Source organism: Benincasa hispida, chromosome 4 (assembly GCF_009727055.1).
Source record: "Benincasa hispida cultivar B227 chromosome 4, ASM972705v1, whole genome shotgun sequence".
NCBI classification, from domain to species: domain Eukaryota; kingdom Viridiplantae; phylum Streptophyta; class Magnoliopsida; order Cucurbitales; family Cucurbitaceae; genus Benincasa; species Benincasa hispida.
The window spans coordinates 38,789,299-38,861,387 of NC_052352.1; the positions used below are offsets into that span (position 1 = coordinate 38,789,299).

At 32.9% G+C, this 72,089-nt stretch overlaps 3 protein-coding genes across 5 annotated transcripts; all 3 read left to right on the top strand.

The window, feature by feature from the left end:
* The first annotated feature begins 4,370 nt into the window (after positions 1 to 4,370).
* On the top strand, positions 4,371 to 8,132 carry LOC120076032 (probable carboxylesterase 18). The gene is made up of 2 exons (XM_039029817.1): positions 4,371 to 5,559; positions 6,640 to 8,132. Exon 1 carries the CDS (start codon positions 4,511 to 4,513, stop codon positions 5,519 to 5,521), a length of 1,011 nt encoding a protein of 336 aa, XP_038885745.1. The 5' UTR covers positions 4,371 to 4,510; the 3' UTR covers positions 5,522 to 5,559; positions 6,640 to 8,132.
* Positions 8,133 to 32,866: 24,734 nt separating this feature from the next.
* On the top strand, positions 32,867 to 35,550 carry LOC120075034. Of its 2 annotated transcripts, none has more exons than XM_039028181.1 (3): positions 32,867 to 33,048; positions 34,904 to 35,083; positions 35,172 to 35,550. In XM_039028181.1, the coding sequence occupies exons 2-3, from the start codon at positions 34,913 to 34,915 to the stop codon at positions 35,241 to 35,243; spliced, it is 243 nt and encodes an 80-aa protein (XP_038884109.1). In that variant the 5' UTR covers positions 32,867 to 33,048; positions 34,904 to 34,912; the 3' UTR covers positions 35,244 to 35,550. The 2 variants fall into 2 exon arrangements, with proteins under 2 accessions (XP_038884109.1, XP_038884108.1); XM_039028180.1 differs by having other exon boundaries at positions 32,868 to 33,147.
* Positions 35,551 to 37,479: 1,929 nt separating this feature from the next.
* Positions 37,480 to 45,579, top strand: LOC120075669 (alcohol dehydrogenase-like 7). 2 transcript variants are annotated; one of them, XM_039029272.1, is made up of 10 exons: positions 37,481 to 37,667; positions 37,773 to 37,909; positions 37,997 to 38,043; positions 38,946 to 39,271; positions 39,577 to 39,659; positions 39,743 to 39,818; positions 40,022 to 40,086; positions 40,601 to 40,696; positions 45,072 to 45,236; positions 45,318 to 45,579. In XM_039029272.1, exons 1-10 carry the CDS (start codon positions 37,616 to 37,618, stop codon positions 45,435 to 45,437), a joined length of 1,167 nt encoding a protein of 388 aa, XP_038885200.1. In that variant the 5' UTR covers positions 37,481 to 37,615; the 3' UTR covers positions 45,438 to 45,579. The 2 variants fall into 2 exon arrangements, 1 of the variants encoding a protein (XP_038885200.1); XR_005481379.1 differs by lacking the exon at positions 45,318 to 45,579 and having other exon boundaries at positions 37,480 to 37,667; positions 40,022 to 40,090; positions 45,072 to 45,207.
* Positions 45,580 to 72,089: the final 26,510 nt, after the last annotated feature.

Sequence of the window (72,089 nt, forward strand, 5' to 3'; positions counted from 1 at the left end):
GGTGGATCCCGTGACTAAAGAGTTTAGTCAGTTTATCACATACCGTTGGAGCTTTGAGCTACAGGTCTATAAGGTCCCCTTGGTAGCTCAATGGATTCAGTTGAGATACAGTTCTTGGTGTTGATTTGAAAGTTCACAAAGAGGTATTTTTTATTATATATGATATAATCGATATGAATGTATGAGATACATCTAGTGGAGGATTGATGTAAATGAGATTTACATTAAGTACCATGGAATAGAAAAAGAACTATGGTTTTATATTTTCATGAGATGAAATATTAAAACTATAGGTTATAAATATAGTATGAATAAGTTGGTTATCATTTAATATTATAATAATATTATTATTGGATAATTAATTATTTTTCTTTAAATAACCAATTGAGTGGGTGGTTATTGGGCTTTCATGGTAACTATGAGTTAAAAAAAATTTTTTTTTCCCTAATTTGAGTAAGGTTTTACAAAAGAAAAAAATTGATTTTGAGTTTTTCTCTCGACAAAAAAAAAACTCATGGTGGTTGTCAAGTAAATATAGATTTACTAAACGAAGTTTGGACAAGCTAAGCGATCGTGCAGTATTTACTAAACGACAGCTTGCCTAAAGTAAACGATCGTGTAGTCTCTGTAGGCGATAGACACTGAGCTATGTGATAGGCTAAATGATCACTTAGCTTTTGCTAGACGATTGCTTAGCTTTAGCTAAACTATTGGGCATCGACCTGTACGATAGGTCTCCGCCATCTTCCACTTGCCCAAATCGTGTACACGATCAGTGTTTCCTCTCTTTGTCTGCTTCATACCAAATCCGAACAGAGTCCACCCTCTGGATTTTCACACCGAGAATACCAAAGTAGCCTTGTTGTGGTGTCATACTCAACTCAACATCGTCAAGGTTCTGTGGAGGTCGTTCATGTTGCTGATGAGTTCATGACCGAGGCGTTCGTTGAGTTCGAGTGTGAAGTTGTCATGCTGTATTGTGTCGTGTAGATCAAGCATTCGAGATTGCTGTTGTTGCGAGCATTCGTGAGTAAGGAGCGTGGAGACGAGTCTACAAATGTTCGTAGAGTTCTACTTTGTTCATTTGTAGTGTTCATGCTATAATTTCTGTATCAATTGCATAACTATTTGTTTTGTAGATGACTGTAATTGGTAATGTTCATTCATGATTGTAATTTGGAATGATCTTATTTCCGCTGCCCATGAAAAACTCGAGTTCGATCTCCTTCAATTATATTATATCTATTGTATGTCTCATGTAAAAGGTATACTAGAAGAGTTGTCTGGATTATATTATACTCATATACGAGTAATTGAAACATATGCAACAATGAACCTAAAGTTCATGAATCTAGACATTTTTGCAATTTGGCATGACAGATTAGGTCATTTAGGATCTATAATGATGAGAAGAATTATTGAGAATTCAAATGGACATCCATTGAAGAGCCAAAAGATTCTTCAATTGAATGAATTATCATGTGATGCTTGCTCTCAAGGAAAATTAATCATTAGACCATTACTACTTAAAGTGGGGATTGAATCACCTACATTTTTATAACAAATTTATGGTGATATATTTGGACCTATTAACCCACCAAGTGAACCATTTAGATATTTTATGATATTAATAGGCGCATCCAGTAGATGGTCACACGTGTGCCTATTGTCAAGTCAAAATCTTGCATTTGCAAGATTACTGGCATAAATAATTAAGTTAAGAGCACAAATTGCAAAATTGTCATTTCAATGAGACAAATTTTACAACATTAGGGGGTGGAATTAAGAAGTTTGAAAAAGAAATTTCATGGAATGCATCATTGTTGTCTCATTTAGATCTCCGTACGGACCAATGTGAACTTGAAGTTCAAAAGATAATTTATTTGCAAAATATAACAAATCAGTTACTATATGCTTTTATAGATACAAAGAAAGTAACTAAATCACATATACCAACTGCAAATGTTCCATCGAAAATTGATATCCCAACATAACAAGTTGTCAATAATAAGTCTAGAACATGCTAAAACGTGGTAGTCCAGTGGGTTCCAAAGATAAAAGTCCTCGAAAAAAAATAATTAATCAAGAAGACTTGGTTGAGGATGTAAATACCCATGAAGAAATTCATGACATGACTAATGAGGAAGGTGGAATACCTAAAGATAATAATGAGATTTCAATAAACTGTCATGATAGGAAAAAGATGGAACCGAACTTAGATAGTTATTGACAACATTTTTGCATATACTGTTGCTTTTGATATTATTTCTAAAAATGAGGATTCTAAACCAGAATCTGTTGAAGAATGTCGACATAGAAAATATTGGCTTTGTGGAAAGAAGCAATCGAGGTAGAATTAAACTCACTGTCAAAATGTTAGGTTTTTGGACTAGTAGTCCGAACACCAGAAGGTGTCAAACTTGTGGGATAAAAATGGAAATTTTTAGGAAAAGAAATGAAAATAATGATATCACAAGATATAAAGAAAGACTAGTTGCACAAGATTTTTCACAAAGACTTGGTATTGATTATGAGGAGACGTATTCTCCGATGGTGGATGCAATTACATTAAGATATTTAATTGGTCTGACTCTATATGAAAATCTGGACATGCATCTTACAGATGTAGTCACAACATATTTATATGGATCTTTTGATAATGATATTTAAATGAGAATCCCAGAAGGATTTAAGGTACCTGAAAATATAAATTAAGTTCCCGCAAATTGTATTCAATAAAGTTACAGAGATCGCTATATAGATTGAAACAATTAGGACGAATGTGGTACAATCGTCTGAGTGGATATTTGTTGAAATAAAGATATCAAAACAATTCAATATATCCAGGATTTGCTATTATAACTGCATATGTTAAAGAGTTAAATATGATTGGAACTCTTGAAGAGCTTTCAAAGACAATAAAATATCTTAAGAAAGAATTTGAGATGAAAGATATAGGAAAAACAAATTTTTCCTTAGCTTTCAAATTGAGCATTTAGCAGATGAGATATTTGTTCATCAGTCAACTTATAGAGGAAAAATTTTGAAAAGGTTCTATATGTACAAAATACATCCATTGAACATTCCAATAAAAGCTCGTTCACTAGATGTGAAGAAAGGTATATTTCGACTTCGAGATGATAATGAAGAACTTCTTGATGCTGAAGTACCATATCTTAGTGCAATTGGTGCACTTATGTATCTTGCTAATAATACAAGACCAGATATTGTATTTTCTGTAAATTTATTAGCAAGATATAGTTCTTTTCTAACAAAAACACATTGGAACGAAATTAAGCATATACTCTGTTATTTTCGAGGAACGATCGACATAGGTTTGTTTTATTCAAATAAATTAAATTTTGATCTAGTTGGTTATACAAATTCTTGATGTTTATTTGATACACACAAAGCTCGATCTCAAATAGGTTATCTGTTCACATGTGGATGAACTGCTATATCATGGCAATCGGTGAAACAGACCATAACAGTCACTTTCTCAAATCATACTGAAATTCTTGCAATTCATGAGGCTAGTTGAGAATGTGTATGGGTAAGATCAATGACTCAGAATATTTGTGGAACATGTGGTTTATCTTCTGGTAAAAATCTTCCAACGATATTATACGAATACAACACAACATGCATATCCTAAATTAAAGGATATATTGAAGAAGATAAAACAAAACATATTTCACCGAAACTTTTCTACATTCATGATCTTGAAGAAAATGACAACATCACTATACAACAAATTTATTCGAATGATAATCTGACAGACTTATTTATAAAGGTATTACCTACCGCAATCTTTGAAAAATTGGTGTATAACATTGGAATGTAGGAACTCTGAGATCTTAAGTGATGTTTCTATGAAAGGGAGTAAATATACCATATTCTTTTTAAGATGATCAAATTATATCAAATATGTGCTCTTTTTCCTTCACTAGATTTTTTTTTTCTAGTGGGTTTTTTCTTAGTAAGGTTTTAACAAGACATATTTCATACATAATAGGCAGAGGAGGAGTATTATAAATATGTTAAATTAGGTGCAATGTAGAAGCTCATTATTAGTGTCCATTGGTCATGTGTCTCTTATCCATTACCCATGTGTTATTTATGTGTCTCAAGATTACACACTATTAGTGTCTACCTAATCCGCCTCCTAATTGTCTGTTTGTCTATAAATAGTGATATTTAGTGGATTTTGAAAGACACATATTACTGATTAATCCATGAAAATTAGAGAAGATGGATAATTTAAAGAAATTTTCATTTCATATTTTGTTAATTTATATATTTTATATAATAATAATAATTATAGACAAATTAAGAAAAAGTAAAGGCCATTATGGAGACGGGACCTAAGCAATTTCGATAGGTTAGCAAATGACCAAAGAGTCCTTGGACTTCTTTATCATTTATCAATCGTCGCTTTCCTTTTTTAAATCTCATCTTCATCTTCCCCACTCACTCACTCACTGTCACAGTCACCACCATCGGCGAAGAGATGTCCGACGCTCTTTCAACCCTGCGGCTTCCATGGAAGGTGAAGATGATGTTGATCGCCATTGCCGTCGGCACCGACATCTGCTGCCGCTCCGATGTCTCAGTCAACCGCTTCCTCTCTAACCTCTTGGATTTCAAGTCTCCTCCTCTGAAGAAACCAAAGAATGGCCTCAAAAGCTTCGATGTCATTGTCGATGCTTCCCGCGACCTCTGGTTCCGTCTGTACGCTCCGACCTCCGAATCGATGTCCGAATCGCTGCCGTTGATTGTCTATTTCCACGGCGGCGGATTCGTATACATGGCTCCTGATTCCAAACTCCTCGACGACTTATGCCAGAGGCTTGCTCGAGAAATCCCCGCCGTAGTCATCTCTGTAAACTACCGTCTCGCTCCAGAGCATCGCCATCCTTGCCAGTACGAAGATGCCTTCGATGTTTTGAAATTCATCGACGGCGACAGTTCTGCGATTGAAGGATTTCCTGCGAACGTCAATCTGAAACGGTGCTTCCTCGCTGGTGACAGTGCCGGTGGAAACATCGCGCACCACACGATTTTGAAATCTGGAGATCACGAATATCGTGAGTTGGAGATCATCGGCCTGATCTCGATCCAACCGTTCTTCGGTGGAGAAAAACGAATGGAATCGGAAAAAAGGCTAATAAAAGCTCCACTGTCGACGATGGACCGGACGGACTGGTACTGGAAGGCATTTTTACCGGAAGGATCTGACAGAGACCACCCGTCGGTGAACATTTTCGGTCCAAACTCGGTGGATATATCGAAGGTGAGGTTTCCGGCGATTAAAGTGTTTGTTGGAGGATTAGATCCGTTAATGGATTGGCAAAAGGAATACTACGAAGGATTGAAGAAATCAGGTAAGGAAGCTTACTTGAGCGAATATCCGAACGCGTTTCACAGCTTTTATGGTTTCCCGGAGTTGCCGGAATGGAGTTTGTTCATCAAAGACGTCAGGGATTTCATAACAGAGCAGTGCTTGAAGAAAAGCAGTTGAAAGAATCAGAATCAGGGATTGAATTCAGTCAACAAAGGGTAAGATTAAGAGCTTTGTGTTTTTTCACTTGGTTTCCTTTGTTTATGAAATGATTGATGTGGTAATCCTTTATTGTTATGGTAATTAAGCGCTAATTAAGAAACATATTTATACTCGAGTATCTATACACTAAGGGTGTGTTTGGTGTGTGATAAAAGTAGAGAGTTGAGTTGAGTTGGTAATTATTATCTGGAGAGTTAAATTGTCTGTGTTTGTTTGCAGAGTTGAGTTAGTTGATAATTATTGTTTGTGTTTGTTGTGCTAGGTTGAGTTTAGTTGGGGATCTGATGCAGTTTTTTTGTTTTTTTGTGAATGAGATTAGTTCTATTTTTTTCTGTTTGTTTTTTATTTCATTCTTTTATTTTTTAGTTTTATGCTTTGCTATTGTTGATTAATTTTCAAATATACACGTATTTTCTCAAACCATTTATAATATAAACTGGACAGTCTCAATTTTTTTCTCAATTTGTAGAACATAATAGATTGTTTTTTATATATTCTAAAAACTGTAATAATTTTAATTCTCTTCAATCGGTAAAATATACCAACAAAATATATATCATATTGCTGCTCAATTAATTGGTATATTGTATATTGTATGTATATATATTGAATGTTTGTATATACATTGAAGGTAATTATTCCAATTACTAATTGGTATATGTATGTATATATATTGAATCTTGCTAACTTAACTTTATTCTTTCACATATCATACAGTTTATTTTTATATAATATGGATAGTATATTTGGAATTGAAATTGTACATAGGATAATTATCTTTCATTTGATTATGATGGTGAGAATGTGATGTAGTATAGTCACATTTTTCATAAGATCACAAAAATAATATGAACCGACCAAACATGTGGCCGTTTCCAAAAAAAAATTCACAAAATTTATGTTCTTTTCTATACTTATAATATCTGTGTCATAATACAAATACAAAAATTACATATCATGACGTATGCAAAAGTTATCATTCTTTTTGACATGACAGTCCATTGTCTATTTGTTATCCAAAAAAACTATAAATAAAATATTGGGGTGTGATCAGTCTACATATTTCTTCCTAGTAGACGGAGGCAGTATCTCTTCCGTGCGTGTTCTGGTACTGCAAGGAAGCAATCTGTCTTCTGAATGTCTGTGACAAGGAGGTCAATAAGGGTGACCTGATCATCCTCATCCAGGTCATCAATGTTGTATATGGCATTTACTACTTCCTTCCGATGCTCGAACTCCAGCTCATACTTCTCCTTTTGCCACGATACAAGTCTACCCATGTGTGTGCTCTGCATTTCAACAGTCAATCTCATGATGTCGATCATTTCAGCTTGGAATGATGGTCTCTTCCTCTTACTGTCTCGAGATAACTCGGCAGTTACACTCGTTCTACTTGTAGATTGCTCTGCTGGCTCTTCATCTATTTCATCTTGATTTAATGGTGATTCTGTCTAGCGAACCTCAAGTGTGTGACAGTCCTGTGATCCAAGTCGAATCTCATCTTCAAACTTTTTGAATGCATTCGTTGCCTATCACGTATGGGTCCTCACTTGATTGCCTTACTACTCTGTCTTTCCCAAATACGGTGGAAGGTCATCGTAATGTGGGAATGGCTTGTTCTACATCTCCTTTGCATTGGGATGACTCTGCATTGATACACATACACATTATTAATATTTATATTATAACACGTACCCGTACATTTTTTTTTCTAGAATCTTACCCGAATCCAAAGATCGAAAATCTCCCTCTCAACCTGGACACATTTAAACTCCTCGTTCCAGTCGAACCCCGACTGACTTAACATCTCTAATATTGCGTTGTATTGTTTCTTCAGACTCCTCACCTTGCACTCAATGGTGTTTTGATTCAATGCGCACCCGAGCACTTTCTCATACAGAATTCGCTCCAAATATGTAGATATTCTGGTCGAAACATCCCATTGTCGGACCTCCAACCGGTCTCCACTAAATACAATAGAGCTTCCACTAACTTAGCGTCCTCCACCTTCGACCATATGTGTTTAGACCTCTTACCATTATCTGCCATTATGTTGTAGCATACGTTTGTTGAATGAAAAGAAGCTATAAATTAAACACATGCACAAACAAAGGATAAACTGCTGAAATTATATGTTCCAATTTAACTTGTTCACACAGAGTCTTGGCACAAAATATTTTCACAACATACTTGGGATGTTCCATAATTAAATTCCATTCAGTAGTAAAAGAAAAGTAAGCAATGAACATTGAATAATCAGGCTCTTTGCCATTAAGTAAACATTTCGACCGCTAAGTCATCCCTAAACTTGGTCAATTCCTCCGATGATTCAACAAATTCAATATGATCCCCATCAAGACCAACTGATGCAGAATTCTCCTCATCGGGCACGTCAAGCATTGCATCGATTCCCATCTCCGTTGTGATCAAGTTGTGAATAAGGCAACATGCAGTTATTGTTCGACATTGGACTTGTATTGGGTAGAATGATTTTCCCCTAAGAATAGCTCACCGCCCTTTTAGCAACCCAAACGCTCGCTCGATAACGTTCCTTGCTGAAGAATGTTTCATGTTGAAAAATTCTCTTGCAGTTGTCGGTGCGTTTCTTGCTCCACTCCAATCGGAGAGATGGTATCGTTCCCTTCTGTACGGCGTCAAGAATCATTCAGTGTTGGGGTATCCAGCATCACATAGGTAATAGTATCCTGTACACATTTCGAAATGTCATGCACATGTGTTGTGGCATGTACGCATGTTTAAATAATGTTGAGCAACAATATGAAATATATTTTGTTGGTATGTTTTACCGATTGAAGAGAATTAGAATTATTACAGTTTTTGAAAAGAATATATGAAAAATAATCTATTATGTTCTACAAATTGAGAAAAAAATTGAGATTGTCCAGTTTATGTCATAAATGATTTGAGAAAATACGTGTATATTTGAAAATTAATCAACAATAGCAAAGCATAAAACTAAAAAATAAAAAAATAAAATAAAAAACAAACAGAAGAAATAGAATTAATCTCATTCACAAAAAACTGCATCAGATCGCCAACTCAACTCAACTCAACTCTGCACAACAAACACAGACAATAATTATCAACTCAACTCAATTCTGCAAACAAACATAGACAATTTAACTCCCCAAATAATAATTACCAACTCAACTTAACTCAACTCTTTACTTTTATCACACACCAAACACATCCTAATAAGTTTCAAAACTACCTTATTTCCCTATTAAGTTTTGAAAACAACCATATTAATATAAAAGGTCCTAGTTTTTTAGAGGATAAAAAAGGATAGTTTTGAGTGGGTAAAAAAGAGGTTTTAATAACTCATAGGTTTTCTTTATGGGCTTAACAAATATGGGTAATAAATACCTACCCAACTCAATAACTCATACCCATTTATCAAACACCTCCTAAGGTATTTGATTTAATGAGGGAAAACTCCACTGCGGTTCGACTATCCTTTGTATATGAAAATGATCGTTCGAGGCAGGGCACCCCCACATTAAGTTGAACCCAAGAAACTCGTTCATAGGTTCTTGTATTTTCAAGATTTCAAAGTTCTTTCACTCTTTTTTAATATATATATATATATATATATAATAGGGTCAGGATTTCAAGTTGAGAAATGATTCGTCCCAAAAACTTATTAAACAATTAGTTGACTAACGAAAAAATAATGTGGCATAAATTAGTGAGATGGTTTAGAAAATGATGTGGATAGATCTTCAAACTTTCAATTTTGTTAGTCTCTTATTTGATTTATAAGCATTGATTTTATATCTAATGAGATCTAAATTTTTAATTTTTGTGGTTATAAAATCACTAAATTTAAAAATTAAAATGGATAAAGAATCTATTAGGCACAAAATTGAAAAATTCAGGATCTATTAAATACAAAATTGAAAATTGAAAGATGTATTAGACACTATTGAAACTTCAAAGTTTACTAGACAAAATAGAAAAATTCAAAACTCTAAACATTATTCAAAAATCATGGTTTTCATTCTAGGTAAGACAATGTGAATTGTTTCAAAATTTATAAATGGAAGGTTAATAGAAATTATTAGGGAAAATCTCAATTTATACCTTTAAACTTTAGAAGTTGTATCAATTTGAACCATCAACTAATAATTATATCTATTTAACTTCGTAACTTTTATGCATGTAGTTTATTATAGAATTAAATATAAAAATAATTTACTAGCCTTTGCGCTAAAGCCAATATAGACATGAATATGATGTATGTAGTTTGAATTCTTCTATCCCCTTGTACTAAAAACAATTGTAATTATATAAACTTGTACTACCAAATTGAAAGTCAAATGTTTGATTCTAAGCCTACTAAAAAAAATGGTAAATTCTTTATAGGGAATAATATCTTTTTGGTCCTTAAGTTTTGGGTTAGTTTGCATTTGGTCTCTAGAAATTTTGTTTTTCCTATGTTTCAAAATGTAGTAATTTTATCTTAAAATTTGAATTTTGTTTCAATTTAGTCCATGTTTCAAGATGAACATTTTTACCATTGATCCACTAAACATTCACATTCTATTTGTAGTCTTAATGTATATTGATCCATTTAAATTAATTAAAAAAATTATAATTAATTAAATTTCACTATTTTTTATCATCTTTAAAATTAAATTTTCACTTTATAATTATTTTAAATTAATAAATAGGCATTAATGTTAATAATGAGTATTTTGAAAAAAAAGTTAAAAAGTTAAAAGTACAAATGAATTATGGAGATCAAATTGCTGTAAGACATTAAAATCTGGGACTAAACAAAGGTAACTACCAAAAAGTAGACACAATAACTATATGTTAATTATAAAATTAAGATTGGTGATGGAAACAATTATTTAAAAAAAAAAAAAAAAAAAATCTGCACAGAACTCGACGGCTGGGTCCCAGATATTAATAATGCCACTACATTGACAATAAATTGGGTTTGCATTTTGCACTTTTAACATCATTTAATATCAAATGGATAAAATCTGAAACCATTTGGGTCACCCTCAAAAGAGATTCATCCCTGGTTGAGGTACTTGGTTAAGGTTGATAATCAGTTTTTTTTTTTTTAATTTTATGTTTATATCGTTTTTCTTCCAAATTATTATTATAATTTTTGTATTTTTTAAAAAATATTTGAATTCTAAGTTAAATTTTAAAAATAAAAATTAGTTTTTCATTTTAAAAAATTTGGGTTAATTTTTTAAAATACATGTAAACAATAGATAACCAAACATTGAAGTTATAAAATAATTTACCAAAAAAAAATCAAATGCATATCCAACTGAGTACTGTCTTAATAATGTGGTTTCAATCTTTTGGCACCTAATAATATATAGTTTCATCAAACTTTTTTAAAAAGGCAGATGTATGTTGGAAAAGAAAAATAATAAGTTTTGGAGTGATTTTCGACAATTGAGTTTCAATCTATTTGAATTACTTCTCCCTTAGTAGGGAGACATTTAAGTTTCTTGGTTCTATGTGTTACTCTAGTATGATTGATTGATTTTATTATAGGCAAAACTTGAGCAACATAATTCATAACATGTCTTGTATTATATCAACAACATATTTTGTATCGTACAGATTCTACTTGGAGATTTTTCTATATATGTTGATATGTATAGTGTATATTTGCTAGATTACTTTCCCATCCTGAGCAACATATTTTGCAATATGTCCTATATGATGTCTCAGAATATGTTACGTGACGGACAACGTATTCTACCAATTATTTTTTCCTTATCTGTTAACGTGATTTTGTAGATTTCATGGCATGCTTTCTTTTTGCTTGCAAATATGTTTTGTTCCTTCCATATATTGTGGTTTTATTTATTTTCTAGGGTTAGCCCATTTATTTTGGAGTGTAGGTGTTAAAGGGTTTGTGTTTTTGTTCAAAGAAAAATACTCTAATACATTGTTCCTAATCTCTTTGTACTTAGTCTTGAGGGTGTCGTTGAATGTCTTCTAGACTAGGTTGAAGTGTAATTGTTGTTTGTATGTCACTGTGAGCGAAAAGGAGTTTATCCCATACATAGGAAGAGTCTAAGTTCCATTGCATTAAGAGGATCTCATACTAAGCTTGGGAGAAGCTTATTCATGAAGGTTAGAGGAGCTCACACTTAGAGGGAGCTTAAGTACGTTGTCTTGAGGGAATCTCATACAAAACTTGAGATGAACTTTATTGTGGAAATGAGGGGAGCTCAAACTTAAGGGAAGCCTAAGTTGAAACTGAAGAGTTAGTTGTACGTGAGTTACTGAAGAGAAAGCCTACCATATAAGTACTTTATTGTAAAAGCTAAACTCTTTATATAGTGAAGTTTCTTTCTATCAAGCACACAACCCCCCAAATTGAGGTGATATTGCACCAAAAAGAGTTACCAACCTCTGTTTCTATCTATCTCTACTGTTATTGCTTGAAATTAAGTTATTTTGGTTGTCTATCATCATATTTCAACATTTTGTTGAATATTTGTTTTTTGTGTTAGATCCACTTTATTTTTTTTTACCATGAAAATTGTCTTAGAAGACCATCATAACGTGATTGACACTTTTATATACCGTTAGATGTATGAGAGATAAATGGTTAGAAGACTTTAAGTTACAAATCCAACTTAAGAGGGCTTGTGGAATAACTTTTTTCCGATGATAGTTTTCTCTTATTAAATATTTTATTGAAAAGCTGGTTTTATTATAATTAAATTTTTTGATAAATAATGAAAAGTGGATTGAGTTATTATAAATTGATTCATAATATTGATGATGATTGCGTGGTTTTGGTGCAATGCAAACCTGTAACTGTCTATGGTCAAGTTTTAATGTAGTGATTGAATTTCGAGTATCATCAAAGCCATTAATTTAATCAAGTACCATAGCTACTTCTACTTTATTTTAGAGAACCAGATATCAAAGTAGGGATTTAATATGAAAATAGAGTGGTTTCTTAAAATATTTGCAAAAAATGAGTGCTCCGGAAAATATATGCAAAAATGGAGCTAATTTTTTATCCTATTAGGTTTAGTTTTTTTAGAAGACTGAATGTAACAAAATTTAGTTCTTGTAAAAAACTGAATTAGAACACAATGTTGCTCTTCAAACAAAACGGCCAATCCTAACCGAAGGACTAAATGTCCTTTAAATTAGCACAACAGATACGCGGAAGGGCAATCCTAACTTCTAAAGCAGTCGCACAAAGAAAAAAGAAAGAGATCACCAATTAATATTGCTAAAGGATAATTCTGATAAGGAAAGTATTTTGTAGAAACAACATTTATGGAGAACATTCATTTGCCAGAAAACCACCAAAGCAGAGACATCTCAGATAACATCGGTGACACTTAAATAATATTGTCAACCACATAATATCTAACAAACTCCCCCTTTGGTAATATTTTTTAAGCAATGACAAATACATAATTAATCAAAACATAGTCAAAGGCATAGTAGCATCATGTCATTGAAACAATACATAATAGTCTGAGAGATAATTCACAACAACACCCAAAAACAATAACAAAAACCACTAAAACAAAACAAACCAAGTGAAGAAGGAAAAAAAAAAAAAAAAAGCAACTAGCAGCAACCACACCAAACACATTTGCAACCATATCAAACACATTCTACTTCTCCCCTTTACGACATGCTTAAAAAACTATGAAATGAAAAAGGAGAAGCACACAAACAACTATCAACTAACATTCACATCCCTATCCTATACACTAGAGTCCACACCCTGATCAAGACCATCTAAGTAACCACGAAGAAGATTCAACATGTCATCCACCCCAACTTTTCAAGCATAAATTCTCTGGATCAATACACCAAGATATTTTGACTCATTTTCTAAAACGTGCATCACCTTTTTCCACACGCAGTCTGGAGGAACTCTTTAATGGGACCATTTTCAGACACTGGAACTTCAGTGTGAACCAAATCAGGAACATGTTTTTCCTGATATAGTCTGTAGCTAAAGAATGGGGTAGGGGGATGAGGTTAATTGAAAGAAATTTTTGAAAAAGATTCTTGGAGCGGAAGCAAAAATCGACCAAAATTCTATTTTTCATTGAATATAAGTTTTACAGTAAAAAAGAACAAGATATGCATTTTCTAAAATTACAATATACTTTAAATAAAATACATAGAGTTTCAGAAACCTTTACTTTTGAAGAATCCTCTCTTCAAGAACTCCTTCTCCACGTGGATCTCCTTCTTCAAGAATTTGGACACCACCACTTGAGAATCCTCTATATTCTCTTGGGATGAAGGATTCAAGCAAGAGTTGTGGACTTTGCTTGAATCCTTGGAAGAGGGAAAGAGATGAAGAGGAGGGGAGTGAAGAGAACTTTTCTTCTCCGGAAAACTCTACTTTCAGAGCCAATTGAGGAAGTAGATGAACAATCTCCAACTACCTTAATCACAACCCACGTAAAAACATTGAGAGAATAAGGGAAGAGAATTGTAACTTCTTCTCTTTAATTAATTTCAATTAAATTAAATTAATATATATATATATATATAATAACTACTTTATTATATATATACAGTTATTACATATATATACTATATGTTATATCAAATATAATATATGGTCTGTAGTTTATATTGCATCAATTACAACATGAACTATAGATTTTATTTCCTATCAACATGGCATTTAATATAAATCACATTTATATTAAATTCAATTATATGAATTTCATCCATATAATTGATATTTCGATCATATCCAAATATTTAACTCCTATCAATATAAATCATATGTATATTTAATTACATGAATCTCAATCATATAATTAATATTTGAATCATATTCAAATTCCTCTCATATTACCTTAAATTATAATGTATCAAATACATTATATTAATTCTATCACATATATAATCAATTTAATTAATTATATCATATATAATTAATTTCCTAAACTAATTTGAACACTTCGAAGTAATCCAAAATCAATTCTTAATTAAATCCCCGTTGAGCTACAGAGAGGACCTTATGAACCTGTAGATTGAAGCTCCGACAACACTCGGATAATTTATTAAACTCTTTAATTAAATTACCCAACATCCGTTAATTGCCAGTCACTCCAATAAAGACCGATAGTTGCACTCTTTGAACTACAAATAAATCTGTGTCCATTGAATATAACCAATCAACAGTGCGATGACCATTCACAAATTGTTCGTAAGTATAGTTGGGCCAAAATACCGTTTTTCCCCTGTAGTTACATCTAACTCCTTAAGTACTACTGATTCCTCTAATAAACAATAAGTCATAATCCCACTATGACCAAGTCCCTCTCGAGCCAGGAGAGGGTGTGGCCATTATGTTCAAGACCTAGAATCAGCCCCTAAGGAAGCAATTTATCTATTTGCCCCTGCATCAGGGAAAAAGTGAATTCCGTCTTGTGTAGCTGTGTTCCCAACTCCTCAGTCAGACGAATCCCTAAAATGGTAGGCTTGTTGAGTTGGCAATCTGGCCACTCTCAACCATACAAATCAAAGGATCGCCTTCATGAGCAGGAGTTCACAACTAACTCATGATTTAGGTTATATCACATATGGTCATCCTAGTAAAATGTAAGTCTCTATTATTAACGACGTTATATAAAGAGACTAATCATTTTGTGGTCTGGTCTTATACAAACTCTTTGTATGGGATACTCTTGCTCACATGTCTCCACATGAATGATCAGGATCAGATCATTCGTAGCACTTTACAACACTTTGAACACCTACAAAGTGGGTCGTATTCGTAGTGTCACCAAGATAAGATACCCAGCCTTATCCATCTACTACAGACTGTTTAGGTTATTATTTAAACAAAATCTACTTGTATGTCTCTACATACTTGTTTAAATTACATGAAATAACCTCGGATCTTAGTTTATTGGATATAGTATATGCTGATAAAATAACACTTATTTTATTAACAATAATATGTTTATACAAAGTTTACAAACTACGAGATTACAAGGAGATTTAGAACACCAATCCCAAAAATCTTTCACTTGTCTTAGAGCTTAGGGAGCCTAATGTACAATACAAATAAAGTACAAAAATACAATAAACTAGGGCATACACTATACCCAGTAACATCTCCCACTTGCCCTAGACAATGTGTTGCATATCCCGTAGACCCAGACTTTCTAGAAGACCCTCGAATACTTTAGCCGTGAGAGCATTTATAAACGGATTAGCAACATTGTGCTCCGAAGCAATCTTCGTGTAGTCACATCACCTTGATGTATAATCTCTCGAATTAAATGATATTTCCGTTCTATGTGCTTACCTCTTCGGTGACTCCTAGGTTCCTTAAAATTTTCCACAACACCACTGTTATCACAATAAAGTGTGATGAGCAAAGACATATTTGGAACAATTTCCAAATCAGTAAGAAACTTCTTAAGCCAAACAACCTCTTTAGCAGCTTCACAAGTAGCTACGTATTCGACTTTCATAGTGGAGTCTGCGATGCATCCTTGCTTGATGTTCGCCATACTATAGCTTCTTCATTCAGAGTAAACACTGGTCCTGATGTGGATTTCCAAGAATCCCGATCAGTCTGAAAGTCAGAATCTATGTATCCTATAAGGATCAAATCCTTATCTATATACACGAGTATATAGTCCTTTGTTCTCCAAAGATACTTGAGGATCGTTTTGACCGTCATCTAGTGATCTAATCTTGGATTAGACTGATATCGACTGACAATCCCTATTGTATAGCAAATGTCAGGTCTAGTACATAACATTGGATACATAAGGCTACCGATAGCCAATGCATAGGGAATTCATCTCATTTCCTCAACTTCTTGAGGAGTCTTAGGACACTGTTCCTTAGAAAATACAATTCCATGTCTGAAAAGTAATAAACCCTTCTTAGAATTGTGCATCGAATATCTGACAAGCATCTTGTCAATATACAATGCCTGAAACAAGGCCAACCTTTTATTTTTACGATCCCTTATAATCTGAATCCCTAGAACAAACTGCGCCACTCCCAAATCTTTCATTTGGAATTGGGTGACTAGCCATTTCTTTACATCAATCAGAAAACCTACATCATTCCCAATGAGTAAGATATCATCCACATACAGCACAAGAAAAGCTACTGAGCTGTTGATGATTTTCTTGTAAATACAAAGATCATCAACATTCTAATCAAAGCCATAAGATTTGATCACGGCGTCAAATCTTATATTCCAAGATCGAGATGCTTGTTTCAGTCTATAAATGGATCGATTAAGCTTGCAAACCTTTTGCTTTTGATTTTGTTCAATGAATCCTTCTGGTTGATTCATGTAGATGGTCTCTTCAAGATTACCATTCAAAAAGGCAGTCTTGACGTCCATTTTCCATATCTTCTAATTATAATATGTGGCCATGGACAAGAGAATCTTGATAGACTTTAATTGGACAACAGGTGAGAAAGTTTCTTCATAGTTCATTCTCTCAACCTAGGTATAACCCTTTGTCACAAGTCTAGCTTTAAAGGTCTGTACCTATCTATCTACACCGCTTTTCCTCTTATAAATCCATTTACAACCTATAGATTCTACCCCATCAGGTTGATCTACAAGTTTTCAGATAAAATTGAAGTACATGGACTCAATTTCTTGATTCATGGCTTTAATCCATTCATCCTTGTCAATATCTTCCATTGCTTGCTTATAAGATAATGGATCCCCAATACCATCATCAGTTATGATATTTTGGGCTTCTGTTAAACCCATGTAGCGTACAGGTGGATTCATAACCCTCCCACTCTGTCGGGGCAATCTGAACTCTTGAGATTGATGACTAGATGAACTGACATCAACAATCCTTGTTGATCTATCAGCCTGTTCAACAACTCTTGTTGAAGTCTCAACAGTCTCATTAGAAATCTCACTTAAAACAAGTTTAATTCGCAGTTTATGATCCCTCAAGTGGTCTTCTTCCAAGAAGGTAGCATTTATTGAAACAAACACTTTATTCTCACTTGGATCATAGATGTATCTACCTTTCATTTCCTTGGGGTAACCTACAAATAGGCACACTTTTGAATGAGGTTCTAACTTTTTGGGATTTACCATTAGCACATGGGCTAGACATCCCCAAATCCTGAAGTGGTGTAAACTACCTTTACGACCTCTTCATAACTCAAAAAGTATTTCAGAAACACTCTTTGAGGGAACGTTGTTTAAAATATAAACTGCAGTCTCTACTGCTTATCTCCAAACGAGTCAGGAAGATGAGCATAACTCATTATTGACCGAACCATGTCCAACAGGATTCTGTTTCTCCTTTCTGATATACCATTCTGATGAGGTGTACCTGGGACTGAGAGTTGGAGTGTAATTTCATTTTCTATCACATAGTTTTGGAATCTTAAGTCCATACACTCTCCACCACGATCAGATCGTAGTGTTTTTATCTTTTTACCTAACAAGTTTTCAACTTCAATCTTGTACTTCGTGAACTTTTAAAGAGCTTTAGACTTATATTGCATTAGGTATAGATACTCAAATTTATAATAATCATCTATGAAAGAGACGAAATATTCATACCCACCTCGTGTTTTTACATTCATCAGATCATAGAGGTCTGAATATATAAGCTCCAAAGTTTCTTTGGCTCATAACCTTTTCCAATAAAAGGTTGTTTAGTCATTTTGCCTTCAAGGCATGACTCACATACTAGTAAAGAGTTTTTTTCTAAACCATTTTGAAGTCTACTTTTCACCAACTTCTCAATCCTATTGAGATTGATGTAACCTATCCTTGGATGCTAAAGATGAGCATTTTCTTTAGGATAAATTCTCGGTCTTTTTACAGTTGTTGCTGTTTTGAACATTTCAGTATTGAGCACAACTTTTATGAATAACAGCCTTAGTACATACAAGTTATTTTCCGTTGAACCAAAATCTAACTCCATTCCATTATTAAAAATAAACACTTTATTCTCAGAGAAGGATGTGGAATATTTTTGTTCAATCACACAGGAAACAGAAATTAGGTTCCTCTTGATATGAGGAACTACATATACATTATCTAATAACATATATTGTTTCTTGTCCAAAAATAACTTAAGTTTGCCTATAGTAACAACTGAAACGACCTCACCACTACCGACTCTAAGAGTCATCTCTCCAGCTTCCAACTATTTTTAGGAATTAAATCCTTGATGGGAAAAACATACGTGATTAGTAGCTCTTGAATCAACTATCCAGGCATAATCACCATTCTCTACTAAGCACATCTCCAAGAAAAATAAATCAAATTTATTTTCTTTGGGGTTCTTCCTTTTCTGGAGAGTAGTAGGATCAGCTCCATAACCCAAATCATAAACTCCAAGTTTCATCTCAGAGGGCAATCCTTGTCGATGAACTTCATCTGAGTTGGCAACAATTGCTTTCTTTGTTAGTCCCTTGACATTCAATATGGACTAGAGATTATCTTAGGAACTAACACTATTGGTTTCATTGTCATCAATCCCGTTTTTCTTGAATAGTGAGAACTTTTGTTCAAACAATTCTCGAATTGATTCAATGATCTCATGTGCAATTACCATGTTCTCAAACCTTTTGGCCAATGCATCAGGTATGCTTACCAAAATGTGAACTCGGGCCTTCAAATTAACCTTCATCCATAACTCATATGCGTTACGAACATTTCATGGTGCATCAGAGATTGGGACTTGAGGACAATCCTCAATCATGACAATTTTGAGGTCATTTACCACGAAAAATGTTTTAAGGAATTCTTTCCACGTCGTGTAATTGAAATCAGTCAAACTAGAAAAGACAAATAACATAAAAATGCTATTTGACATAATTGCTTAAAAATAAACATATTGATCTATATTAGATTTTAGCATAACTCTTAAAAATTCCAATCAATTTTAGAAAAATCTAAATGAAACCATCTAACATCTAATTTTGCAATGACGGTTCAGTGATTTATGACAAAAGCCATAGAAGGTTAGTCAGTTGTCCCTCACTGAATTGATACACTATCAACCAATCATTATACCAAAATAACTCCTATTCCTATAACGATCAGTCATCATTTATTCGGTCAAGAAATCATTAACTTGCGTAATAATTTCACATAATTATGACCCTTCATTTTAGATCTTAGAGTTCCACCCCAATGAGCCAATCGAAGGGAAAAACCGATGGAGGAAAAAACTAAAGCGATCCTAGCGAATTTTGGAGTCCACCTTGATATTGACCTACTGCACAAACCATCCGAATGGGGACGCTCCCAGGGCGCCTTAAGGTCGTGCAAGAAGGTCTCACGGTGCAAACCAATGAAAGAGACCGTAGGACATGTTGACACACATTCCTCTCCCACTTACTATAAATACTCTCTCCAATCACTGTGATATTGACCCATGCAAATACCATTCGAAGGGGGACGCTCCTAGGGTGCCTCAAGGCTAGCATGAGTCTCACGGTGTGAATATTAAGGGAGAAACATAAGTGAAAAATGACATATCATATACATCTTTTCCTCTTACTGAGTATTTTAACAACCTAGGGTCTAATTTACCTAGGAAAAATATAGCTAATTATATTTACTAAGTGATTATTTAAGTTTGCCCAAAAGTAACACTTACTTTGGAAAGTTAAACAATTTTGATTAATATTCGTTAAACACTTTAACAAATGTTAATCAACGATTGCATGTTTGTACCAAATCTATCTAATTCACCTTTTCAGATAGGTTCCCAGGTAAGGGTGTTCCATTTCCGTCATCTTAAGTACTCCAGCCTATCCAAAACCTGCCTTAGACAAAAGGTTCCTTATAGATATATTTGTTACAAATTTAATCTTTTATTGAGATCAATTTAATCCTATTAAAACGATTAAAAAAGATTAATCTAATTTCTAATCTTATTAGAAATTTGTGAACTTAGGTCTATCTCAATCATATTTTAAAACTATTTTAAAAAATGATTTCACCTAAGTTTGCATGCAACTCTTTGTTAATGATTTTAATTTCTAATTTCATTTATTTATAACTCTTATAAAGTAAATGAAACAAATTAAAACCTACATTGCATCGATTGACATACTTCAAAATTATAACATTTATAATATTACCTAAAGTAATGTCATGCATCATGCAAAGTTCATTTCATTACTACATATACATAATACTTATATATATATCAAAGTAATGAAATTAAATAACATACATCACATGCATACATTCAAACTATATATTATATGATTATAATATAAATAATGCATGGCTATCTTATTTATGCATGCAAGCATATAGTATAACACTTATATTATATGAAACATGAGCATGCTTCTTGTAATTTAAACAATGTATATACATATAATATAAATGATGCATGAAATTAAATGCATAACCTATGGTGGGTTTTAAAACTTTATGATATACATTATGACATATATTATTAAAAATACATCGCATGTATATTTACACTAACAGTTGATGGACTGGGATAAGACCTCTAAAAAGGAAAAAAAAAAAAGGGCTAACTATTACATAAAATTGAGCCAATCGGTTTGAAACAAGTGAACCGGGTTTTAAACCCATCCAACTGAACCGTCCTTCAATGAACCACCTTGTAGCTGTCGTGTAGCAAGCAACTATGCGATCAAGGCAAGGCTTAACTTCCAAGCCAACGCTTGTAATCACTTGGCTGCATGCTTCCTTCAGATAGTGCATCACCCAACCTTGGCCAACGCATAACTCACCTTGAGGCTATCACGTCCCTTCTATGGTCGCAAGCCAAAGACCATTGCAAACCTCATCGCACGTTGCCTAGCTTCATTGCATAGCTCCAGCACACATCGTAGAAGAGTGCAAGATCGTGTAGCAGACAACTATACGATCAAGTAGAAACGACTGCACGATCGCGTAGCAAGCATCTATGCGATCTTATAGCAAATGCTACACGATCGTGTAGCTCTTACTATGCGATCTTGTAGCTAATGCTACACGATTGTATAACTCTTGCTGTGCGATCTTGCATTTCTGACTTCTCCAACGAAACTGTGCTCTGCAACTCTTCTTTGAAGCTTCCCGGGAACAGCACGAGTGACTCAAACTTACAAATTACAGACTCAATTGCAAGATTAATGCCCAAAAACGCAGGGGCCTTTACAAACCAAATTTGTAAATAAAGAAAGCATTAAATAGGGCGTTCTATCCTGAAATACTTTATTATATAACATATAGCCTATAGTTTATATTGCATCAAATACAACATAAGTTATAGATTTTATTTTCTCTCAACAATACATATCACTTAATATAAATCACATTTATATTAAATTCACTTATATGAATCTCATCCATATAACTAATATTTGGATCATCACCAAATATTTAATTCCTCTCAATATAAATCATATTTATATCTAATAACATGAATCTCATTCATATAATTAGTATTTTAATCATATTCAAATTCCTCTCATATTACCTTAAATTATAATATATAAAATACATTATATTAATTATATCAAATATATAATCAATTTAATTAATTCTATCATATATAATTAATTCCCTCAATTAATTTGAACACTTCAAATTAATCCAAAATTAATTCTCGATTAAATCACTGTTGAGCTACAGAGGGGACCTTATGGACCTGTAGATTGAAGCTCCAACAGTACTTGAATAATTAATTAAACTCTTTAATTAAATTATCCAACATCCATTAACTTCCGGCCACTCCACTAAAGGCCGATAGCTGCACTCTTCGCACTACAGATAAATTTTTGTGTCCATTGGATATAACCAATCAACAGCGCGATGACTTTTCAAAAAGTGCTTGTAAGTATAGTTGAGCTAAAATATCGTTTTGGCCCTGTAGTTACATATAACTCCTTAAGTACCACTAATTCCTCTAATGAACAATAAGTCATAGTCTCATTATGACCAAGTCCATCTCGGGCTAAGAGAGGGTGTGGTCACCGTGTTCAAGATCCAGAATCAGCCCTTAAGGGAGCAATTTATCTACTTGCCTCTACATCGGGGAAGAAGTGAATTCTGTCTTGTGTAGTTGTGTTCCCAACTCCCCAGTCAGACGAATCCCTAAAAGGGTGGACTTGTTGAGTTGACAATCTGACCACTCTCACCCCATATAAATCAAAGGACCGCCTTCATAAGCAGGAGTTCGCAACTCACTCAGGATTCAGGTTATGTCACCCATGGTCATCCTAGTGAAATGTAAGTCTCTATTATTAACAACGTCATATAAAGAGACTAATCATTTCGTGATCCAGTCTTATACAAACTCTTTGTATAGGAAACTCCCGCTCACATATCTCCACATGAATGATCAGGATTAGATTATTTGTAGCACTTTACAACACTTGTAATATCTACAAAGTGGGTCAGATCCATAGTGTCACTAGGATAAGGTACCCGACCTTATCCATTTACTACAGATTGTTTAGGTTATTATTTAAACAAGATCCACTTGTACATCTCTACATTTTTTAAATTACATGATATAACATCGAATCTTCATTTATTGGATTAAATATATGCTGATAAAATAACACTTATTTTATTAACAACAATATGTTCATACAGAGTTTATAAACTACGAGATTACAAGGAGAATTAGGACAACAATCTCAACATCAGACACATCTGAGTAAAGGAGAAAATTAGATTTCTTTGCAAGAAGAATACATAGATAAGTCTAGGAAAGCACAAGGTAACTTTGGTTGCTAGATAAGCAATATGTTGCATGATTTGATTAATGATAAATACACAATAGTTAAAATTTACCCTACTACCTCAATGTAACTTGAGAGATTGGTGAAGAATGAACTTCTAAGCAAGTTAGAAGAAAATTCTTTACTTGTGTGCGAGTCATGCCTTGAAGGCAAAATGGCTAAAAGACCTTCAACTGGAAAAGGTTATAGGGCCAAAGAGCCTCTAGAGCTAGTGCATTTAGATTTTTATGGTCCGATAAATATACGAGCCAGAGGAGGCTATGAATATTTCATCACTTTACCTGATGATTATTCAAGGTATGGGTATGTATTTTTAATGCAACATAATTCTGAGTCATTTGAAAAGTTGAAAGAGTTCAAGGCTGAAGGTGAAAATGCATTAAGTAAAAAGATTAAAATGCTTCGATCTGATCGAGGTAGAGAGTTTTTGGATTCTGAGTTCCAGAACTATATGATAGAACATGGAATAGTTTTCCAACTCTCAGCACCTGGAACATCTTAGCAAAATGGTATATCAGAGAGGAGAAATCAAACCCTGTTGGACATGGTTCGTCGATGATAAGTAACGCTTCCTTACCTAACTCGTTTTGGGGTTTTGTAGTAGAGACTGCAACTTATATCCTAAACTGTATTCCCTTCCAGAGTGTTGTCAGAACACCTTTGGAGTTGTGGAATGGTCGAAAAGCTAGTTTACTTCATTTTCGTATCTGGTTTGCCCAGCAGATGTGCTTAAGGCTAATATTAAGAAATTAGAACCACGTTCCAGGTTATGCCTATTTGTAGGCTACCCCAAGGGAACGAGAGGAGGCTATTTTTATGATCCTAAAGAAAACAAAGTGTTTGTATCGAAAAATACTACTTTTCTTGAGGAGGATCATATAAGGAAGCACAAACCTAGAAGCAAAATCGTGTTGAATGAGCTTTCCAAATAAACCACTGAATCTTCAACAAGAGTTGTTGAAGAGCCTACTACCTCAACAAGAGTTGTTGATGTAGATTCATCTAGTAGGTCAAATCCACCTCAAGTGTTGAGGGAACTTCAACGTAGTGCGTGAAGGAAATCAAGCACGAGGATTTCCATGAACAACGGAAGGATCGTTCCAAATTTCATTCGAGTTGAACATAAACAATTACAGTACAAGAACGAAAACTAATAGGTCATGAACAACAAGAAATTACAGCATGCTAGCAAGAGTATCAAGGGATAGAATATGCATACCTTTGAAGAAACATTCTTCAAGAATCCTTCGATCAGTCTCTAAGCGTCCAAGACCAGCAATGCTCGAACGCAATGACTGGTGCACAACACTAACATAACGAACACAACAATCACGCACCCAATCGAGTCATACTCGATTCACAAAGTGAGTGAAAACACCACCACAATGATTACCTTGGTATTCTCGGTGTGAGAATCCAGGAGTTGTGGGCTCTATATGAACTTGGCTTGAGGAAGAGACTAGAGGGACCATGATAGGTTAGATTGATCGAGCAAGTGGGAATACGGCAGTTGTCTATCGTATAAACGGTATGCTCATCGCGTAGTAAATGGTGCCTATCGTATAGACTTGCCACTCGATCATTTAGCTATGATCAGCTGATGAACTATCGTATAGTCAAACTCCACGATCGTTTAGTCCTCTGTACAGCTATCCCTTAGTGAACACTTCCACTGATAACTTATTTGTGAGTTACTTTCCGAAACAAGCAAAATCTAATTTTAGGAAAAACATTTTCTTCTTTACTCACGATTACCATAAAATTCACCATAACCCTCCACTCAATCGGTTATTAAGAAAAGTTTTAATATCTCAAATAATTAATATATATAAATAAATATGAATAACCAACTTACCATATTATATTTATAACCTATAGTTTAAATATTTCATCTCATGAAGCATACAAACCATAGTTCTTTTTTTCTATTTATAGTACTTAATATAAATTTACATTATCCTCCACTGATGTATCTCATACATCACACCAGTTATATCATATTAAATTGAATTTCCTCTTTTCAATTTGAACACTTCAAATCAACACCAAGAACTGATTCTCACTTGAATCCATTGAGCTACCAAGGGGACCTAATGAAACCTGTAGCTGAAGCCTCCAACGGTACGTGAAGAACTGACTAAACTCCTTAGTCACGGGATCCACCATCCGTTAACTGTCGGGCACTCCACTAAAGATCAATAGCTGCACTCTCCTCACTACAAATATATTTATGTGTCCATTATTAGGATTGATACCCAAATCTCATGTCCTGTAGTTTGTAAATAGTATGTACGAACGCTTGTGTTGTTAATATATGATATTTACTTCACATCTTGTTTTTCGCTTAGTTACTTGTTTTATTTGCTTTACCACAAACCAATAAACATACAAGTGGATCATGTCTTGAGTGATAATCAAAATGGTCTATAGTATATGGATAAAGTAGGGAAACCTTATCAGTACGCTACGGACGCGACCCGCTTTGTGAATGGTCACAAATGTTTGACTTATCACAGATGGTCTAATCTTGATCATTCGTGTTAGGGACATGTGAGCAGGAACGTCCTATAGAAAGAGTTTGTATAAGACCTGACCATGAAGTGTTAACATCTCGTTATATAACATCGTTCATGATAAAGACTTCACTTCACTAGGATGACCATAGGTAACATGACCTCAATCCTAGTGAGTTGGGAACTCCTGCCATTGAAGTGCGGTTCTTTAATTTGTATGGGCTGCGACTGGCAGGTCGCCAAATCAAACCTACCATTTAAAAGGGGATTCGTCTGATTTGGGAGTTGGGAACTCAGCTACACAAGATGGAATTCACTTCTTCCCCGAGGCAGGGGTAAATAGATTAATTGCTCCCTTAAGGGCTGATTCCGAGGCTTGAATGATGTGGTACCACACACCTTCTCTTGGCCCGATAGGTGTTCACTAATAGTTGGACTATGTTGTATTGTTCACTAGAGGAATCAATGGTACTTAAAGATGAGATATAACCACAGAGGCAAAACGATAAATTGACCCAACTGTACTTACAAGCATCTGTGAAGGATCATCGTACTCATGATTGCTTATATCTGATGGACACAGAAATATATCTGTGGTAAGAAGAGTTCAGCTGTTGGTCTTTAGTGGAATGTCTTTGGTGAAAGAAAACAATCACTCGAGAGCCTATACGATAGTCGCTTGTCCGCCTAAATGATCGTCCACCTCACGCTAAACGATCGCACTCTGTTGCCTAAACGATCGAATAGCTTCTCTAAACGATTGTATAGTGTTCCGTTTTTAACTAAACGAACGTGACCCTTTTCCTAAACGATCGTTCAGTAAATCCTACACGATCGTGTAGCTCCTCTAGACGATAAGTAATTCTGCTATGCGATAGCATTGTTTTCTCTCCCACTTGCTTATCGCCTACACGATTCGTGTTTCCTCCTTCCTCTACTAAATTCACCAAAGCCCACCCTTTGGGTTTTCACTCTGAGAATACCCAAGGCTCTTTAGTGGTGGTGTCCTCCCCGCGGCGTTCGTGAGTTCGCATTGTTCATGCTGCTTTTGTTGATGCTACTGCTGGGCACTAGTAGATCGCGTGGAGGGTGTCCGCTGCATTGGAGTTCCAAAGATTGAAGATAGTCTTCAACTGGTATGGAACTTTATCCCTTTGTTAATTTGTTATTCGAAGCATGCCGTTAATTAGAGTTTATTTTCGTAACTGTATGTGTTGAATGTATAATGTTGTATTTCGGTCACGGTGAGATCGGAGCGATCCGAACGCGCTCATAGAACTCTTAGATATGAGATCCTTCATCCATATAAACCAATCAACAGTGTGATAACCCTGCATAGATCATTCGTAAGTACAGCTAGACCAATTTACCGTTTTGCCCTTATAGTTACATCTAACTCCTTATCTACCATTGATTCCTCTAATCAACAATAAGTCATTGTCCTACTATAACTGAGTCCTCTGTTCCAAAGAGAGGATATGACCACTACGTTCAAGACCCGGAATTAGCCCTTAAGGGAGCAATCTATCTACTTAACCCTATTTCGGAGAATGAGTGAATTTCGTCTTATGTAACTGAGTTCCCATCTCCCCCATCAAACAAATCCCCAAAAAGGTAGGCTTGTTGATTTAGCAATCTAGCCATGCTTCACCCATGCTAATCAAAGGATCGCCTCAAAGGTAGGAGTTCTCAAAACACTCAGGATTAAGATCATGTCACCTATGGTCTTGTGCTAGATGCGGTGAAGGACATCAAATGGAGTAATCTCGCGAAACCACAGTCAGTCTATTTTAAAGAATAACCTGTTTTCTAACACGTATTAACCCTGGGTGGAGAAACCACCCAAACTTCGCGTGAAAAAATCAATAGCAAAATTTCCAATCAGTGGCGCAAAAAGAAGGGTCACCCGAATTTTTCCCACAAACCAACGGTCAAATGAATAAACAAGCCAGCAGTTCGCAGGCACCGCAATATTCCTCTTTGGAAAGTTTGTTGAAGCAATATATTGAAAAGAACGAAATTATGCTTCAAAACCAAGCGACATCTATCCGCAACCTGGAAATACAGATAGGCCAAATTGCAGGCGAACTCAAAAATAGACTGCAAGGGGCTCTGTCGAGTTCAACAGAACTCCCATGCAACCCAAGAGGTACAGGTAAAGAGCAATGTCAAATCGTGACGTTGCGTAGTGGAAATTAGCCCTCATAAGACCTAGAATTAGTCCTTAAGGGAGAAATCTATCTATTTAACCCTATTTCGGGGAAGAAGTAAATTTTGTCTTGTGTAACTGAGTTCCCAACTCCCTATCAAACAAATCCCTAAAAAGGTAGGCTTGTTGAGTTAACAATCTGGCCATTCTCACTCATACTAATCAAAGGATCGCCCTCAAAGGCAAGAGTTCCCAAAACACTCAGGATTAAGGTCGTGTCACCTATGATCGTTTAAGTGAGATGTAAGTCTCGACGTTATATAAGGAGATTAATCATCTCGTGGTACGGTCATATACAATCTCTTTGTATAGGACACCCCCGCTCGCATGTCTCCACATGAATGATCAGGATCAGACCATCTATAGTAGTTCATAACACTTGTAAACCTCTACAAAGCGGGTCATATTTGTAGTGTCACAAGGATAAGGTATCCCTCCTATATCCTTAGACTACAAAACTTTTAGGTTATTACTTAAGGCATGATCCACTTGTATATCTTATATACATGTTTAAGTTTACATACAATAACCACAGATCTTTGTTTATTCGATATGAGTAAATGCAAATAAAATAACTCTTATTTTATTCATAACAATGTGTATAAAGTTTATAAACTACGAGACTCTAGGAGAATTAGGACACCAATCCCAACAGTGGGAGGGTTACGAACCCACCTATTCGCTATATGGGTTTAACTGAAATCCTAGCTATGGTAGCTGATGGTGAGGTTAAGGATCCGTTGTCTTACAAGAAGACAATGGAGGATGTTGACAGAGATGAATGGATGAAAGCCATGGATCTCGAAATGGAGTCTATGTACTTCAATTCAGTTTGAGATCCCTTAGATCAACCTGATGGGGTTAAACCTATAGGTTGTAAATGGATCTACAAGAGGAAACGGGGTGTTGATGGGAAGATACAAACCTTCAATGCTATGACATATAGCAAATAGATGTCAAGACTGCTTTTCGAAATGACAATCTTGAGGAGACCATTTATATGGTGCAGCCTAAGGGATTCATAGTCCAAGGTCAAGAGCAAAAGGTTTGCAAGCTGAATCGATTCATTTATGGACTGAAACAGGCATCTCAATCTTGGAACATAAGGTTTGATATTGCAATCAAATCTTATGGCTTTGATCAGAATGTTGATGAGCCTTGTATCTACAAGAAAATAATCAATAGTTCAATAGTTTTTCTAGTGTTATATGTAGATGATATCCTACTCATTAGGAATGATGTAGGCTTACTGACTACAGTTCATAACTGATTAGCGACCCAATTCCAAATGAAAGATTTGGGAGATGCTTAGTTTGTTCTTGGTATTCGGATCTTTCGAGATCATAAGAACAAAATGCTAGCACTGTCTCAGTCATTGTACATGGACAAGATGTTGATCAAATATTTGATGCAGAACTCCAAGAGGGGCCTATTGCCTTTCATGCACGGAGTTACATTGTTTAAGGAACAGTGTCCTAAGATACCTCAAGAGGTTAAGAAAATGAGACTGGTCCCCTATGCATCTGTCATGGCAGTTTGATGTATGCGATGTTATATACTAGACCTGACATCTGCTACGCAGTGGAGATAGTCAGTAGATATTAGTCTAATCAAAGATATGATCATTGGACAACCGTAAAAAACATTCTCAAGTATCTACGGAGAATGAGGGACTACATGCTTATGTATGGTTCTAAGGATTTGATCTTTATAAGATACATGGACTCTGATTTTCAGACTGATAGGGATTCTCGGAAATCCACTTTCATGATCAGTGTTCACTCTTAATGGAGGGGTTGTAGTATGGTGAAGCACCAAATAGGGGTGCATCACAGACTCCACCATGGAGCCCGAGTATGTAGCGACTTGTGAAGCTGTTAAGGAGGCCGTTTGGCTCAAAAAATTCCTGACTGATCTGAAAGTTATTCTAGACATGTCAAAGCCCATCACACTTTATTGTGATAATAATGATGCTGTGACGAATTCTCGTGAGCCTCAGAGTCATAAGCGCGGCAAGCACATTGAGCAGAAATACCATATCATCCGAGAGATTGTGCATCGAGGGGATGTGATTGTCACGAAGATAGCTTGGGAGCACAATGTTGCTGATCCATTTACGAAGACCCTCACGGTTACAGTGTTTGAGGGTCACTTATAGAGTATGGGTCTATGTTACAGACAATGGTTGAACTAAGGCAAGTGGGAGATCTTTTACTAGGCTTGTTTGTGCCCTAGTTTATTGTTTGTGTACTTGTAATTTGATTATCTTGTACACCCCACTAGCTTTAGGACAAGTGGGAGATTGTTGAGGTTGATGCCCTAAATCTCGTAGGGTTCTGTAGTTTGTAAATACATTGATGAACAAACATTTTATGTGATTAATAATATATGATATTTTATTGACTTCTGTCAAATATACGATATTTTAGTTGCGTTAACTACAAACCAATAAACTAAGATCCATGGTTATCATTGTAGCTTAAACATGTATGTGGAGACATACAAGTGGATCGTGTTTACGTGATAACCTTAATGGTATGTAGTATGTGGATAAGGCTAGGTACCTTATCCTGGTGACACTACGAGTATGGCTCGCTTTGTAGGTATTACAAATGTTGTAAAGTGCTACAAATGATATGATCTCGATCATTCATATATTAGACATGCGAGCGGGAATATTCTATACAAAGGAGTTTATATAATACCGTCCCACGAAATGTTTAGTCCTGTTATATAACGCCATTCATAATTGAGACTTTCGTTTCACTAGGATGACCATAGGTAACATGACCTTAATCCTGATTGAGTTTTGAACTCCTACCTATGAGAGCGGTGCTTTGATTTGCATGGGTGAGAGTGGCCAGATCACCGACTCAACAAGCCTACTATTTTAGAGATTCATCTGATTGGGGAGCTGGGAACTCAGCTACACAAGAAGGAATTCACTCTTTCCCTAAAGCAGTAGTAAATAGATAAATTACTCCCTTAAGGGTTGATTCCGGGTCTTGAACAATGTGGCGCCACACCCTCTCTTGGTCTAAGAGGGGTTTAGTCATAGTGAGACTATGATTATTGTTCATTAGAGGGATCAGTGGTATTTAATGAGTTAGATGTAACTATAGGGTCAAAACAGTAATTTGGCCTAGCTGTACTTACGAGCGATCTGTGAAGGGTCATTGTACTGTTGATTGGTTATATCCAATGGACACAGAAATATATCTGTAGTGCGAAGAGTGCAACTGTCAGTCTTTAGTGGAATGCTCGACAGTTAACGGATGGTGGATAATGTGATTAAAGTGTTTAATCAATTATTCACGTACCATTGAAGCTTAAAGCTACAGGTCCATAAGGTCCCCTTGGTAGCTCAATGAATTTAAGTTGAGGATCAGTTTTTGGGTTAATTTGAAATGTTCAAATTAATAAGAGAGAATTTGATTATATATGATATAATTAAATTAATTCAATTATACGATATAATTGATATAATATATTTGGTGCATTATTGTTTATTTGAAGGAACTAATATTTGAATATGATTCAAATATATTTTCTATGAGTTAGATTCATAGTTATTAAATTTAATATAAATATGATTTATATTAAATACCATAAAATAGAGAAAAAGAACTATGATTTATATATTGTATATAATGCAATATTAAAACTATAGGCTATAAATATAATATGATAAGTTAGTTATCATATTTATTTATAATTTATTAATTATTTGATAATTAACCCTTTTTTTCTATAACCACCTTTAGTGGGTAGTTATTGGCAAAATTGATCTATCGAGTAAGCGATTGAGTAACTACACGATTAGAGTTGAAAGCCTATGCGATATCTCATTTTCTCTAAACGACATAGTGTCTTTGCTATACGATAGCCTTGTGCCTACTTGATCGTCTTCCTCCTTAAACTCCAAACTTCCTCTCTAACTAAAATTAGCCAGAGCCCACCACTCCTAGATTCTCATACTGAGAATACCAAGGTCACTAAGTGGTAGTGTCCCGGTTTGTTCGAGGATCGAGTTTTTGCTTGCTGCTTGTTCGAGTTGTTCGACGCGTTGGTGAAGGAGTTCGTTCGAGGGATTCTTTTGAAGAAGGGTTCTTCAGAGATATAATCTTTAAACTTTGTTTTTATTTCAAAAGCATGTTGTAATTTAAGTTTTATGCATAATCTGTTCTTATATGACTGTAAATGTATACGTTTAATCACAATGGAATTTAGACGATCCGCTTCCGCTTAAAGGTCCTCTGTAATTAGAGATCCTTCTATTTGTATCAGAGTCAGGTCATGTTTTGATTTCCAAATTCCATTTGCTGTATTGAATTTCGTTTACAGTTTGGTGGGTTTTAAGTTTTTGTAATGCGTTTAGTGTTAAATGTTTGTGGATGTTATTGATGAATAATTTCGGGATAGTTGTCTCTGTTTATGCTTTCTATTTAAGTTTATAAAAGTTAATTTGTTAGGGCCCCTGCGTTTTTGGACATAAACACTTGCAATCGAGTCTGTATTCATTTCTTATAATGATTTGCTTCTTTCTTAAGTATAATGGTTGAATTCTTAGCCATATTCAAAAAACAATAACAAATTTTTGAAAGCTCTTTTTTTAGTTCTCAAAATTTGGCTTGATTTTTTAAATTATTGGTGAAAAGTAGATAAAATATGAAGAAATTAGGGATAAAAATAGTATCCATAAAATTAATATTAAAATAAAATAAAATAAAATAAAATAATTACTAAACGTAGTCTAAATTTTAGTCTAAAATTCAATATTTGGGACTAAAATTGGAAAAATCCCAAATTATAGGGAATAAAATGATACATACAAGAAAAAACGAGGAAAACCAAACCCTACCCTCTTCTTGTCCAACGTGAAGCTCTCTGCGGTTTTTCTTCCCTTCCACTGACTGTCCTCCCTCCAAACTCCTTCTCCGGCGAGCAGAACCCATCATTGACGGGCGGCGGCGGCGAGAACTGCCACCAGCGACGCAGCGTCACATCCCGACCTGGTATCTCTCTCCCAGCCTTCTCTTCAGCTACGACACCCCATCGTTTACCCACGACTTCAGTCCTCTTTAGACCTGAAACGCACACTTCGTAGAAACCAGGTCTGAAGTGGGAGTTTTCTTTAGATCTGAATTGGATTCTTGGTTGGTATAAGCATGCGTATCTGATTTCCTTGAGGTGGTTTAATTTAGTTTAGTTTTGATCTACTTTTAACCCTTGAAAATTTTCCCTGATTGCTTCGATTCGATTTTAGGGGCGCTTAGTACCGTAAGTAATCTTTACTTCTGAGGCTTGTTTGTTAAATGTGACTATGTTTGTGATTGAAGTGATTTATAAATTATGGATGTAATTGAATAGTGATGTCAGTATGGTTCCATAATGTTGTTAGCAAGCTGAAATTTTTGGGTATTAATGTTGAACTAAGACAAGTGTTTTAATTGATCATGATGTGATAAAGTATGTCGGATTGTTCATGTGTGGTTGTGCTATGTTAGGTTCTTCCTTGATATATTTGCTTGGATGTGTTGAATTTTTTGCTGGTGTTTGCTAGGCTTTAAGCATGCGTTGGGAAGTTGTGAAAGCATGTTGAAAATGTGATTTACATGCATTCAGTTTTAATTAATTCTTATACTCTAAATGGATCCTGATTTCTAGTTAGTGGTAGAAAGCGTACTATAGGATTTGGGCTGTGAGTTTTGAAATTGTTGTTTGTGGATGAATTAAGATTAGTATGTGAATATTAGTTGGGTAATGTGGTCAAGGGTTGATATGTCTCGTGTTATTGAGGCCTCGGGAGTAAATGGTCAAGGGCCAATGGAGTGAGAAATGTGGCATCAGGGCCTTGGGTATATATGGTTAAGAGTCAATGTGGGTAGATTCGAGGTCTTGGGTACAAATGGTCAATGGTTGAACTACTGAGAAAAAAACTTTAGAGATTTGGTAGCAGCGAGGTCTTTTGTAAATGACCAAGAATCACTACATTTGAAAGGGGTGTTGTAGTAGAGTTGATAGGGTTCGATGTGGTTAAGTTTTGAGATGATGAAATTGCTAAAGATAGATCCTTGAGAGTGACCACCCTATGGACTGAATAGGGAAAGCCAGGGAAAGTGTGATTTGTTCAATGAACGTAATAACACTGTTGAGTACCTTGTTTGCACTTATGGTTGAGTTGAGCACGAGATTGTATTAATTGTTGATATGAGACATGTATCTTGATTGACTATCTATGGAATTTGTGTTTCTGTTAGGGATCATATTATGGTGATTTTGTACTTGTGATGGTATGTTATTGGTGCATGGTTCCTCTAGTAGGGGTTACTTCTGGGGTATTTACATACACTAGTGAGTGGACAAATCAAGCAGGTTTTCTCCCATAGGAAACATCAGGGTGGTTATCCCTCCATGCCTACATATTCCAAAAATTTCCGCCCCCATAGCTTTACAGTTGAAGAGCTTTTCCACCTTGAGGGCATGACTATCATTTAAGAACTTGTGGTTGAGAGAGGAAGAGAGTTGACTGTGAAACAGTAGATGCAAGAGGAGGGATAAAGAAGGGCATTTCCCTTTGTATTGAATTAATCGTGTTTTCCTGCATTGTTGTATTTTTTTTCTTTTAGTTCGGTTGTGATATTGGTATGTGTGTGCTCAGTGTTTGTAGCTCAGTTTGCTTTTACATTGTTACTGGTTCCCTCCCCCCCACAACCCACCTATTTCTAAGGAGATGGAACTTGGGAATTTTCTACAGCCTTGTTTAAAAGAGGCCAACATTTCATATTTTTCTTATGGTTCATTTACTGGTACGTTCATAAATCATAATGGGAATGTTGAGTCTAACCGCCATTTATTTTTGGCTTGTAGTCTGTATCCATGGGTAGGAAAGCTGGTTCTTTATATATCAACCCAAAGAAGTTTGGCGCTCTTGGCAAACCTTGCATGAAGGAAATGTTAGCATTTCTCAATTGCATTGCTCTTAATCAAAACAACGATGATAAGTGCACCAGACAAAAGGAACTTCTAAATACTTGCATGGATGCTCAGGTGACTTTTTTTCATCTTCTCTTCTTTAATATCTTTGATTATTTTAAAACTCTACCATGTGATAGTTACTTGCTTTTCTATGATGCAGGCCAGCAGAAACAGGAAACCTTGGGGTAGCATTAATTACCACTTGCAGAGGCTTAACAGGGGAAGAAAGTAGTTTGAGATTCTATTGAGAGAGTGGTTAAGTAGCTCTGTTATCAAGAATCAGAGGAAAATCTGCCGGAAATGTTTAAATTTTGAACTGACAAAGCTGTCTACAGTGAATTGTTGTTAGAACCAATACCCAGGTGCAATTCCTTGACGTAATTATTATCATATTTAGTGCCATTTCCTAAGGTATATTTGGTTGGGAAACTTAATTGTTGGCTTCTTTCTTGTAGTCAAATTTTTTAGAGCTCTGCTGTTAGCATATCAAGTTATCATAAATCTCAACGAGGATAGTAAATATTCTACTGATTTTCTGATGTCAAATGTTGTGGATAAATAGTTGTATGACAAATGGTTGGCCATGGAACCAACATCTTTTAGGAAGAGTTATTTGGGTTGAAGAAGTTTACAACTCGAACAATTAGGTTGGATAAAAAAAGTCTTTCAATTCAATCCAACCATGAAATATTTGGGTTGGGTTGGTTCGGGTTAATAGGGTCATTTAGTTTTAAATCATCATTTTCATCTTTTCAACCAACTTCTTTCTCTCTCATCATTAATTTATATTATTTTTATTTTTATTTCATTTTCTCTCTCTTTTAATTAATTTTCAATTCTTCACATTCTTTTTTTTAATTTTTTTTAACTTTTTATTTTTAACACAATTTCACATTCCTTCATCCTTTTACACCCTCATTTTCATCTCTTCAATTTTTAACCAATTTCAACAATTTCACACTCCATCGATTGAAAGTTTGCATTCCAACTATTTTCATCTTTTTTTTTTCCTCATATCATTCTTCATTTTTTCTTCATTTTTATCTTCATTCTAATAATTTCTATATTTTATTTTATTTATTTCTTAAATGCAAAAATATATGGGCTCGTTCTTCTCTATCAAACAAGTAAATATGTGATCTTTAATAAATAATAATGGTTCAAATATAAAGTTACAAGAAAAATATCATAGTGAATAACTATAGTTACATAGTATAAATATAATAATTAAATTGAAATGAACCAATACTCTTGCTTGTTTCATTTTTAAAATACACAAAAAAAATTAAAAGAATAGTGAAAGAAAACATAAATAGAAATAGAGATGAAAATATTGAAATTAGTTTGAAAATAAAAAATTAAGAAGAAAAAAGAATATTTGCTTATTAGGGATGAATATACAAAAAACCGAAGAAAATAGTAAAAAATATAAAAAGTAAAGCGAAGAGTTCGAAATTAATTAAAAGCGAGAAAAAATGAAGAAAAAAAACAATATCAATTAGGGGGACTATTAATTTTTATCCTGTATTTTGTGTATAGTATCAATTCAAACCCAAAACTAATAATTGTATCAATTTAAACCCTAATTTTTATAAGTATCAATTTAAATTTTAAACTTTTATAAATGTATCAATTTAAACCTTGAATTTTCATAATTGTATCAACTTAAATCCTCCATTATGTTTTATTTGGATATAATTATGAATATTCAAGATTTAAATTGACATATTTACGAAGGTTTATGGTTTAAATTAATACACTTATTTTAGGTCAAAGTCTAAATTGATATAATTATTAATTTAGGATGTAAATGGATACAAATCTCAAAGTTTTAAGATTTAAATGTATACAATTCACAAAATTTAAAGTTTAAAATGATATCATTCTTATTGTGGGGTTTAAATTAATATAATTATCAAAATTTAGAAGTATACATCTATATTGTTGTTGGCTAAACGGTGAAAACGATGGTTTTAAACTAGGATGGGCCCATGTAAAAAATGCATACATAAAATGGATAGTTGAAAATATAGACATAAAAATTATAAATATGACCAAATTTAAATATCTATCAGTGATAGACCATGTTATTGGTAGAAGTATATTCGTGATAAAACATATCACTAGTAAGAGTCTATCATAGAAGTCTATGGCCGATAGACTTGGCTATATTTGCAATATTTTTTTTTAAATGATCTTATATCTTAGTTATTATTCATAAAAAAAGCTATCAATGGTAATTATTTAAATAAAAATATTCCATGTGTGCCACATGTCACTCATTAAAGGGCAGATGTATGGAAAATTTGCGTTAGACGATAGCATTTGAAATTTTCCCTCAGTATATGGTGGCAGGTCACATCAATAAGATGGTACACGATTGTGTTTTAGTCGACTATAGATCGTACGTCCTTACTTTCCCGTAAAGGATTTACATCCAAAAAGTTATAAATTCCTAGTTTCGATATTAAATTTTCTAAAGAAAAAAGAAATTAAAAGAAAGATTAGAAATTATATTAAAATTGCTTCCCAACGGTTTTTCTTCCGTCCGAGCTCTCACGGAAAACACATAACTCGCCAGACCACTTCTCTCCGAATACCGTCATGGAAGAACAGTCGTCGGCGGCAACTGGAGTTCAGTCTATTCGCTGTAGAGGTACTTCAGTTTTATGCTCTTTCAGATTGCTTTTAGAATGAATCTCTCTTCTTCCTCATTTTCTTTGAAACGTCGGATGTTTCAATGCGGTTTGAAATTTGTTAGCTGCTGTCTCCCGGAAGCCTGGTGAGCCACTAGTGATTGAGGAGATAATAGTGGCACCGCCAATGGCTCATGAAGTTCGAATCCGGATAATATGTACCTCTTTGTGTCACAGTGATATCACCTTCTGGAAGTTGAAGGTTCGTCCGTCATCTGATTTTCAAATCTAGGTTTGGTAGAATGGAGTGTTTTCTTATTCAATTTTTGGTTATATTCCATTTCCCAAGGATCCTCCGGGGATTGTTCCTAGAATTCTGGGCCACGAAGCTTTTGGGTGAGTTTCACATCTTTGTTCATTCTCCTTTTCAATTATTCTGGAATATTTCAATCTTGTTGGAGTTTCTTATACTCTGAATTTGGATATTGCATTTGATATAGCCAAATTTGGGAAGGAGTCTGGATGATGGTAAACTAGAAAATGCTGCTAATTTATTCCCTAGATTTTTTAATTTGTTTAGTTCATCTTTACTGATCCATAGTCAAAATTGGTATAATTGTAATAAAATTTTGTTGATGGATAAATCGTGGTGGATCACAATTGTCGAAGTAATCAAATTGCTTTTCATCACGTTTACTTGGACATTTTGGAGACGCAAATTGATTACGGTTGAGTTTGTTTACTTTTCATTGTCTAGTATCATTCTCTTCTTGTCGCTGTTAGGGTCAATCGGTAACGGTAACAGTAATTGTGATGGATTCATAATTCTCCTACATAATTTTTAAATACAATCAGATTGACCACTCTTAGCTCCACAATCAGATCGGGTTTGTTGATTACGGATTTTGATGTGGGCCATGCATTTTATTACAATTACAATGACACATGTAGACAACACCAAACATAATCAAATGGGTTCTACTTTTCAGATTACTATTATGGATTACGTTCGCCTTAGTTAATTTTCAAATAAGCTCTTATTGGACGCTGCATTGTGCAATTTATGGGGATTGTTTATTGTATACACTAATTTGAATTGAACATGCCACCGTAACAACCACATATGAATAAGCATGCTCCTATACTTGTGTACCAGAATATTTATTATATCTGTTTATGCTTACTATCTGCTTTCCTCCCTCTATTTGTGATGTAATATTCTTGGAAGAAAAAGAAAAGAAGAAGAAAAGAGACCTACTCCAGATTTATATGAATACATGTACTGCTTAATGTTGCAGAGTGGTTGAGAGTGTAGGGAAAGATGTCTATGAAGTTAAGGAAGGAGATACTGTTATCCCAATATTCTTGTCTAACTGTGGGGAGTGTACAGATTGCTTATCAGAGAAAAGCAATCTCTGTTCTAAACTCTCTTTCAAGATAGCTACGGGGATGCCCCGCTGTGGGACAAGCAGATTCACTGATCTCAATGGAGAGGTTCTTCATCATTTTCTGTTTGTATCAAGTTTCAGCGAATACACAGTGGTAGATATTGCCAATGTACTAAAAGTAGATCCTGCGATACCTCCAAACAGGGCATGCCTCCTTAGTTGTGGAGTAGCAACAGGTCACTTTCTAATCCATCGACCATTATTTACTATTGTGGAGATTTTGGGATCTTGATTAATTAGCTGCTGCTTTAATTTAGCACAACTCATGCAATTCCCTCCTTGAAAATTGGTTCACACATAAAGAAACTTTACTTGATCTCTACATAGTTAAGACTTGAGTTTGTAGGAAGGATTAAGGTCTTGGTTTTTCTCATTTTCCATTTCAAAATTATGCTCAAATATCACATATTATAGAATAATATCTGTGACTATATACTGAGAGCACTCGCAATTCGTTTCATTACTAAACATTTGATCATAGGAGTTGGTGCGGCATGGAGAACAGCAAATATGGAGAAGGGATCCACTGTTGCCATTTTTGGACTGGGGTCCATAGGTTTAGCTGTATGAATTCGTTACTGATTCATTTTAGTAAAACTGTGACAGGCTACATTAAAAACTTCAGGGTTTACTAATGGTTTTTTTAGGTTGCTGAAGGAGCAAGACTATGTGGAGCAAGCAGGATCATTGGGATAGATGTCCAACCAGATAAATTTGAAATTGGCAAGTACTTCTATTTTCATTCTTCATTTTCCCTCGCTTGAATAGCAAATCTGAAGCTCCTCTCTATTGAAGGAGCCATGGATTTCAATGTTTCATGCTTAATCATGTGCATGCATTGTTGAACCTATAGTCTATGATAAGCATTTAAGATCAACTCATTGTTTATTAACTAGTCATAAAATGTGTTCATTTCCCAAATGCAGCAAAAAAGTTTGGGGTCACCGAGTTTGTAAATTCTAGAAGCCTCGGGGATAAATCTTTGAGCCAGGCATGTAGGTTATCCTTGAGATTCAGAGCCCATTTGAATTGACGAGAGAAAAAATATTTTTAAAAAAAGTCACTATTATTTGAACTCTTGATAAAAATTGTTTAAAATATATTTTGAAAGTCTTTCCAAAGCTTTTTATTTTTTTAAAAAAAAAATCATTTTAAGTAGTTGTCAAACATTTCAATTTTTTTAAATATTTTGATATCCTGCTTCATGAATGAAGGGGTTCTGGGACACATGCTTGTTAGCAGCCAATAAAGGTTTCAAAACTAGAGCAAATATGTACGAGATATTTAGTAAGATTGGTTCAGATTTATTTGAGATCTGTCCCGTTTTTTGTTTTTAGATTTTAAGAAAAGTTTCTTAAAATTGGGCCAAATTCGAGAAATAATTGCCCATTTCTTGTTTATAATCATGGTCTCGCAAAATTTTGCAATATTTGCCCTGGCTGCGGTGGTTCTGGCGTGCTTAAAAAACTCTTGTTCTTAACCCCTTTTGATGTCAATGCTATCAGGTAATCAATGGAATGACCGATGGTGGTGCAGACTACTGCTTTGAATGTGTTGGAATGGCTTCCTTAGTTCAGGAAGCATTTGCATGCTGCAGACAGGTCCTTCAATCCCTCTCTGTTTACAGTTTCTTTGATCATCTTAATTATACCTTGCGAAGTATCCTTATATTTGTAACGATGCTTAAGGTAACGGCATGATTTAATTTCAACGATGATATAAATTTGATGATGTATTTACTGAAATTAAAAGTAACAAGGTACTACTATAAGAACCCCATAGTTAGCATAGGAGCAAATTTTTATGGGATTATTATAGATTTAATCTTTTTTTAACTCATTTTCATAAATGTCTAAATATTTAGATATTTTCATATAAGGGAGTTATGCTATTTTTGGACAAAAATATCTTTCGTGGTGGGCGGTTGAAGAGAGGAAGTACATTTATTATAGATTTTTTCATATTTATAAAACATATTTAATGGTGGAGAGAGAAAATGTATTTATTATATTCTATTAATTATTTAAGATTTCTTCTCATCTTTTGTTGGAGAAATAAAGTACATTTAATATGATTATATTTTTCATTTAAGGTATCAAACAACTTATTTTTCCGACGAATTTATGGTTATTTTAAATATATCTTAAAACATTATTTTAGATGTTTGCAAATATTTTAACTAATATATGAAATATACTACAGTATATAAACCAGAAATTTATTCAATATTCAATAAAAATTTCAATAAATATCGTAAATTTCTTTTATTTCACAATATATATAATCTTAAAAATCAAAATTTAACAATAGTTCTCTAACAAAAATGTAATTCAAAATTAATTTACGACTTCAATATACTACAATATATCATAAATTCCATTTTGTATTATAATATATATCATACATTTCATATTTTCAAATAAACAAAGAAGTCAAAACTTGGAGATAGAAAGTCACATTAATTTCAAATGGAAAAAAATGTCGACTACTTAATATAATAAATACATTTAAAGTTTATATTAAATTTATTGGGATTTTCTAGCTCCTTAAATGGAATTTATGATATATAAATTGTAATATAAATGAAATTTATAATATATATGTTGAGCTTTGAGTGATTTATATACTGTGATAATAATGAAATTGTTAAATTAATTTTGAATTACACTTATGCTAGAAGTTGTCGTTAAATTTTGATTTATTGGGATTATATATACTATGATATAAAAGAAATTTACGATATATACTGGGATTTATGTTGAATATTGAGTCAATTTCTTATTTGTATATTGTGATATATTTCATATATTGATTAGAACATTTGCAAACATCTTAAAAAAAACCAATTGCTTGATACATCTCAATGTGTTAAATGAAAAATAGAATCATATTAAATGTATTTTCTCTCTCCAATTGAAAATGGGAAGATATCTCGAGTAATTAATAGAATAAATGTATTTTCTCTCTCAAACATTAAAGATGTTTTGTAAATATAGAAAAGTATATCATAAATGCATTTTCTCTCTCTAGTTATCTCTCCAACCGTCCACCACAAGGACTATAATTGTAGGTTAGGCATTAAAAGATAATTGGAAACAAATTTTTGTGTACTAACCAACCCACTTAGACATTTATGAAAATAATAGAGAATGTTGACATAATTGATGTTATATGAATAATATCATAGAAAAAAAATTACATAACCTTGTAAACGTGAGAGAATATGAGTCCAATGACTCCATGTTGTCTCCTTAAGAAAATCTTAGTCACTTTTGTGTCTGAGTTTCATGAGTAGTCATCACCCCATCCACAAGATTCAACGAACTACACTTTGTGGAAATAAATCAAACTTGCAAAAATTATAAAAAGGGAGAAAAGATGAGAGAAAAATGCTCATGAAAAAGTTGTTGTCTTTGATGCAATTAGAAAAAGAACATATTTATAGACTATTCGTGACCATTGGAATAGTCATGTCTCTTCTTCAAGTTGATTAATTAAGAGAAGGCATGTTCATTCATGAAAAAATGCAACTTTACACGAATGAACACATAATATTTATTCCAACAACTAAGACAATTGAAGTTACACAGTTTCTCATTATAACAAAATTTGTTCTCAAAACTGTGTTCATTTTGTCCTTGAATATTGTTTGGTCTCATGAGTGTTTTAGAGAATTTGCCTTAAAATCCTCATAGAAGTGACCATTCACACTCACGCAGGTGATTCCTATAAAGAATAGGGTTAGCAAAATTCCCCAGCGGAAATCCTCGTTTTGAAGGGGTCCTCGAATCGGGGACGAGGCGGGGATGGGGAGGGTATCCCTGCCCCATCCCCATCCCCGACCCTGACCCCAACCCTTCCCCTATTAGATTTTTAATATATTAGAATTTTAGGAATATTTTTTTTTATTTAGAAAAGGTCCTCATGGCAAATAAAAGGGGAAATGGGGGGACTCATTTCCTCGATGGGGAATCCTCGCCCCAATCCCTGCTTTCAAATGGCGGGGCAGGGCAGGGATGGGGTTAAATTTTCTCATTGGGGACAGGGATGGGAATCCTTCCCCACCCTCCCCGGTCCCATTGCCAACCTTAATAAAAAACATCATACATGCTCTTTTCATAAATAATTATTCAACAACCTATAAAAATCATTAAAAACACAATGCTTACCCTAAAACCACACTTGCAGTGTCTCATCATCCTTAGAATGAGTAAAAAGAAAATTTGAAAAAAAAAATAATAAATGCAGTGCTCACGAAGTTATCGACAGGTCGGTTTGCCCGTTGAACCTAGATCTTGGGATATCCAGGGTAGAAGGTTTTAATCTCATTCTCCTTTATGGACTTTTAACCAACTCTCTAGTTAGGCCTTTTACAAGTGAATCCATAATATTATATTATGACCTTATAAAGTCAATTGTGATAATTCTACTAGAAAGTAGTCGTCTGGTTGTATCAAGTGTTCGTCATATATGACGAGACTTATTATTATTCACTAAAAAAAATCATATAAAACTCAAATATATTCCAACCTCTTTTTAAATTGTTATCCAATATTCTAAAACTTGGATTATCATATTGGAATAACCATTTTTCTCAAATACTGGGCAATAATATAAAATTTTAATAAGATTTCAACCTTTCCATAATTCATAAGGAATTTCCTATGTTTTCATATATGGAATTCCATATAAAATATAATTAGCCTTCAACCATGGGGAGACATATTTACGAAATGTGTTTTATCCCAATTTTGGAATCAACCATTTTATAGATCAAAAACTTTTTTACTATGAATTTCATTGCTATGATATGACTGACATCTTCTGTCTTATATATATCATTTTTCTCTAATGATTCCCATAGATTTTAGCTAAATCTACCACTATAAACATTATATAGTATGTTATCTAGTCCACTCAAAATGTGACTCTTGCATACATATTTTGTATATGTTTTCTATGCCTCAAGTGCAAACAATTTTTCTTTGTTATATGATTGTTATGTGATTGCCACACCTACAATTACAAAAAAATTGAAATCACAGTTTTGATTTCTTAAAATGTATTTGTCATACAATACAATTTCCCATAAAACTAAATATATATTTCAACACTTGCGGAACAAGACCAGAGGAGAGATTGTACGTACAAACTTGGAGAAATCTAATGGCCATGAAGGAAGGAAAAAAATGAACATACAAACTAAATGCTTTAACGCCAAACAACAAACAACAATATATTATATAAAACAATTGTATATATATCTAATCGAATAAATCAAGTAGTTATACACACTAAATGTATATATACTTTTTTAAGCAGAATCAAAATGAAAACACTCTATAACTTGATGTGAGCGACAGAACCAATATAACCCAAAATTTAACAAATGGAAACATGAATTTAACAAAAGTAAAATTGTCTTTAAGATTGTTATATGAATAATATCATAAAAGAAATAGAAATTACGTAACCTTATAAAGGTGAGAGAATTTGAGCCCAATGACTTCACGTTATCTCCTTAAGACAATTTTAGTCACTCTAGTGTTTGAGTTTCATGAGTAATTATCTTTTAGGATAGAATAGATTAACTTTTTTATGGAAGTAGCATCTCGTCCACAGGATTCAATGAACTATACTTTGTGGAAATAAACCGAGCTAGCACAAATTTATAAAAAGGAGAAAAGTTTTATGAGAGAAAAATGCCTATGAAAAAATTGATGCCTTTAATGCAACTTGGAGAAGAAGCATATTTATAGACTGTTCGTGGTCATTCGGATAGTCATGTCTCTTCTTCAAGTTGGTTAATTACAAAAAGGCATGTTCATTCATGAAACAATGCAACTTTACACAAATTGTCACATACCATTTATTTCAACAATTTTAATATAGGGCGATTATTGAGGTGTTGTGTTGTTACCCCAATTTTTGTATTTGATCCAAACATTTATTGCTACATCTCCTATTTGAATCCAGGGTTGGGGAAAAGCAATCGTGTTAGGAGTGGACAAACCGGGCGCAATTTTGAGTTTACGCTCTGCTGATGTTCTTTTTCATGGAAAGACTCTCATGGGATCGTTATATGGAGGATTGAAGCCTAAATCAGATATTCCAACTCTTCTTAAATGGTACACTGATAAGGTAATTTACTATTGCTTTTTGCTATGAATTTCATATAAATCCTACCATCTTGTTATTGATTTTAGAATCTTCGACTATCAGAAACTTGAGCTGGATAAATTTGTCACACATGAAGTAGGTTTTGAAGATATTAATGAAGCTTTCAATTTGCTAATTGAAGGAAAGTGCTTGAGATGTGTGATTTGGATGAACAGATTATGAGCAGCCACCCCATCATCTCATGGGTTGTGTCGTTACTTATCAATAATTATGTTTATTTTAGAACCTTAAAATGTACTTGTTTATGTTAGATACTCTACGTGTTCCTTTTGTTTCTATCTTAATCGTTTTGGATTAAAATTTACTTGTATGCAAGAACTGTGTGTGACCCTTGAAAAAACTGTTGTGATGTTGAAACGAAAAATGACAAACGAAGAGAACGAAAGATGGAAACAAGAAAAAAAATATTGAACACAGATGATCAAATATTTCCATCGAGTTCTGTGTTCATTGTAGTGGAAACATTACACGTATGTAGGAAAAATAAAACCCAACCATTAATGTATTAACTTTTTCTACCACTAACTTTGAAATTATCCTCTATCATTTCTACTAAGTCATTAGGCTACCTTCTAATTTAGTAGGCATTGCCCTAAATTAAATCCACTAACATAAATTAAAAGTAAAAGGGTAATTACAATTGGTGGCAATTTTAAAAATAATAATCAAATGTATAACATCATTTTAAAAAAATTGCAAATATAGACCAAGTCTATCAACGATAGACTCTTATCAGTAATATGGTCTATCACTAATAGATTCCTACCAATAATATGGTCTGTCAATATTTACAATTTTTTTTTACACTATGATATATTTGTTGATACTTTGGGTCTAATGTTTATATTTGTAAATGTCCCAAAGTAAAAAGTAATTTAATTATTACTTGCAAATTAATTTTGTACTAATTATTAACACCCCTTAGTGCAAACATATGATGAACAACACCAATGACTCTTCCGAGTTCTTCAAACTTGAATTTATCAAGAGCCTTGATAAATTTATGAGCAACATGCTCTTTGAAATGTATCTTCTGCAATCAAATGCCTTGTGTCAAGATTTTCTCTAGAATAAAGTGAAAATGTGATTCAATGTGCTTTGTATGAGCATGAAACACCGAATTTCCTGCAAGTTTGATTGCGCTTTAACTATCATAAAAAATGAAAATTGGATAGTTTATGGGAAAGATTTCTCTAGCATTTTCAACAAAATACACTCTTGAGTAGTCATAGTAGTTACATATTTTGTTTCACAACTTAAAAAGAACAATAGAGGTTTGCTTCTTACTACACCATGAAATAGTCCCTAAACCTGTATTACAACAGTATCTTGTTGTGAAACGTCTTTTATTTATGTTACCAGCCCAATTTACATCAACAAAAGCACTTAAAACAAAAGATGTAGCTTATTTATAATACAAGCCAAAAACAAAGGGCACTCTTCACCTATCGTAGAATCCTCTTCGTTGCAAGTAAATAAACTAAGCAAACTAAGAAATGTTAGGATTTGTGATAGTTAAATAAATTAAACTACCAACAAGTTGTCGAAAAAATGTTGCATCTACAAATCATTTACCTTTTTCCTTAATCAACAACAAGGATGGCTCTATAGGAGTAGTCATTGATTTTGACTCATTCATATCAAAGCGTCCCAATAAACTCATTGTATAACCATTTTTGTGAGACAAAGTATAACTTTCAACCTCCAAGTTGAGAAAATATTTTGCTTCAACCAAACTCTTCATTTCAAAATGAATGCAACTTCGTCATCCCTACTATGATCATGTCATCAACATAAAGTGGAAGCATAATACATTTTGAGGTTATCTTTTTAACAAGTAGACTTGAATGTACATTTGAAGATCTAAACCCAAAAAATTCAAGATATTGACAATCTTAATTACCATACCAAGCATGAGGATCTTACTTAAGGTCATACCAAGCCACATACAAAATTTGGAAACTCCTTAGAAACAAAATCATGAGGTTGTTCCATGAAAGTGTCTTGATCCAATTCTCCATAACAAAAAACACTCTTCACATCTAACTGCCAAAGTTTCAATCTTTGCAAGTAACTAATAAAATAAATGTACAAATAGTCACCTTTTTAGCAACAGGATTGAATGTGTCTCTTCATAGTATAAGTCATATTGCTATGAAAAATCACGAGCTATTAGACGAGCTTTAATTTATACCTTTCAATAGTACCACCAAGCTTCACTTTTCACATCTAACTGCCAAATTTTCCAATCTTTGCAAGCAGCTAATAAAATAATTGTGCAAATGGTCACCATTTTAGCAACAAGATTGAATGTCTCTTCATAGTATAAGTCATATTGCTATGAAAAATCACGAGCTATTAGACGAGTTTTAATTTATACCTTTCAATATACCACCAAGCTTCACTCTTCACATCTAACTGTCAAATTTTCCAATCTTTGCAAGCAGCCAATAAAATAATTGTGCAAATGGTCACCATTTTAGCAACAGGATTGAATGTCTCTCCATAGTCTAAGTCATATTGCTACGAAAAATCATGAGCTATTAGACGAGCTTTAATTTATACCTTTCAGTAGTACCAACAAACTTTTTCTTTAACTTGTAAACTCATTGATAAGTAACTCACTTGACATTATTTGACTTTGGAACAAGTTTCCATGTGTCATTCTTATTTAGAGCGAAAATTTCTTCCTACATTGATTTTTTCTATTCAAGAATGTCTTTAGCTTCATCATAAGATTAGGGTTCATCTTCACAAATATCACTCATTAAAAAAAAAAAAAAAAAAGATACAAACGAACCATTATTTAGTTGTATCTCATGATCAGACAAATAATTGGGATATGTTCTTTGTCTTAAAAACTTACGACAACACTTTATTATATTCATCTACCTCTATTTTTCTCAAGATTAATATTAATCCCCTTTTCATTTGATAAAAAACAGTAAAGAAAGGCTCCAAGTTGACAACGTTTTTTTTTTTTTTTTTTTTTTTTTTTTACTTCTTCACTTTCTTCTTCTTTTTTATTTTTTTCATTTTCTTATCTTTCTCCGATTTTTGCTTCCTTTCTTTTTATTTTCTTTCTTTTATCCATATTTTGCTTCTTCTCTCTTTTTTTTTTCCATAAGAATTCTAAGGCTAAGTTTCATGTCCAAGACTTAAAAGTACCAAATTCATAAGTAACTTAACACCAATAAACCAATCACCAAGTTTGATTATTATAACAAAATATTAAATATAAATAGTAAATGAAAATGGATTTGAAAGAAACTATGTTTTTTAGTCCGCAAATTTGCACTATTTTTAGAAACATTTCTTAAAAGTTTAAAATAAGAAAAGAGAATAGTTATTAAATAAGTTTATTTTTTTAAAAAAAAAATGAAAAATGCGAACGGTATCAAATAGGGCAATAGTCTCTTTTCTTTTTATAGGACTTTAAGAGTATGATGTCTATCATAAATAAGCTTGAAGAAATGGCATAGATGGCCCAATGAAGGGCACAAATTAAAATATTTGTGTATTTGTATACCGTAATATTTGTTTACAAAATCAAATGAAGAAGAAGGATTTGGTTTGGTTGTTTACTGTTTTTATAGAAGTGCCCTTAAGAGGTATCAAAAAGAAAAGGGACCGTATGAATGTTTGGAAAGGACAATGAAATGGACAAGAAGGTGGTTAATAGCTATCATTGATAGAAGCTCACCGATAGCATGTTATCAATGATAGAAACTAACACTGATAGCACATTATCGATGATAGAAGGTACCACTAATAGCACATTATCGGTGATAGAAGCTACCACTGATAGCATGTCATTGATGATAGAGAGCAATTACTATAATATGATATCAATGAGATCATTGATAACATGATATTTGTGAGATTATTGATAACATCTTATCAATGATATTATCAGCGAAAGAAGCTAGTATTGATAACCACGATATGAGTAATATTAATGATATTAGTGATAGAAATTATGTGAAATCTATATATCAAGTTTCTTTAAAAGTTCATAACTAGTTATAGAAGTCTATCATTGCTAGCCTTAAATGTTAATATCAAGGTGGATTCTAATTGATGAAAGTCTATCAATGATAGTGACTGATAGTTATTATCAGTGATAGTCACGATAGAAGTATTAGTGATAGCTACTGTGTTAATTTTTTTAAGTTGATGGTCATTTATGAAAGTCTATCAATGATAACCATTAATAGTTTTCCATCACTGGTATAACTCAATCTTTAAAAGTTATTGGTTTTCTTTCAATGTTGATAACTATTTATAAAAGTCTACCATTGATAGACACTGATAGTCTTAACTATTAATCTCTCAAGGTTGATTCCAATTGATGAAAGTGTATCAATGATAGCTACTGATAACTGATAGCATATTAAAAACTAATATTTTAAGATTGTATTAGTATTTCTCAAATTAAAAGCTACCATTGATATCAATGATCAGTGATAACAATTGATAGTCACTGATAGCAGTTAACTGCTATCACGCAGCTATCAATGATAATAGCTGATAGCAACTATCAGTAATAGCAGTTAACTGCTATCAGTAGCTATCACTGATAGTTGCTGTCAGTGGTAGCTTTTAATTTGAGAAAAATGGGAAGAAGCGAGCAAAATGGTAGCTAGACGTGAACTTTTTAATCATTTTTTGTTCTATATATGTAATTATTTTATCATTGTACTACAATTTCTATTATTTTGAGCTTGAACTCCATTTATGCAACTAGCGCATTTTAATATGTTCTCTTTAAAAGTCGGATTTATTTTCATTATTTTCTAAAAGAGGGACTTTGAAATTTCTATAAATTGCTCTTTTATACATTCTCTTTCAAATTCTCTCATCCTCTAAAGTCTAAGCAACCCTTCTCCATTTCTTTTCTTTTTATCTTCTTTCTCGGCCTTTTTCTATTTTTCATTTACAGCCAAGGATATGATACCAATATGAACAAAATCATACTGTAAAATTGTGAATTTTATTTGATATTAAAAATGAAATAGGCTCTTTAAAGAAGTGTAACTATATTATTAGCTAAGGTTCTTCTATACATATTTTCTTTATTTGCATTAATTTATTTAATTATTATTATTATTATTATTTTGCCAAATAGTTTAAATTCATTCACAGTCCGGCTCCTACTGGACCCTTAAAAGAAAAACAGTCACTTAAACGAAAAAAACAAAACAAAAGAGGTTGCAATAATTGATTGAATCCAAAAGGTGGTTGTTCCACTTCCAACCCACGTTTTTTTTTCCCTTTCCTTTTTAGCCACCGATTGTTCTTCTTAGTTTTTTTTTTTGGACTGTCTTTAAATATTGAAAATTCTTGAATTTTTTTTTTTAAATACAGCAAAATTTCTTCATCGATTTTTAAATATGGAAAAATTTTATTGTCTATTAGTGACAGATATCAATGGACATCTAGTATCTATCGCTGATAGATAGTGACATTTTGCTATATTTAAAAAATATATCTAACAATTTTATCATTTAAAGAATTACTTACATTTTTATTTGGTTAATTGATTTAATTAAATAAATTAACCATTTTTCATATATGATATTTGTATTATGTGTATCAAGTTGTCATGTAGTCTGATATATTTTTGTTAAAGTAAAACAGATTTTTATTCAATAATTGAGTGGTGGAAATTGAATTGTCAATCTTTTTGAGATGATAATCGATATCTTATCTGTTGGAATTGATCCGAAATAATTTAAAACTTTCCAACAAACTTAGAGTTTTTTAAAGTACCAATTGTATAGTGACAGGTGAAGATATTTATGTCAAAGGGCATAAAATTGTTATTAACTATATTTTTAAATGTATTGATAGGAAAGCCTACTTGTTTTGTTATATAATATTTAAATAAATTTACATTAATCAAGGAAAATTGACAAACAATTGAAATTTAAAGAAACCAAACAAGTAAAATACATTTTTTTATCCTAAAGTTTGGAATTAGTTTCCATCTAGTTTCTAAAGTTCAGAGTTAATTTAGTTCTTTGAATTTCGAAAATGATTTTTCAGGGTTCATCGGTTAATTTTTAGGGTAAATTTTAAATTAGGTAGAGAACTTTACAATTTTTAATTAAAATACCTTTTCGATTAATTATATGGCATTTTTAGTTATTTTGTATTCTATACAATTCTTACTTCTCCCCCTCTCTTCATCTTTTCTTTTGAGTATAACAATAATAGAGATGAGGAATCAAATTCTCATTTCCAAAAAAAAAAAAAAAATGGAGTACACGCCAATTATCGTTGAGTTGAACTCAAATTTTATATTTCAAAAATATTCATTGATAATTTGCAAGGTACCCATATGTGATGTCACTTTAGGGCTATTTGAGATGCTGAGTTGAGATAGGATGTCTGAAGTTCATATATTTGTGTAGTTTATATGTCTGTGTTTGGGGTACATTTGGGGTGCAGAGTTGAGTTCATATGTCTGTATATCTGATGCAGTTTTTTGAACTTTAAATAATATACTTTTATGATTATTATTATTATTTTTAATTTTTTTATTAAATAATTCTACCCATCTTTGTTTGAATGAAATATTGATTGTAATTTTTTTCTTTTAATTTTTAGAACTTTTCTTTCTTTTTTTTCTTTTTTGGGCAATGAACAAGAATTAACCCATTACATTTCTAGTAGAAATATGGTTAAATAAAATGAGAAACTAAAGTGAAATCAAAACTTTCTAGCCAATTTTTCTACATGAATTTCATTATCAACTTCTTCTTTTTCTTCTTATTTTTATTGTTGCTCTATATTTTTACTGTCATGTATTTTTTTAATTAAATCTCCTTCATCATCGTAAAAGCCAATGGAATGTCACCACATTTCTTCAATAGTTTCACTTTTATTTCCTCTATATTTGGAGGATCATCAAAGAACAAATCTCTATTTTTCACTAATTCTTACTAGAAAATTTTCCAAGGAAAAAATTTCATTTTATGGTTTTCTTTTTTGTTATATGTTACATACTTTTCAAGTACATACAGATGTGAATTCATTATGTATAAATATTGCACTTAATGTAAACAAAATAATATTTTTTTATATATAATCAACAACCTTACAACATACTTTAACAGTCATCAGTCTTATAATAGTCGGAAGTGGTTGTCGAAGTTGATTATCGAAGATGATTTTTGCTGGAGTTTGTAGTCGGAGGTGGTTGTTGGAGCCTGAAGTTGGTCACATGAAGGTGTATTGGAGTTGGTTGTTGAAGTTTGCCATCGGAGGTGGTTTTCAAATCCCCAAGTTGGATGGGTAAAAGTGGTCGTCGAAGTTGATCATTAAATATGATTTTCGTTGGAGATTGTAGTCGGAGGTGACTGTAGGAGTCCAAAGTTAGTCGCATGAAGGTGATATTAGAGTTGATTTTCGGAGTTTATCGTCGAAGGTGGTTGTCAAAGCCTTGAGTTGGTCGTCAGAGTTGCTTGCTCAAAGGTGATCATCGAAGGTGATTTTCATCGGAGTTTGTAGTGGGAGGTGGTTGTCGAAGCCTACGAAGGTGGTTTTCGAAGTTGGTCATCGGAGTTTATTGTTGGAGCCAATTGGTCGTCAGAGTTGGTAGCGCGAAGGTGGTTGTCGGAGTTGGGTCATCAGAGGTAGTTGTCAGAGTTGGTCGCGTGAAGTTTGTTGGAGCTTGGAGTTGGTCGCCGGAGTTGGTTGTCGGAGTCCGAATTTTGTCGCCAGAATTGTCATCGGAGGTGGTTGTCAGAGCTCGAAGTTGGTCGCCAGAGTTGCCATCGGAGGTAGTTATCGAAGTTCGGAGTTGGTCACCGGAGTTGTGATCAGAGGTGGTTGTCAGACCCTAGAGTTAGTTCTTGGAGTGTGACAATGACCTGAGTAGAGCTATTGAAAACAGGGGAAGAAGGGAGAGTTGAGGTTAGTTGGTAAAATATACTAACTCAATTCCGTCAACATTTAAAGTTGATGGGTCAAACAATGAGTTGATATATTATACCAACTCAACTCAACTCATATTGGTGAGCCAAACACTCCTTTCAAAACTTCTCTTTGGCTTTGATATTTTTTCTTCTTGGTGTGAATTAGGTTGACTCTTAATTAATTACATGGAAACATATATTTCCAAAATTTTATGAACATTTAAATTATTGTAACACTCTAAAAAGCCTTTTGTTAAATATACTTGAAAATACTACTAATATATATAGTGTGGCCTATTTTAGTCATTGTACTTTGGTTGTTTGATATGAAATTTAAAAATCAAAATTTTAAAAATAAGAAATTTAACAAAAACATAGTTGTATTTTACGTTTTCAGATATGCATTTGGTAACAGCTTTAGAAATTAAATACTAATATAATAATTATTTTAAATGTGTTTAATACCATATTTATAAATCATAAAACTAGTTGTAGCTATCCACTGAATATTAGGTCGAATATGAACTATTATTATTAGTTTATGAACTTTTTTTTCATTAAAAATTTGTGTATAATTATTGTTTTATAATATTATATAATTTACAATACATTATATAGTACATATTTTAATTTAAAAGAAATAATTTGAGTTCAAACATGACCTATTGTGTTTTCAATTCTTTTTTTTTTTTTATCATTATTTAATATAATTTTACATTTTAAAATTTAAAATTCAAAATCTGGTATAATAAAAACATTGTTTTCCAAAACTTGCACCACTTGGATCATAAAATCTTAAAATAGTTTTCAAAAACAGAATCTACATTTGTTGAATGAGAAATTTTGGGTTAATCACAAATTGTCACATCATTACCAAATCGATGACAAAATTACAAATCATCAAATTTGAGACCAATTAAAAGTTGACTGGTGTCCCAAGTTGAAGTTGAAGACATAAATTGGTGAATTCGGATGATGCCACGTGCTTACAACATGACCAATAGATTGACTAAAATTAATTTGATCCAATTTGATATTATAATTTGGGCAAAAGTTCAGCTGAGCCCAAAAGTGGGATTAATATGACCCAAATACCAAAGCAGACTAAATCTAACTAATTGGACCCAAGGGTCAGATCCATGGACCAAGCCTAAGCCACAAACCCACCTGTGAACTTTATAGAGAAGCTCTCATCATTTGCAATTCTACACTCTAGAGAACCTAGAATGAATTCTCTACAATTAGAAGACTATAAAGCTGACCACACTTGAAGACTGAAGTCCTTTGGAGATACAAGCATTTTTCCAAAATTCCAACTTCAAGCATACGCATTCAATCGAGAGAAAATCGGAGGATAAAGTACTAGAGATCGAACCACATCCGCATCAAATCTACATCAACACAAGTTCAACTCCATGAAACATATTTCTCCAGAAGCCTCATGCGAACACTGATCCTCTAAGAAGAACATCAAGCTCAAAGGTCGATCATCCAAGAAGATCATCAAGCCCAAAGGTTGATCATCCAAGAAGATCAATAAGCTCAAAGGTCAATCATCCAAGAAGATCAACAAGTCCAAAGGTTGATCATTCGAGAAGATCAATCAACTTTTCAAAGGCCAATCATTCGAGAAGATCAATCAACTTCCAAAGTCCGATCATTCGAGAAGATCAATCAACTTTCCAAAGGCCGATCATTCGAGAAGATCAATCAACTTAAAGATTAAAGTTTATTTTGAAAGCATCAAAGGATCATGTGTTAGAGATTATACTCGATATATTGAAATTAATACAAATACAAAAGTACAAATTCCACGAAACAAGTTTCTCCAGAAATCTCGTGCAAACAACATTGTTTAGCAAACACATATTTACTGAATTTAGTGCATTTAGTGCATTGACATTTTTTACTTTGTGAATAGAAAGATGAAATCAAATTTGAATTGACAACCAAAACAGTCCATAATTTACTTTCATGCCATTTTTTTGAAATGTACTCTTATGATATTTTTTTTAAAATACAATTGTGAGCAATTATTGACATAAAACTTATTCTACAACATTTAATGTTGTCTAGTCCTTTATCAATGTCATGCCTCCTAATTATTCTAAGTTTTAGATCACGTTAATTATAGTGTTTGTTGAATAAATACTAAATTAGTTTGTTTCGTATATAATTACTAAACTAAACCTGCTACTAACATTTATATTTTTTATATATATATAATTTATAACTATTTAAATAATTGCGCTAAGACATTATATTTGGTTGCTCTAGATTAACTGTTAAGTACTAAGGAAAATAACATCATCTTTTTTTTAAAAAAAAATATTAATATGGTATCATCTAAAAAAAATTGGTCACATTTAACTTATGAAAAATTAAGATATAGATTTTGGTTATATGTTTTCAATTTTGTTTTTATTTGATCCAAAAATTTTAAAATGTTAAACTTTTACTTCTAAGTTTTTATTTTAATTTCTATTTGGTCTTTATAAATAAAAAAAAAATATTACATTTTACTCTTAAGTCTTGATCTGATTTCTATTTCGGTATCTAAGTTTCAATATATTTTCTACTTTTAGCCCTAGTTTTCCCTAATGCTCGCTTTTTTAATCTATGGCCATAACTTTCACTTAATTAATTTATAATTTTAAAGCGATGATTAGGTGTAGCCTAACTCTTATGTTCTCCACATCTCTACCATACAAAAAAAAAAAAAAAATATATTTAAAAAAAAATAAAAAATGTCGCGTGGTAACATTTTATTAAACTATAAATTTGGAATGCACCAAGATAGGTGCATCCAAGGAACACTCAAATACTTCTCTATGAAAATATTTTTAATTAATATTAATAGTGATAAAAAAAATAGTGAAATTAATTAACAAAAATTAACACTAATAACATAAAATGAGTATTTAAGAAGTTGGAAAAACATTAACAAAAATGTAAATTGATGGCTTAATTTTGCAAATTTTTCAACGAATATATCGATAAAATGTCGATTTCGGAGGATATTTCTGAAAAAATTATACAAACAAAAAATTCAAAAAAATAAATTTAAATTAGTCAATAAATATTTTATGATTTTTAAACAAGTTAACATGGTTATTATTCATATTATATTTACATCAATGATATTTTATTTCTTATTTTTTATGTTACATAGATTTTTTTATAATACAATGAAAATATCGATGTCAAATCTATAGAAAACATAAAAATATCGATATATCGATGAAAATTTAATACAAAATTAAAAGCAGGTGTTTGTTTAATCATATATAATATGAAATGTGTGAAAAGTCTTATGAAACTTTTATGGACAAAAGGGATATATACGAAATATTGTGATTTTGGTAGGGAAAACAACGAAGCATGGGTGGGTTTTGGAGTATATTTTGAGTGGGCAAAAGAATGTGGACCACTATTTTTGTAATGAATATGAGTGGACAATCTCCAAAGTTAGTCACTTTGTATTATTCAAATTTAATTCCCCATTATGGTTGCCATTTGAATTTTATGCTTTATACATTTGGAGTTCAATTTAACGCTTTATCTTAGGCTTCAAATCAACTTCCTTATTATTTTATTCAAAAATTGACTAAGTGACCTATAATCTATGTGATCATATTCGTTATATTAATTGACTTATCATCTTTTTCTATAATAAACTATAATCAAAAGGAAAAAGGAAACTTTGTCTATCATTTCACTCATGATTAAAAAACGAAGAGAAGGGGAAAAGAAGTTTATCATTTCGTATCTTTTTTTCTTTTAATCAAAGGAGAATCAAATATCTTATCAACATTAAGAAAAGAGAAAAATATATCTTCTATCCTTGAATTTTGAAAAATAGGTGCATATAGTCCATAATATTTCAAATTGATCATTTTAGTCCTTGAATTTTCAAAAAGATGTTTAAAATGTCCTTCAAATTTAAAAAAAAAAAAACATTAGTTTTTTTTTTTTAAAATGATAGATGACATGGCAAGATGACTCGAAAAAAAATATTTTTTTAATCTTTTCCTTAAAAAAAATGTTATTTCTAACCTAAAAATTTTTTGGCCTTTCAATACTATTTTTTAACTAGTTTTTCTAACATTGTTCTTAATTTCTTACTTCTTAAGCTTTTATTAGGAGGGCCCCACATAGCGATGTTATAAAAATACCACTTGAAAAGTTAAAAAAAAAAAAAAAAAAAAAAAAAAAAAAAAAAGTTTCTTTTCTCTTAGACGTTTGAAATCCCCCATCTCTCTTGTTTTTTCAACTTTTATTTGGAGGGTTGCTGTGTGATTTTTTTGTAAGAGCATAAAAGGGTTTAGGGTTTAGGGTTTACCCGACAAAAATATCTTGCACACTGCATCAGAAACACCATAAAAAAGACATAATTACTAATAAAGGTAAAGAAATGAAAGAAAAAGTTTTTCGAAAATTTTCCATAAGAATTCAATTCTTACGGGAAATTTTATCGTGGGAGTTGAATTCTTACAGTAATCTGGAAAAATAATTTAAGGAAATAGAAATAGACTATTTGTATAATTTTCTTTTTTGGCAATACACTTTTTAATATCTCAAATTTCGAATAGATGTCTATTTGCTCTCTAAAATTTTAAAATAAATATTAAATTTCTCATGATTTAAAAAATAGTTATAAATAAAAATTGAGTTAAAATTAACTATTTGTTAACTAATAAAAAAAAATGAGGTGACATTACCGAAGTCAACCATTTTTAAATGATATGGCATGACAAACACTCCACCTGCATGAAGAATTTGAATGGATTAATTGTTCAAAAGACCCATTTTAAAAGTCCAAAATGGCCAACGATCCAGATTTTGAAAAAAAAATATCAAATGTCCATTTGTTGATCTCATGATCACATGAAGTTACAGTGTTGCCCTTCTTTTTTCTTTTTCCTCTTTTTCTCCGGTGCGAGAAATCTTCTTCTGCACATCGTCTTCTTCTTCTCTGGCTTTTTCTCCTCTATACATTTTATTCTTCTCTCCGACACGACGAGTCCATGGAGTAGCTCCGATGTGACCAAATCTGGCGAGCAAGAGACAAGAGAGATGGGTGATTTTGTGAGTGAGGAAACGAAGAGAGAGCAACAAGCGAGAGCGAGAGACATAATGATTTATGAGTGAAAAATGAAGAGAAAGCGAGACGAGCTAGAGCAAGAGATATAGTGATTTGTTAGTGAAAAAAGAAGAGAGAGCGAGACGAGGGAGAGTGAGAGACATAGTGATTTGTGAGTGAAAAAAGAAGAGAGAGCGAGACGAGCAAGAGCAAGACTACTTTTCCGCATGTGTACAAGTATATTTTTGTACTTTCACCCAAATTTAACATCAACAAAGAGTCGTCATTCAACATTTTTTCCAAAAATTGGGTCATTTCACATTTTTTGCCTAATTTTTGGGTCATCCATCCGACAGACCCAATTTGAATCCTTAGCGGAAGCGAATAAATGCCTTGTATCAGTGAATTACATTTTGGAAATCACTGAAAATCAGAGAAAACATACGAAATAAGAATTTACATTGAATTACAGTCTATAAGCATGCTTTTTATGAATATAGAGAAGAAGGGAAGAAAATTTTCACTTACCCTTGTAGAGATCCTTTCTTCTTGATTTCCCTTCCCTACAGTCACGTACAGTAACTTCATGAACACAACAAGAACAAAACTGGACACCACCACGAAGCTCTTCCTTACTCTTCTCAAGGATAAGAACTGGAAGGAGTTGTGGGATCTTCTAGTTTCTTTTTTTTTTAAGAGGGAATGAGAATATTCTTTGAGAGAGATCTTGGAGAGGGAGAATTGTAGGGAAGCACAAGTTCTATTCCTCCTTTTTCATGCATCTCTTTGTGATATTATGTGAAAGAGAGAAGAATGAGGGGAGTTATTCAAAATAACTCCCATCAACACGTCAAATAACTCCGAAGGGAGTGATTCTACATTTAATTATATTAAATTTAATATAATTAAATTGAAACTTCATATTAAATCATATTTAATATAAACATCATATATTTGAATCATATTCAAATCATATTCTCTCATATAACCTATAGTTTTAATATGAATCATATTCATATAATTTAATCTATAGTTTTATATGAATCTCATTCATATAATTAATATTTTAATTCTATCTAACTATTTATCTCTCTCGTCAAACTTTATATTATAATGTATCCATATACATTATGTTAATTCCATCTAATTACCTTAATTATTCTAAACAATTCAAATTAACCAAATTTATTGAGCTAGCAATGGAACCTTATGTATAGATTAAAAGCTCAAATGATACGAGTTTAATTAATTAAACTCTTTAATTAAATTAATGAACATTCATTAACCACCGATCACTCTACTAAAGACTGACAACTGCACTCTTCGCGCTGTAGATATATTTCTTTGTCCATGGATATAACCAATCAATAGTAAGTTGACCCTTCACAAATTTCTCGTAACTACAACTGGGTCAAATTACCCTTTTACCCCTGTAGTTACATCTAACTTCTTAAGTATCACTGATCCCTCTAATGAACAACTAGTTATAGACTAACTATAAACTGAACTCCTCTCTGGCCTAGCGGGAACCTAAGCCTTCAAATGATGGGAATTCATAATAAAAAGAAAAGATACCTTCAAATGAGGTGTCTCACACACTTAGAGGGAGCCTAATATTAGGATTGGTGTCCTAAATCTCTTTGTTCTCGTAGTTTGTAAACTTGTATAAACACATTATTATTAATAAAATAGAAGTTATTTAAAAGTTATTTTATTTGTGTATTAATTCAACCCAATATACTAAGATCCTAGGTTATTTTATGTAACTTAAACATGCATGTGGTTGACATACAGATATATCATATTTAAGTAATAACCTAAATGGTCTATATTATATGGATAAGGTGGTGTCTTATCCTAGTGGCATTTCAGATACGGACCACTTTATAATTGTTCAATTATTGCAAAGTGTTACAAACGATTTGATCTTAATCGTTTATGTGGAGACATGTAAGTGGGAGTATCCTATATGAAGAGTTCGTATAAGACCGAACCATGAAATGATTAGTTTCTCTTTATGACACTGATGCTTGAAGAGATTAAAATTTCAATAGGATAACCATAGGTGACTTGACCTTAATCTTGAATGAGTTGTGGACTCTTGTCTATGAAGACAATCCTTTGATTTGTATGGGTAAGAGTAGCCAGATTCGTTGACTCAGTATGCCTACCACTTTAGGGATTTGAGTAGGGAGATGGGAACATAGCTACATAAGATGGAATTCAGTCTTTCCCAGTTTTAGGGTAAATAGATGAATTACTCCCTTAAAGGCCGATTGCGAGTTTTGAATAATGAGAGCCTTCACCCCCTCACTAATCAAAGAGGGGATTAGTTTATAGTTGGACTATAACTAATTGTTCATTAGAGGGATTAATCGTACTTAAGGAGTTCAATGTAATTTATAGGACTAAAACGGTAATTTAACCCAATTGTAGTTAAGAGCAATTTGTGAAAGGTCGACTTGCTATTGATTGCTTATATCCATGGACACAAAAATATATCTACAATGTGAAGAGTTCAACTATCGGTATTTAGTGGAGCGACTAGAAGTTAATGAATGTTGGTTAATTAATTAAAAAGTTTAACTAATTGATCTCGTTCATTAGAGCTTCTAATATGTAGGTCCATTAGGTCCCCTGCTAGCTTATTAAGGGTAAATCAAGAAATAAATGGTTTTAGTATAATTTGAAATGTTCAAATTATTTAAGGAAAATTTATATTAATATGATTAATATAAAATATAATGTATATTGATATATTATAGTTTAATTAATTGTGAATATGATTTATAATTAATAAGAGAGATATGTATATTGATACATTATAATTTAATTAATTGTGAATATGATTTATAATTAATAAGAGAGATATGTATATTGATACATTATGATATATAGTTAATTATAAATATGATTTATAATTAATACTATATAATAAATTAGAGTGATATATTTGAATAAGATTCAAATATTGTTTATATGAATGTGATTCATATAAATACCATAGGTTAAAATTAATATAAATAATATTCATATTAAAACTATAAGTTATTTGAGAGAAAATCATTTGAATATGATTCAAATGAAATTAAATATATGATATTTAATTGTTAATTAATTAATGTTATTAATTTATTCATATATATTAAATTGGAATTAATATATATATATATATATATTAATTTAATTAAAGATATAACTCCCAAAAGGGAGTTATTATACGTTAAAAGGGAAGGGAGTTATTATAACTCTCCTCCATGACACTTATTCTTACAGAGTGTTTTTTGGTTTTTTCTGTAACTATTAGTTTAATGGATTATTGTATAAAAAATTTGATTCAACTAACATATAACTATGAGGCTTTAGGACATATACCCCAACAAAGGCTAGCGCTACAACACTCCCGCATAACGCTCCAGCATAGAATGCATTTTTGTGCTTCATTCTTGGCCTGATTTTGCTTCATTTCCCACCGATCATTCACAACAACACTTGCTCCTCGATCGAAATGGACTTACAGACTCAATCGCATAAAATAAATGCTTAAAACAATGGGTCCTTACAACTTTAATCAGCGTTAAAATAGAAATCTAAGTGCCAAAACTTGAAATTATCCATTTTTGCAAACCAACATTCATCATGCAGAACATCAACATTTTCTCTGAGTTTCTTTTCAAAAAAAAAAAAAATGCACAACCTGACTCTGATACTAATTGAAGGAGTCGAATCCATCGCGGAAGCATGTGAACGCAGTGCCTTTGGAGTTCAATTTTGATAAGGTTTGATGCCTTATCGTAAAAACACTATTGATACGACCCGTTTTGTAAATGTTACAATTGTTGTAAAGTGTTACAAATTATCTGATCCTGATCATTCATGTGGAGACATGTGAGCGGGGGTACCCTATACAAAGTGTTTGTATAACACCGAACCACGAAATGTTGAGTCTCTCTTCATAACACCATTACTAAAAAAGACTCATTTTTCACCAAGATGACCATAGGTGACTTGACCTGAATCTTGAGTGAGTTGTGAACTCCTGCCTATAAGGGAAATCTTTTGATCTGTATGGGTGAGAGTGGTTAGATTTGCCGACTCAATATGCCTACCATTTTGGGGATTCATCTTATTGAGGAGCTGGGAACACAGCTACAAGAAGGAATTCACTCCTTCCCTATAGTTAGGGTAAGAAGATAAATTGCTCCCTTAAGAGCTGATTCTAGGGTTTGAACAATGAAGCACTTCATCCTTCTTGGCCCGAGAGGGGTTTAGTCATAGTTGGACTATGACTAATTGTTTATTAGAGGGACCAGTGGTACTTAAGAAGATAGATATAACTATAGGGGTAAAACGGTAATTTAACCCAGATGTACTTACGAGCAATTAATGAAGGGTCAATGCACTGTTGACTGGTTATATCCAATGGACATAGAAAATATATTTGTAGTACGAAGAGTGCAACTGTCGGTCTTTAGTGAAATGATCGACAGTTAATGAATGTTGGTTAATTTGATTAAAAAGTTTAATCAATTAGTCTTATATCATTGGAACTTTAATCTACTGGTCCATAAGGCCCCCTCATTAGCTCAATAAAGACTAATGAGAATGAAATTAATTTTGGTTTAATTTGAATTGTTCAAATTAATTAAAGAGAATTAATTGTATAAGATACAATTAAATAAAGTATATGGATACATTATAAAACATAATGTATATTGATGCATTATATATAATTTTATGAGAGAAATAAATTTTTGAATATGATTTAAATATTAATTATATGAATATGATTAATATGAAAACTAATTATAATTTAATGTGAATATGATTCATATTAAATTTATATAATTTTATGAGAGAAATAAATATTTGAATATGATTCAAATATTAATTATGTGAATATGATTCATATAGAAACTATATGTTAAAATTAATATGATTCATATTAAATTTATATAGTTAGATGATAAGGGTTATTATTTGAATATGATTCAAATATTAAATTATATGAATGTAATTTATATAAAGACTATAGGTTATTATATGTGATATAATATAAACCATACATTATATGTCATATGTGATATAACATATAGTTTAATATTTAATATATATATTAAGTTAGTTAATATATAAAATATATTATAATTTTATGTAAAATTCAAAATTTATGAAATTTGATTATTTAGAAATTAAAAAAAAAATAGGGAATGAGTTGTAACTTAACGTATTCATTCTCTGATTCTCTCATCTTCTCATGTAACAAATGGGGTCAAGAGAAAAATGCTCTCTCTCTGGTTTTCCTTCTCTCTAAGTTCTGCATAATAGTTTTGAAATTAAAAAAAAAAAAAAAAATCTCTCAATCTTCTCCTTCCCTCATGTGTAAGTTGAGTGCAAACCCACACCTCTGTACGATTCTTGTCCTTGAGAATAACGGGAAAGACCCCATGGTGGTGTCTAATTACAGTGTTCGTGATATCAAGAGAAGATGACGCAAATTGGAGAGGAATGCGAAGAATTGGTCTTCAAGGGTAAGTGATCTTTGGATCTTTTCTTCCTTTTTTTTTTTCTTTTGTTGTTTATCGCATGCCTAATTAAAATGCATATTATGTTTCTGTCCTCTGTGAATTGCTTGTTCTGTAAAAATTAAAATTGGGCTCCACAATCCTTTCCACTATAGGTGTTCATACATGTTTCAGCCTTTACACTACAGCAAAAAAGGCCAGCACCGTGGTGCCAAGCGACGGCACTTCAACGCTGCTGTCGAGCCTTGCGATGCTGGATGCAATGTAGTGTTATGCTACAACACTAGTGTCGTGGCACCCGAAGCCTTACACGCACGTGTTCCAAGTGGTTGTAATTCGTGTGGTTTTGGCTACATTTTTTTTTTATGTATTTTCGATTTATGATGTATTTTTGTTATTTTAATTAATTAGATTAATATAATATGATTATATTGATTTAATTAATTTTTTAGGGTGTCAAAATTCGGTCCATTTTTGCTGTTTATTTAATTTTACACTTGATGTATGATTAAATATTATATGTTACATAATGTGTGCCATACAGATTTAAAATCTCACCTTAAGATAATGTATGCATCATATTTAATATAAATATTATATTATATACTTGCATGATATATAAGCATGCGCATGCATCATATTAATATAAATATTATATTATATGATAACATGTTTTATTAAGCATAGCTATGCATCATACTTTAGTATAAATGTTATATATGTATGATGGATGTGGTTTCTATTGGGGTTGATGCCCTAAATCTCGTAAGGTCCTATAGTTTGTAAACATTATTGAACAAACACATTATGTATTTAATAAAATATATGATATTTTATTCATTGTCTATAAAATGTATGGTATTTTAGTTGCATTAACCACAAACCAATAAACTAACATCCAAGGTTATCTTTATAACTTAAACATGTATATAAAGACATACGGATGGATCATGTTTAAGTGATAATCTAAATGGTCTGTAGTAGATGGATAAGGTTAGGTACCTTATTCTGGTGACACTACAAGTATGGTAGGTTTTTTAGGTGTTACAATTGTTGTAGAGTACTACAAATGATCTGATTATGATAATTCATATATAGACATGCAAGTGGAGATATTCTATACAAAGAAATTTGTATAAAACCGGACCACGAAATGTTTAGTCTCATTATATAATGTCGTTCATAATAAAGACTTACATTTCACCAGGATGACCATAGGTAACATGACCTAAGTGAGATGTGAACTCCTGCCTATGAGGGTGGTCCTTTGATTTATATGGGTGAGAGTTGCCAGATTGCCGACTCAACAAGCCTACCATTTTGAGGATTCGTCTGATTAGGGAGCTGGGAACACAGCTACACAAGATGGAATTCACTCATTCCCTAAGATAGGGGTAAGTAGATAAATTGTTCCTTTAAGGGCTGATTTCAGGTCTTGAACAATAAGATGTCACACCCTCTCCTGGGCTGAGAGAGGTTTAGTTATAGTTGGACTATGATCTATTGTTCATTAGAGGGATCAGTGGTACTTAAGAAGTTAGATATAACTACAGGGGAAAAACGTTAATTTGGTCTAGCTGTACTTACGAGCAATTTGTGAAGGGTCATCATACTGTTGATTGATTATATCCAATGGACACAGAAATATATCTTTAGTACGAAGAGTGCAGCTGTCAGTCTTTAGTGGAGTGCTCGACAATTTACGGATGGTGAATAATGTAATTAAAGAGTTTAATTAATTATTCATGTACCGTTGGAGCTTCAAGCTACAGGTCCATAAGGTCCCCTCGGTAGCTCAATAGGATTAATTGAGAATCAGTTTTTGGATTATTTGAGTTGTTCAAATTAATAGAGGGATTTAATTATATATGATATAATTAAGTTGTTTCGATTATATATGATATAATTGGTATAATGTATTTGATACAATATAGTTTAATGAAAGGAAATAAATATTTGAATAAGATTCAAACATAGATTCTACGAATTGGATTCACAATTGTTAAATTTAATATAAATATTATATTTATGTTAATTATTATTTTATAATAAGGAAAGGGGTTACAACTTCCTTTCCCTTCTTTTCTTTCCACCCACGTAAGTGGATGGTGGTTATTTTTGGCAAGTAGAAAAGAAAAAGTTTCTTCTTCTTCTTGGAAAGTGTGGTTGAACGATTAAGACAATGGAAAAACAACAGAAAAGTTATGTGTGTTTGTTTTGAGTTTTTTAGAACATTCTCAATCTTTCCTCCTCTCCACAGTTTTTCCTAAAAAATCCAAAATAGCCAGAGCCCACCACTCCTGGGTTTTCACCCTGAGAATACTGAGGAAACATTCATGGTAGTGTTCGTTCTTGTTCGAGGTTATTCTTGAAAAAAGTTTTCAAGGAGTTCATGAATTGTTCGAAGGAAGTTCGTGAAGAAATGTCTTCAAAAGTGAGGTTTCTAAAAACTTTTCTTTAGTATGCTGTAATTTATAATTAAATGCATATGTTGTTTCTTGTTTACTGTGAAATTCACATTCAATGAAAAATGGAATTTGGTTGATCCGTTTCCACTCAAGGTTCTCTCCCCAAAGAGTCCCTTCAATTTATTTTTCATTAGTGATTAATATAAGTATTATATTATATGATGGAAATGAAATTGCAACGAGCATGACATTACTTAGTAAAGATAAATATTATATTTAATTAATGTCACTAGATGTATCATTATAGATTTTAATATTTCATTATTTTATAAATATTATAAATTTAATGAATTAGATTAAAATCTATAATCAAGAGAATGTTAAATGGTTTAAAATTAATTTACTTAGACTTATGCTAAAAATATTTCTAATATGATTAGAGATTGGTTAATCTTTTATTTTTATTTTAATAGGATTAATCGAAAAGAATAAAAGATTAAATTTATAAAATAATTATCTATAAAGGACCTTTTTCTAAGGAAGGTTCTGTCTAAGCTTGAAGTATTTAAGCTGATGGAAACGAAATACCCCTACCTGGGAACCGACCTGAAAGGTGAATTAGATAAATATTTTATATGCATGCAATACGTGATTAAGTTTATTAAAGTGTTTAATAAACCAGAATCATATATTGTCAAACTATCCAATATAAGAGTTATGTTGGACCAATTTAACAATGGACTTAGATAAATTTATTAGCTGGATTCACCTAAGTAATAAACCCTAGGTTTTAAAATACATAGTGGGATAAAAAAAAGATATATATGACATGTCATTTTTCTATATACATTCTCCCTAAAAGTTCACGCCATGAGACTCATGCTCAGCCTCGAGGCATCCTAGGAGCGTCCCCCTTTGGATGGTGTTTGCATGGGTCAATATCAAGGTTAATGAAGAAAGTATTTATAGTAAATAGGAGAAGGATGTATGTCAACATATCCTACAGTCTCCTTCATGGTTTGTATTATGAATTCCTTTTGCACGGCCTTGAGGCGCCCTAGGAGCGTCCCCCTTCAAATGGTTTGTTCATTAGGTCAATATCAGGGCGGACTCAAGAAATGGATAGGACCACTTTAGTTTTTGCCTCAATCGATTTTTTTTCCCTTCGATTGGCTCATTGAGGCGAAACTCTAAGGTCTAAAATTGAGGGTCACACTTAGGAAAATTTTTTAAACAAGTTAATGATCTCTTGACCAAATCAATGGTGACTAATTATTATAGGAATAAAAGTAATTCTAGTGTAATAATTGGTTGAGAGTGTCTCAGTTCAGTGAAAGGGTGACTGACCACCCTTCTGTGGTTTTTATCCTAAATCATTGAAGAATCATTGCAAAATTAGATGTAAAAGGATTCATTAAAATTGTGCTAAACTTGATTGGTTTAATAAGCATAAATCTAGTGTAGATCAATTTGTTTTATTTTAACAATATATCAAGTACAATTCTTTCATTGTTAGCCGTTTTAAAATTGATAAAAAATAATTACACAACGTGGAAAAATTTACTTGAAACTATTTTGTTGTTGACGACCTAAACTTCGTCTTGACTAAGAAATGTCCTCCACTCTTAGCCTCTAATGCAACACGAAATGTTCGTGATGCATATGAAAGGTGGACAAGGGCCAATGATAAGGCATGGGTTTATATTTGGGCAAACATATCTGATGTCTTAGTCAAAAGATATGAGAGCATGGTCACTGCACTTAAGATCATGCAACCATTGAAAGAATTGTTTGGGTGAGAGACAGTTCCAGCAAAATGAGGTTGTATTTGACGAAACCAATAATGTCAACAACCTAAATGAACTCCAGTTCTTATTGAGTGTCAAGGCAAAGATAGAGGAAGCAAATATTGTCAATTGCAATGAAGTTGATCAAAGTTGTTTGACCTCTAAGATAAAAGATGGAGTTTATGTTGGGATTGGTGTCCCCCGAAGTCTCATAGTTTGTAATCTGTACACATTGTTATGAATAAAATAAGAGTTATTTTATTTGACATTTACTCATATCCAATAAACAAATCTCCATGGTTATTGTATATAAACTTAAGCATGTATATGAGATATACAAGTGGATCATGCCTTAAGTGATAACCTAAATAGGTCTATAGTATAAGGATTAAGGAGGGATACCTAATCCTAGTGACACTACGGATACGGCCCGCTTTGTAGAGGTTTGCAAGTGTTTTGAACTACTACAGATGGTAGATCCTAACCATTCGTGTGGAGACATGCGAACGGGGGTGTCCTATACAAAGATTTTGTATAAGATCGGACCACAAGATGACTAGTTTTTGTATATAACGCTGTTGATACTTGATAAAGGGCAGAAATGCACGTTATTACAGTGCAGAATCAGAAAATAATACAGGATTGCGTTGATAAAAATATATAATATTGCGTCCAAAGGCATTAAGTTCACAACATTCTGATCGCATGCGTCCATCGCATTAAACAGTTAACTTATGTATTTTTGTGCAGGAAAATGCGTTGACGCAAGGCGAAAATGTGATCCGAAGAAATTAACGTTTGAACGCATAAGAAATTGCGACCGCAAGGCTATGCGATTGTTTGCGCTCGCGAAAATCTGCTCAATATTGCAACCGTAAGGCTACGCGATCGTTTGCGTTCAAACATCTGCTCGAGATTGCGACCGCAAGGCTATGCAATCGTTTGCGTTCGAAAATCTGCTCGAGAAGATGGACACATAGAGTCAGCGCATCAAGGTGGGTGCATCTGGGTGAAATCTTAATATATCACGATGGGACAGAAAGTTGATGACGGTCGATTCCAAATTAAGTTGACAAGCCGTTAACGACCTACTATAACAAGTACACTCAACTTTTTGGTGACAATTATTCAGCGCATCAGACAGAGAATTAATGCCATCTCATCAGTGTAATCATAAGAGAGAATACGCTTTCCACCCTGAAGCTCTATAAATACCGAGGGCCATCTTCAGTGAAGGAGTTCGTTTAGTTAGTTAGTTTGCCTAGTCTTAGAGTTCTTGTTCTTAGTTTTTTTTATACTTAGAAGGAAAAAGTGAGAGAAGGAAAAAGACGTCGAAAGATCGTCCTGGTCGGCTTGAGAGAGAACCCAGGAAGCGTGGAAAGAAAGAGAGACCCGACTCTTGTGAGAGCAAGAATATCTTTTGAGCAGAGTAAAGAAGAACAGTGTAAAAGCCCTGGGAAGCAAGAAATTGCTACCAGGCTCTTTATTCTTATTCCGCATTGTCATTCTGTACTTCGATTATATATCTATAAAATGGAACTTGTTTATCTACATCTGTTATCTCTCTTTAAAACACGCATGAGTAGCTAAATCTATCGAATGGGTTGAGAAGTACTTAGTTAACATGACCTAGGATCTTCATTGCATGCGATCATCTTGTCTTATGTTGCACCCAACACCCCTTTAGAGCTACTCGAGAGAGAGTCTAAAGAAATAACCGAAGTCTTGAGAGAGCTAGGTTAGAATCTAGACTCGAGAGAGTAAGATTAGATCTTCATAAGCAAGAGATAGAGACTTAGAGATAAGCTCTATTTGCCAACATGCATGGCATGCATCCTAGAGATAGGTTATGGTAGTATACAGCCGCCTTATATGTGTGTGTGTAAATCATCATCGCATAGACAAGAATAGAGGCTTATGTGTAAGCCTATAGACATCATCGCATATATCGCATGCGTTCTAAAACTAGAAGCTGTAGCATTTGCATTAAGAGATGATTTGTTGTTGTATGTATGTAGCATGATCGCATAACAATGAACGCAATCCTAGGAAGTGTTAGCTAAACCCCTTCTCAACTCGTTCCCCCACATATTCATCGCATCTTTCGTATTATTAACTCTTTTCTTAACTCCGCCGCATACATTTTATACTGTAAACAACAAACCAACCAACCACTTAATTTATTTGTTACCGCAAAGTGATCTAAAATTTGCCATCACATATTGTTTTCCTTAGTCCCTGAATTCGACCCTGGGCTTACCAGACAACTCAGTAGGATTTATACTTAGATCTTATTGAGAAAACTTGCATGCTCAACACATTTTCCACCAACGAAATTCTTACCATTATTTCATCGCATAACATAACGCATCAATACTGGAGACTTGTTGGGTTTTATGTCCTAAAAACTCGCAGTTTGTAAAATGATAAACATTTCTATAATCAATATACTTGTTATTGATTTCATAAATTGTATGAAAGTCTAAATATAATAAACTAAGACCCATGACTATTGTATGATTACTGGAACTTTATGTGGAGACATAAGAGTGGATCAGGTTCAAGTAAATAGTCAAAATGATCTATGGTACATGTATAAGGTTGGGTACCTTATTCTGGTAACACCATTGGATGCAGCCTACTCTGTAGTTGTTACAAAGAGTTGTAAAGTGCTACATACGATGTAATCCTAATTCGTACATGTTATGACATGAGGAGTGGGGGCGTCCTATGCAATGAGTTTGCATAAGATCAGGACCAAGAAATAAGTCACTCTTACTTTATAACGTTGTTTATTGTATAAGACTGACTATTTCACCTAGATGACCTAGGTAACTCGATCTTAATCCTGAGCTAACTATGAACTCCCGTTTATTCGGAATTGCCCTTAGATTTGCATAGGTGAGGGTTGGCTCAACAGCGACGGCTCAATAAGATTCCCATTTCAGGGGTAAGACCGAATAGATAGCTGAGGACCTGTCTCTTATACACATCTAGATGTGTATAAGAGACAGGGAGAAAGGTTGTTCTCTCAAGTACTGAATCTAGGTCTTGAACAAGGGGCTCCACCCTCTCACTAGGCTGAGAGAGTTTGGTTTAGTGATTGGATCACAAACTAGTTGTTCATTAGAGGATCAGTAGGGACTTGAGGAATAAGATGTAATCTCGGGGGTAAAACAGATATTTAACCCAGCCATTATTACGAACAACATGTGAAGGGTCGACTTATTGATTATGGTTAAATCATGTGGACATAATATATCTACAGTGAGGGGAGTGCAACTATGGGTTTTAGTGGAGTAACCCATTAGTTAACGAATGAGGATTAATTTGGTCTAATGAGTTTAGTTAATTAATCTCAAATCGTTGGAGACCATGATCTGTAGGTCTGCGAGGTCCCCCTACTAGCTTGTAACGGACTATCTCTAGAGTTGCATGATAAGTTAATTTGAAACATTCAAATTAGAATTAAGGGAATTAGTAATTATATGAGATATAATTACATGTTTAATTTATGAATTAAACGGTATAGGAGAATTTATATATTTAAATATGATTTAAATATATAAAGATGCATATGTGTTAAAATTAATTTAATATTTGATATTAAATTAATTAAGTTTTATTTAATAATTAATTTATGAAATTAATTAATTTTTCATTTTTTAAAATCAAAATAGATTTTATAAAATCAAATTTCGGTTTTTGTGATAAAATTTGAAAATTAGAAAACAAAATACTAAAATGTAAAATATTGATTTTCCATTATCCATTTCTTCACTTGCTCACACAAGAAGCATTCTCTTGGCCTTGTCTTCTCCAAGCATGAGCTAAAACTCATGCAAGTCTCTCCTTTGCATGTTGATCTGCAATATAATGAAGAGATTGGAGTGAAAATCGGGCATGCAGTCTATAGAGAATTTGAGAGAAATTTTGGTTTGAAGAAAGAGTTCTTCAACAAAATTACTGTAGTGAGCATTTCTCCTTCATCCCTTAATTCAAGCTTGTTTTGTGTCCCACAACTCAATCTAGAGTACCAAGAGAATAGTGGGAAAGATCTTGAGGTGGTCTGCAACAAGATTTGAAGAA

Bases quoted from the DNA above. Each gene is read 5' to 3' on its own strand.
- LOC120076032 (XM_039029817.1), top strand. From the start codon at position 4,511: ATGTCCGACGCTCTTTCAACCCTGCGGCTTCCATGGAAGGTGAAGATG.
- LOC120075034 (XM_039028181.1), top strand. From the start codon at position 34,913: ATGGGTAGGAAAGCTGGTTCTTTATATATCAACCCAAAGAAGTTTGGC. The intron at 35,084-35,171 runs GTGACTTTTTTT...TCTATGATGCAG, and splicing joins ATACTTGCATGGATGCTCAG to GCCAGCAGAAACAGGAAACC.
- LOC120075669 (XM_039029272.1), top strand. From the start codon at position 37,616: ATGGAAGAACAGTCGTCGGCGGCAACTGGAGTTCAGTCTATTCGCTGT. The intron at 39,819-40,021 runs GCAAGTACTTCT...TCCCAAATGCAG, and splicing joins ACCAGATAAATTTGAAATTG to CAAAAAAGTTTGGGGTCACC. The intron at 40,087-40,600 runs GCATGTAGGTTA...CAATGCTATCAG, and splicing joins GGGATAAATCTTTGAGCCAG to GTAATCAATGGAATGACCGA.